The sequence below is a fragment of the Schistocerca nitens genome, chromosome 5, assembly GCF_023898315.1.
Source record: "Schistocerca nitens isolate TAMUIC-IGC-003100 chromosome 5, iqSchNite1.1, whole genome shotgun sequence".
Lineage (NCBI taxonomy): Eukaryota > Metazoa > Arthropoda > Insecta > Orthoptera > Acrididae > Schistocerca > Schistocerca nitens.
Window position 1 is genome coordinate 401861623 of NC_064618.1, and position 72089 is coordinate 401933711.

Sequence of the window (72089 nt, forward strand, 5' to 3'; positions counted from 1 at the left end):
TCTTCGTACTTTATGCATATGCTGGGTGGAAACCTCTTACAGGTTCTGAATTGCATATAGTGAGTCTTCTCGAAGTTGAAACCATTTATTAGTATCCATGAGAAAATCATTAGCAGATCTTTCTAGAACCACATTCAACAAACTACTTATTGCAATACTTGTGTCATATGCAAATAAAACGAACTCTGATTCTGGCAGTGTAACTGATGAGAGATCATTGATGTATACAAGAAAAAGCAATGGCCCTAAGATGGATCCTTGTGGGACACCACATGTAATTTCTTCCCATTCTGATGATGACTGATGACTTATTTCACTAGTCCCTTGCACTGACACCCTTTGTTTCCTGTTAGCGACGTATGACTTGAACCATTTTGCAGCACTGCCCATGACACCATAGAATTCTAATTTATTTAAAAGGATGTTGTGGTTTATGCAATCGAATGCCTTTGACAAATCACAGAAAATACCTGCTACTTATAACCTGTTATTTAATGAATTAAGTACATTTTCACTGTAGGTTTAAATAGCCTTTTCGATATCATAACCCTTCAGAAATCCAATCTGTGTTCTTGATAATATGTTATTTGTGGTCAGATGGTTGAGAAGCTGCCTGTACATTACTTTTTCTAAAATTTTTGAGAATGCTGGCAAAAGTGAAATCGGTCTGTAGTTTGATGGCATCTCTTTATCCCCTTTTTTGAATAGAGGCTTAACATCTGCATATTTCAGCCAGTCAGGAAATGTCGCATTATTAATTGACTGGTTACACAAGTAACTTAGAATTGTACTAAATTCACAAGAACATGCCTTAATTAATGCTTTGTGTTTAAATTAGCATTTGCAGAAATTTCTGCTCCACAATTTGTGGGTATAAAAAGCAGAACTTCATCATCTTGCAAAAAGTCGTTTCTCTTTCAGTCTCAGAGCTGTAAAACAGTCATTGGAAGATCGATTCGGGGCAGCTGCATAATTGCCAAATTTTTTAAGGAGATTTATTTTCTTATTGAGAGTCTTGTCACCACTGCAGACTGAATGTTGTGTACGGTAAATCAAACACAGTTGGAATGGGAATTTTAGAAAATTTCAAGACGTCCTCATCTCAGAGAAAGTGGGAGAGGTACCGGGAATCGAACCAGTCCCTTCCGCAACAGAGATAGTGATACTAAGCATTCCACTACAGAAAGTTGTTGATTTAATTTTGCACGTAGAAAGCATGATAAACCATCTCCCTCTCTATACAATGCATACTTTAATGGGGCAATAGTGATGACATATAAATGAAAGATTGTAACAGGGTTACATTTTTCCCCTGTGTAACAATACACTAATAATATTTATTGGTGCACGTTAGACAGTATATTATACACTCCCACAAGCACACACACACACACACACACACACACACACACACACACACACAAAACAAACCATACCCTACTGGAGGGCGAAAGTTTAGAGATTTGTTTTAATCCTTTAGCCACCACACAGCTTAAGAGAGGATCTAATATGTAACGAGTAATGATAATAATAATACACCTCTCTGAAGGAGTGGGTGTTGAAGTACGTATGCTCTCCAATAGATTAGCGATAAATGCACCTGATGTAGGAGTTTCAACACACAGATGACATTTTTTCGTTTATGATATCTTGTAAAAAGATTCTGCCCTCCTACATTTTCCTACAAAAGGCCCAATAATTTCTTTAAAAAAAATTGAGAAGGTAATATTCGCATATGATTATTTGAAAGAAGAGTGAAGATAAACATTTTTAGCAAGATCGTACAATCTTTCTAGTATCAGTCATCTCCAGGAAGCACACTCCTACCTATACATATGTATAGTGCAATGTGGGCTGACATCCATTTACATCAATAGCAAAGAATAACACAGCAGTCAATGATATCTCTTGGGAGAACTGAATGAATCAGTGGGTTTGATATTATGAATGTTTTTGTGAATAATATGTTGCAATAATGTAATAGACGTCTTTGACCTTGGAGTCTTTTTTTTTTTTTTTTTTTTTTTTAGATGTTACACCACAGGTATGTATATGCACACGATTTTTCGTATTAGAATTTAGGCGTTATGCATTATGGATTATACGTTAGCCATTTAGCATGAGGCATTATTGGATCTTCATTAGCATTCTGACACCAGGTAGGTGTCACTTACTAGAAGGGGCAAACCGTATATTTTAATTTTCTTCCCTGTAGGTGTCATGCTTTACGTGTTAGCCATTAAGAATTAGATTATGGCTCTTAATCAGTATTCAAACACCAGACGGATTTCAGTCACTTGAAGGGGAAAACCCTATATTATCACGTTGTTGCCTGGAGTCATTATGCATCTTGTGTTAACTGTTAAGCATCAGGAGTTACCGGGTCTTAAATAGTATTGTAACACATGATGGGGGCAGTTACTGGAGGTAGGGAAACTGCAGTCCCTCTGTAATGTATTATAACGTTCTTGCCTGGAGATGTCACTTATTCTGTTAGTCATTAGGCATTATGTGTAGGTACTGCACTGACGTGTGCTGTCTTCTAATGCATGTACACATCCAGTCTCTGGGGACAAGTTGATACAGTTTCAGAAGGTGCTTTGATGCATTTGCAGCTAATGTGATAAGTTTTGGAGCAAGACCATACATTTCTGACCCAAATTGATATACTTTTGGGGTAAACTGATACAATTTGAGGGGTAAACTGATATAATTTTGCAGCACGTGGATACATTTTGGGCAATTGACATGGTTTAAGGGATAATTTGATACACTTTTGGGGCAGGTTGATACATATTTGAGGCAAGTTGATGCAGTTTGATATGTAATTTGATACAGTTAGCATAGTTTGATACACTGTGGGGCAAGATGGTACACTTCTGGAGCAAGTTGATACAAGTTTGACAGATGATTTGCTACGCTTCTGGGGCAAGTTGATACATTTAGGGGTAAGCTGATACGTTTTGAAGACACTGATCACTGATTGCCAGTGATTAGCAATGGTTAGTGATACATAATGGTCAGTAATCAATATGCATCATGCATAAGGTGTTAAGCTTTTACCATTAGGTGTTAAGCGTTTATTGTTTACCATTTAGCATTATCAAAAATGGTTCCAATGGCTCTGAGCACTATGAGACTTAACGTCTGAGGTCATCAGTTCCCTAGAACGTAGAACTACTTAAACCTAACTAACCTAAAGACATCACACACATCCATGCCAGAGGCAGGTTTCGAACCTGCGACCGTAGCGGTCGCGCTTTTGCAGACTGTAGCTCCCTAGAACCGCTCGGCCACACCGGCCGGCTAGCATTTATCATTTAGCGTTTACCATTAAGCATATACCGTTAAGATTTTAGCATTGACCATTTATCGTTTACGAGAAGAGGGTGAGAGGTGTAAAACACGCTATTGCTCTATTTCATCAACTAGGATTCTTAATACCATGCTGTAGATAATAAGGGTGAGAGGAAAAAGGGGACATGGCATGATGTGTGTGTTGGGAATAATGTAACCTGAGACCATTTTTACACTACAGTCTGATTGGTTGGAGATAGAGAGTATGGAGGTGTGGGGTATAAAGCACGCAACTGGCCTGATGTCATCATCTTGGACTTTTAATGTTGCGGTACGATTGGCTGGGGACAAGGAGATGGGAGGGGTTTTTAATTTTCAACAAACACAATCAGGTTATTTTCATCTTCTTGGATTTTTAGTAGTGCACTATGATTGGCTGAGTATAGGTGGGAAAGGTGGGGTGGGGAGGGTGGAAGAGGAAGGAGAGAGGATTTTGCATTTTCAATTATTGGCTGGCTTATGGATTGTATTAACTACAATGTCATGAGCTCAAGGGCGTCAGTGACCTCATGCATGACTTCGTAAAAACGTGAAAGAGCAATTTAAAGGTCAGGTGTGTCTGTAAGGATGCTATCTGTCCCAGTGCCGCAAAACCACTACTTCTAATCTCCTAATTCGTTGTATTATAAGTACACCTAATTTGTAACATCCTTCTATAGCACCACATCTCAAACACTTCGATTCTGTTCCAGTTTTCCCACTGTCCATGTTTGATGCTAGTATTCTCCAAGAATACCCTCTTTGGCTGTCCAGGTCTGGTTTCCGCGTGCTTCTTGCTTCATCTGTCATAGTTTATTTTGCACCCAAGTTAATAGAATTCCTTAGCTTTGTCTACTTCGTGACCGCCAATTTTAAAATTAAGTTTCGCGATATTCTTATTTTTGCTACTTCTCGTTAATTTTATCTTTTCTGGTTTGTTCTTAATCTGTATTCTGTACACATTAGACGGTTCACTCATTTCAACAGCTATGTGACCCTTCTTCACTTTTGCTGTGGTCGTCAGGGGACCTTATCTTATATCCTTTCATCCTGAATTTCTATCTCGCTCTTGATCCATTCTTTTATTTACACCATACCTTTTCAATCCAAGTACTTCCTTCTTGGTCTTCCTCTCTCTTGGTTTTTGCACGTACTACACACTACCTGATATCCTCATAGCTTATTCCCATTGTCTTCAGATTTTCGAACATCTTGCAACATTTTACATTGTCGAACGCTTTTCCTAAGTCAATAGATCCTAAGAATATGTCTTGAGTTTTCTTCAATCTTGCTCCCATTATTAAGCACAATGTTGCCTCTTTGGTGCGTTTACATTTCCTAAACCCAAACTGATGATCTAACAGATCTTCAGGTTTTTCTTCCCAGTCTTCTGTATATTATTCCTGTAAGCAGCGTGAATATATGGCATTTAAGCTGATTGTGTGATATTTCTCCCACTTTTTTGCTCTTACTATCTTCGGAATTGTGTGCTTGATGATACGTCGCCAGTTACATAGGTTCTACACACTAACTTAAATAGTTGTTAGGTCTCAGCTTCCCTCCCATGATTTTAGAAAATCCGGATGTTACACACTGATTAGAATAGTTGTTTGATCTCAACTTCCCCAATGATTCTAGGAAATCCGATGGAACGTTATCTATTCCTTCTGCGTTATTCAATTTCAGGTCTTCCAATGGTCTTTCAAATTATGATTCTAATGCTGGACTCTCTATATATTCCAAAGTCGACTACTATTTCTTCTTCTATCACATCATAAGACAAGTCCTCCCTCTTATAGAGACTTATCATACTCTTTCCACCTATCCGCTCTCTCCTCTGCATTTAACAGTGGAACTCCCTTTGCACTATTAATCTTACCAACCTTGCTTTTAATTTCACTGAAGATTGGTTTGTCTTTTCATATGCTGAGTCAGTCTTTGCACCGGTCATTTCTTTTTAGAGTTCTACACTTTTTCCTGCAGCCATTTCGCCTTAGATTCCTTGCACTTATTATTTATTTCATTTCTAAGTGATGTATATTTCGGCATTCCTATAGTTTCCTGATAATTTTTGTACTTCCGTCCTTCATCGATGATTTGAAGTATTCCATTTGTTAGCCAAGGTTCTTCATGTCTATGTTTGCCTTTTCAACATCTATGACTGCCAACTTTAGAGACGTTCATTATTCTTCAGCTGACCTGCATACTGTTTCATTCCTTATCACAGTATCCACACCTTAGCGAACTTCAAACGTATCTTATTATTCCTCAGTACTCCAGTATCCCATTTTCCAGAGATCTGAATAGGGACCAATCTCGACTCTTTTCCCAGTCGGGAGATGATCATGAAACTTTTTCAATCACAGGCCACATAATCCGTGGACACACATTATTTTTCTTTAATGCAGTGGTTGCCATTGCCTTCTGTATCCTCATACAGTTGATCACTGCTGATACTCCGCTTTTAAGGAGCTGTTTCCCATGTCAAGGGCAAGAGAGTACATTGAATCTCTGTCTGCGCCTCCGGCCTCATTGGACAAGGCCGTTGACAGAACGGAGATGACTTCTTATGCTGGAAGTCTTCGCCAGCCATTGATTTTTATTAAAATAGAAGCAGTGACAGGGTTAGAACGCGGGAACTGGGGCACTTTGATTACCATTCAAAGACGCTACCCCCTTTCCCATTTTTTCTTCGTGTGTTGCAAATGTTCGTGCATCTCCTTGTTGGCTACGAAACAGGAAGGAAAACAAAACAGGTCATCTCGTTACGACGTGAGGATGCTCCATGGTGCTACTCGCTGCGGGATTAACGATGCATATCTTCTCGTAGCAATGTGGTTGCCATTGGTAGTTCAGTCCTAACGAAAAGGGTTCGTGGTGCAACTTCTGCTGACATAGATAATGCAGCCGCAAAGTATTTTACGGAATGCGCTCCAGAGAAAATTTAGGAAATGTTGATGGTTCTCGGGATTCGTGTTAGTAGTGGAAAAAGTCGAGGACTGTGTTCTCACCGTCACCGAATAAGTAGAGAATGGCATGACTGCATTTCCTTGTGACAGGATTCGTTTTCCCTTTGGAAAATAACCTGGAGGCCGGCCGCGGTGGTCTCGTGGTTCTAGGCGCGCAGTCCAGAGCCGCGCGACTGCTACGGTCGCAGGTTCGAATCCTGCCTCGGGCATGGATGTGTGTGATGTCCTTAGGTTAGTTATGTTTAACTAGTTCTAAGTTCTAGGGGACTGATGACCTAAGATGTTAAGTCCCATAGTGCACAGAGCCATTTGAACCATTTTTTGGAAAAAGGAGCTGACGTGCAGTTTTCCAGTCAGGAGTCACATATGTGAGGAAGACCAACATCTGGCACACCAAATGCCAAATATCCTTCGCCACATACAATTCGATGGTCATCTATAACCACCACTTCACGGGTGGCACATAATGGAGAGTCTGCAATGCGAATTTGTTTTATGCATTACTAGCACACCTGCTTCTCACATACCATTATGTACCAGTAGGTTTGAAAGTCCGTACCAAGAGTAATGGCACTCAATGTCTGTCACACAACATTCCACGCCACTGTATATGGAGGTATTTCATTTCATTATTTCATTCAAGCTCGGGCAATGTCAAACGTGTGGGCAATAGTGTGGTGCTGATGTAACTGAGGTAAGGAAAGATTTGGATATTGTAAAAAAAAAAAAGACTTTGGGATGTCTGATAACAAGAGAGGGAGAGAGAGAATTAGCGCGAAAGCCTCCAGCAGCAAACTTCTAACACATGTCGGACAATGTCACCACATTATAATAACTTACAAATCGGTCCTTTGCCCTGACCTGAAGATAGAAAAGGTCCAAGCCCTTCTGCCACTCGCGTGAGGAACTCATAGCAGATCTTAATCAGCATGCCATTACTGGTAAAGGATCCTAAAGCTGCCATACTGGAAGAGTGTGCCCAACATGGGAATGGTGCGATGCCAAACGCGTCCATTGCAGGATATGTAGAGTTCCAGGACGGTGATCAATTAGACCTGCTCTGATCTGGTTTAATAGATGGCTGTGTCTGAGGCCTATCGAGGTCCGCATGTCAGTTGTGAATTTAACACCCAGGCCACATTTCATGTCATTTATCCTAGGGATGTGATACACCCACCGGGCAGCCCCTTACCTGTAGACGAGCATGTCTTTTTTGAATAGCGAAACTACTGCTTGATGCCGCGCCGTAGGTTGTGTGGACATCAACTCCGCCATGAAGGATGAGTACAAGATCGTCGGCATGGACAGTGCAGCAAAAAGTGTGTCCGCCGAGCGTCGTCACCACAATGCATTGTCGGAGGTCACAGCGGCTTCTAAGGCGAAGGCATACAGTGTTGCTGAGAGGAGACAGTCCTTTCTCACCGAGCGCTGGATCAGGACCAGTGGCATGAGACGGCAGTTATACAACACACTAGTTGTCGCACTGTGAAGAAGACGTATCATTACCTCTGTGACGGCGTTCGTGTGCCCCGCGTCGTACTACTGCCGTCAAAAATGCGTGGTCACGTCTATTGCAGGCCTGGCTGAAGTCGACGGACGCCAAGAACCCAGGCATTTAGCGAGTATGGCAAGCGCAACCACGTTGCGACACTGACAGAATGCAATGTGGATGTTATGAGCTCTTCCTAACGATGTCTGACCGATGATGACAGACCGTCCACTCGAGATACGCTGCCAGCAGTCGAGGGAAAACTTCATGTCGCTCTTGAGTAAGGTCAAGGGCCTTTCATCATAGATCCTGGTCCTTCCTCATGGTTTATATACGGAAAAGTTCAATCCTTCAAGGAAGGTCCCAGGGACCTACACTGTGGCAGACAGTAGATTATGGCTGCGCGGGTTAGCCGCGCGGTCTGGGGCGTCCTGTTACGGTTCGCGTGGCTCCTCCCGTCGGAGGTTCGAATCCTCCCTCGGGCATGGGTGTGTATGTTGTTCTTATCGTAAGTTACTTTACGTTAGATTAAGTAGTGTGTAAGCTTAGGGCCAGAGGACCTCAGCAGTTTGGTCCCATAAGATCTTACCACAAGTTTCCAAGTAGATTATGACACATGTCCATCCAGGCAGGTGCCAGTAAAAGCTGGAAAAGTTAGTACAGCTCAAGAGAAAGACCATCGGGCCACAGAAACTTATGAGCAGCTCCTATCTAAATCACTTCCAGAGCCTCCTCCTACATTACATCTTCAACTAAATCTGTTGCCACAGCCAGGTGGATCTGCCAGAAGTGAGCTGAGGGATCTCCAAGATTCGGTCTGGGGAATGATGAAGCTCCAAGTACAGCCTAGTGTAGTGGTTGTGAAGGGTGTTCTCTATATCATGCTGACTGTTGAGGCGTCGTCCATATTCTGTAGGGATAATGTGGATCAAGGTCCTTTGCCAGCGTCGTATTTTGCCAAGTATATAATACCCAGACAGTCCCTCCCAAGCCCCTCTGACTTGAGTGCACGTCCTGACAATCGCCCCCTCAAGGTGGTGGTGTATGAGGTTGGTGATTTGGGCCTTGGCGAGATTCACCATCGTCTGCCAAGTGGGCGAGTGTGGCAGTGTGAAATGCTCCCATAGAATGCTTTTATAGATGTCCATGGAATGTCACCTCCATGTCTCTCCCATAGCCATTCAAGGTCTTCTTGAGTGCAGGCTTGATTCAGAGCCTAGTGTAGTGGGTGTGAAGGGTGTTCCCTACATCACATTGAAATTTGGGTCTTCGTCCCTATTTTGTAGCGATAATGTAGATCAAGGCCCTTTGCCAGCGCCGTCTTTTGCCACGGATATGATACACAGACAGTCCCTCCCAAGCCATTCTGTCTCGAGGCACGGAAGGGCAGACTGTTAGGTGCCAGGCTGGTGAGTTCGCGAGTCCCATGTGTTCTCTATGAGCCGCCGACGTTCTGAAGAGGTAAGGCAGACCACATTCAACTTGAATGTAATATGGCTGTGCCATATGCTCTGATGGACAAGGGCGATAGCACAGATATAGGCCGCCGCGCGGGGTTAGCCGAGTGGTCTCAGGCGCTGCAGTCATGGACTGTACAGCTGCTCCTGGCGAAGGTTCGAGTCCTCCCTCGGGCATGGGTGTGTGTGTTGGTCCTTAGGATAATTTAGGTTACGTAGTGTGTAAGCTTAGGGACTGATGATCTTAGCAGTTAAGTCCCATAAGATTTCACACAAATTTTTCACGCACCGATATAGGCCACATGGTCAGAGAACTGTCAGGGCTATACTTTGGAAGCTCTTGTCCGCCTGGCAATGGAGTGCGAGATGTAAGCCCAATCGATGCAGCTAGATGAATGTCCAGTATAGTGTATAAAGCTAAATCGATTGACATGAACGTGTTCCCATGAGTCCACGAACTGAAGATTCTTGATAATTCTGGCAAGTTCTGTGCGTGGAGAGTGACATGGGGACTGATTCTTGGGCGCTTGGATGCTGTACCAAGGCATACTTCCATCCTGTAAAGAAAGGTGTGACCACATCCTCGAAGTAGGTGGATCATTCACGACGCCAACCCGATCTGGATAGCAAATAAATGTTGATGAGTCTGACTCCTTGGATTGCAAGAGCCATACCTATGGCACCAGGGAGATACTCAACGTTTGCATCAAATATACTTTCGCAGAGGATGACCGCCACTCTGTGATGCATGAGAGACACAAATTATGTAGCGGATTGGTTCTGAGAAAACTTAAATATGCTTCTCCTGAAGGAGAGTATGTCAAATTTCACTGCTTTGAGCATATCCTGGAGCATGGCTAGATTATGGTGTGCACATACCTTGTTCAGATTAATGGTTTCTAGGTAGTAAGACTGATTGTCCAACCCTTCCATCAAGTTGTTTGGTACAGTTTGTGGCCGTCAGGGGTTTCCCCATCAAAGCTGCTGATGCAGTCGCGATCACTGTGGTCGGTGCTGGACACAGCTGAGAGGGCACACCTGCCCTCGGCACACACGAAGGATATCGTCACGCTCGATGTCGTTCACCCAAGATTCAGATGTGAGACTTGGTAGGTGCTGAAGTGGAGTGTTTGTGTGAATCTTCAGCACCAGAAGGTGGACCGTCAGCAACAGCCGTAAGTACTGTAGTTGCTGGGCAATCGTGACGAACAGATGGGCTGCATCGGTATGGAGGGAGGTAATTCTATCTTAAACCTGAGTGATGGAGTCCTTCACATCATCTGATGCGTCGTTTTCAAGGGGAACAGCTCCTTGACACTTGTACTGTGGGACAGAGACAAGCTGGTGGCTGCTCCATTATACTCTGGGGAACATTAACGTGGGCATCCGTAGATCCGGTGGAGCTCATGCAAGGCACCACGACGGCCTAAGTGTGTCGTACACTGTTTGCAGACCACGTACACCTCTTCATGACAAACCTGTTTCCCGGGGGCAGTGGTAGTTTTCAGCAAGATGATGCACCATGTCACAAGACCAGGTCTGTGATGGAGTGGTTCGAGGAATACAATGGCGAGTTCCAATTGATGTTTTGGTCCCCCAACTCGCCAGATCTGGACGCAGTCCAACCCATCTGGGACGTGACTGAAGGTAGTGTTGGAGTTCATCGCCCCCTCTCCGGAGTTTACTGGAATTAGGTGATTTGTGTGCGGATATGTGATGCCACTCCCACCAGCGACCTAGCAAGACCTTATTGATTCCATGCCACGAGGCGTCCGAGCCAGAGGTGGACACACCCTGTATTAGGTAGGTGGTCATAATGTTCTGGCTGATCAGCCTGAGATGAACAACAAGAAAAACAAAACAAGAATAATGGAATGTAGTCAAAATAGATCAGTTGATGATGAGGGAATTTGATTAGGAAACGAGAAACATAAAGAAGTAGATGAGTTTTGGCATTTGGGCAGCAAAATAACTACTGATGGCAGAAGTAGAGAGCATATAAAATGTAAACTGGCAATAGCAAGAAAAGGTTTTCTGAAGAAATTTGTTAACAGCGAATACAGACTTAAGTGTTAGGAAGTCTTTTCTGAAGGTATCTTTCTGTTTGTCTGGTGTGTAGTCATGTATGGAAGTGAAACTTGAACGATAACAGTTTAGACAAGAAGAGAATAGAAGGTTTTGAAATGTGGTACTACAGAAGAATGCTGTAGATTAGAGTGGTAGATCATATAACAAGTGAGGAGGTACTGAATGGAATTGGGGAGACAAGAAAATTGTGTCAAAACTTATTAAAAGATGTGATCCGACGCATTCTGAGACATGAACCGATCACCAATTTGGTATTGATGGGCTGATTGGGGCGGGAGGATCGGGGGGGGGGGGGGGGCGTGTTAGGAGTCAAAAACCGTAGAGGGAGACCAAGAGATGAATACAGTAAACAGATTCAGAAGTACATAGGTTGTAGTAGTTCTTCGGTGATGAAGAGGCTTGCGAAGGATAAATTAGCATGGAGAGCTGCATCAAACCAGTCTTCGGACTGAAGTGTGCTCAAAACAGAGTGCACCGAACACTCCTAATGATGGGCTTCCCCTGCCGAGGACTCATGTATGTGGTAATGTTAACACCACGGAATTTAACTTATTGTGTACATGCAGTTATAATAAGAAGACTACTCGATTAAAGTACTTTTATTTTACATTTTATAAAACTGTTAGATGACCGCACTGAATTGCCTTATTGTTGCTGTGTTACAGGGTGTCCAGAAAAGGACTACCTGATTTCAAAATTAAATATCTCGAAAACAAAGATCGATAGAGGAATGCACCAAAAGGTATGTTTATTGTGAAAGCTGTAAGAAGTTTATACAACAGTTTGAAATAATAGTTACAAAAGCTGCTAACAGATGGCGCTGTAATCGCCGTACGTAATGCCTAGTATAAATAGTGATCCGAATCCCAGAGCGATCAGTTCCACTATTGAAACGTGTAAGGAGGTTAGTGTACCGAAGGAAGAGATTAAAACCATGTACTCCATTGAAGAACGCGTTTTTCTGGTGCTAGAGTACCACAGGTTAGAAGAGAGTCCTACGGAAACAAGGCGAAGTTTTCAAGCACGATTTAATGTTCCAAAAGGACCCGATGCGAAAACCATTCGTATGCTCTTCGCAAAATTTCAACGAACAGGCAGCGTAACCGATGATCTAGTGGGGCATGTTGGCCGCAAGCAAACCGCAGTTACGCCTGAAAATATCGCCACAGTTTCTGGAATTATTCAGCGAAATCCAATGTCATTCATCCGTAGAATTGCATCTGAGACTGGTTTGAAGAGTTCCAGCACGCAGAAAATACTGAGAAAGAGCCTACACATGTTTCCATTCAAAATTCAAACGCAGCAGGCCATACCCGTACGAGCCGTGCAACAAAGGGTTGCCTTTGCTAATCAGATGCTCACAATGATTGATAGTGAAGGATTTGATGTTGGCTGCATCTGGTTTACAGATGAAGCACTTTCCATCTGAATGGATACGTGAATAAGCAGAACTGGCGATTTTGGGGTTCCGAAAAGCCATATTGGTGTGAAACGAAACCCCTGTATTCTCCTAAAGTTACTGTGTGGGCTGCAGAATGCAGCAGAGGCATTATTGGCCCTTTTTTCATTCCAGAAACGGTCACTGGTGCACGTTACGTTGCAATTTTGGAAAAATTTGACGCCACACAGAAAGCGTTAGAGGATCGACCAGGTACTGAATGGTTTATGCAAGATGGAGCCCGACCACATCGGACCGAACAAGTGTTTCGCTTTCTTGAGGAATACTTCGGGAATCGAGTCATTGCTTTGGAATATCACAAATTGACTGGTGCAGGCATGGATTGGCCTCCATATTTGCCGGATTTGACTCCCTGTGACTTTTTTTTTGTGGGGCAAAGTGAAAGACATGGTCTACCCGAAGCATCCCGCCACGCCGGACGAGCTTGAATCGGCTATCTCTGTAGCATGTGAATCCATTTCGGTTGAGACACTACGAAATGTGATGGCGAATTTCATTCTTCATTTGCGCCACCTCTGTAGTGCCAATGGTGAACATTTTGAAAACATTGTGATGTGATTGTTTGCAAAGATTGTTTTCATACGATTATTTCACTTATGTATGCTGATATGAGCTGTACAGCGTACAGCGCCATCTGTTAGCAGCTTTTGTAACTATTATTTCAAACTGCTATATAAACTTCTTACAGCTTTCACAATAAACATACCGTTTACTGCATTCCTCTATCGACCTTTGTTTTCGAGATATTTAATTTTGAAATCAGGGAGCCCATTTCTGGACACCCTGTAAGAAGAACACCTTCTATGCCTTCTGACATGACATAGTCCTGAGAAGGCCAAGGTATCCCTCCCGCCGGCGGTTCGAGTCCTCCCTCGGGCATGGGTGTGTGTGTTGTTCTTAGGATAAGTTAGTTTAAGTACTGTGTAAGTCTAGGGACCGATGACCTAAGCAGTTTGGTTCCTTAGGAATTCACACACATTTGAACATTTGAACTAAGGTATCAAAGCTACACGGCCGTATTAGGCGATAATCTTCATTTCAGATGTGATAAGTAAAGTTATAAACGAGTTTTTCCAGTTATTTCTTTTTAAATGGCCTTTTGATACGGCAAAAATCTATTGGAATCTACTCTGCTTGCCACTAACATTGAGACATCAAATAGGATAGAAAATAACGGAATTTTACTTACTGTGTACATGCAGTTATAATAAGAAGACTACTCGATTAAAATTGTAGGTGATTTGGATGGGTGCAGATTGAATAATTTAGTAAACAGAGCTGCCACCGGTGGAAGCAGTAATAGCTGTAATATGGTTGGATATCGAATCGAACTGAACTTGGTGACAGGTGAGAGAAGCCCATTCCATGCTGGTACAACTCTACCTCACAGTCTATCAATCGCAATGTCTAGGGAATGGTGGCATGGCGGTCTTTCGGTTACCCGTGACCGGATGATTTCAATGTGTGAGAGATCGAGAGAACATACAAGGAAAAGGTATCAGCCGAACACACTCTGTACTGAGATAGGTCAGGACAGTGTGGGCAACATGCAGTCTTCCATTATCTTGATGAAAGGCAACGTCACAGAGTCCCCGATAACGGAACGCTGCAATCGGGCTTGACGCGCATGAAATGTAACGCCTGCTGTCCATATCGTGGAAATGTGAACCAATCGTGATTGGGGCGAGTACTCAGTAGCTCTCAGTACCTCACAACAGGCGCTGGACCGGTATGACGATGACAAATGCAATCGAGAACCACTCATTTTCCTCGGAGCCTCCACATATGGATACGTTCATCGTGATGCTGTACGCAGAACCGTCTGAAAAGACGATCTGGTGAAGCTGCTGTTGGCTTTGGGCGTAGCACCCGTCGCGCCAAAGGAAACGCCAACAAATGTTACCGTGCTGACAATTCGTAGTGTTCCAGACGTCGTCGCACTGCCCGTCTTGCTGCAGACAGCCCCATTTCCCTACTAAAACCGCGTGACGTGGCTATACGACACTGGGGTTCCACGTGAACAGACATACGACCTCTCGGACGTTAGTCACGTGAGGCCTTTGAGATCCTGCATGGCCTTCTGTATGGCCATCCTGAACCCATGGATTCCGTATTCGCATGGCGTTCTTGAGACCCAGAGGAACATGAACAGTAGTATCATCGAACGATGAACTGTACGCTGAATGTTCAATGATCCTGTCACTGTCTGATTATGACACATGCTAATAGAGGTTTCTACTTCGTACTTGAGAGAGAACATGATCTTCTCACGAACTATCAAATGCGACTTCTGAATGAGAAACCAGCTGTGCAACCTGTCCTTGTGAAGAGAACTGGTGCGTCATTCCTTTCGACACATCGAAATTAAACACATAACCGATTTGTAGTTGCCAAACACTTCTTTATTACAAACACATGCTATTAATGAAACCAAGAGTAACATGATTATAATAAAAGGCACTTAGCCTACAGAACCAGCAGCAGTACTCAGACTGAAACATTAATGCATTTAAATGTGACAGACCCAGATTTTCTAAAATTTACTCAAGCAATTTTCACTAAATAAACAATGTTCATGGAACCCCATTAATAAAATTTAACTTACATAACTATAGGCTTCAGACTTACATAGGAACTGGCTTTCACACAACCCATATCAATTTCTATAACTGCTTCCATGGACTGATTTTAAGCAATCGTAACAAATTAAAAGTATTATCAGATTAATGCACTCGACTAAGCTCCTCTTTAGTATTACTTACGGGTACAAGGTTCACACACATTTCATGGCCAGCATATAATAATAGCATATTAAATAGTCTTTACATGGAGCCATTAAATTTTTTACGTTGAAAATTAGTGATGGACGCGAGCAGACCGAAAGGTGCTACCAGATAGAGGAGATTCACGGACGAGAGGGTAAAATGGAGCTATACCCAACTTTGGCCTACAATTACGATTTCAGAAAACCACAATGCTCCACCGGAAAGATGGAATTTCAGGACGCTAACAACCTAACCACAGACATCCAGGTTCTTAAATTTCCCTCTTCCACCGTGATACCCCGATCGGAGTATGCTCGCGTCAACCACTGCTAGTCATCTGAAACATAAACACATCAGCGGCAGAGACCATTCTGGTGCATCAGATAGACCAACATATCTGCCCAACTGGTTATAAATAGACCTTTAATTATACACGGCCCCAACGAGCCCATGTCTAAATAACCTAGATGAGCACTTGCGCAGTAACAGCAATTAAAATTTAATTAGCCATTTCTCTAGAACAAAGAAATAAAATAATAACATAGGAACAGGAACTAGGAAAATTATTTCGTCCCACTCTTGAACGTCAGGCACAGACTTACGTACTATTTGGCATGACCTCTAGCTACGCATTAATCTCGGCTTCATGTCTATTTGTTGTGCATAGCTAGCACTCCCTTAAATACCATCAACATACCAGGCGCCCAGACCAAGTACAGTGACAAATAACCGAAACAACCAAGATAGTTTTCAGTGCACTCTGGTATTCAATTAACGCGAACAGAACCCACTAAGAAACAATTCGACGACTTCAGTACATTCACTTTGAGTAACATGTAACAGACGCGAAGGAAATCTGTCCTTCAGATCTACAGGAAATCCCAATCACCATCGGCAACGGAACTTCTGTCAAACAGCGAAACACGCCGCACCAGCTAGTACTTCCCCTGCTGTCACCCGCAGCAAGACTGCAACACAGAGGCGCGAGGATCGACTGCACCCGCCGAAACTCGCGCCCCGCCCGCTACCGAAGGCAAGGGAGCGGCTGGCGACGCTCGACAGCTTGGCGCGAAAGCGCAAAAGCAGCTCGAGTCGCGCCGGCTAATCACCGAACTTTTCGGGGCGGACGTCTCTCCCACCAAAACAGCTACACTCAATATCACTTTACACTCACCTGTCACTGGACAGTAATGTACCATTCTCCCACCGACGCCGCAGCCTCAAGAGATCGAGGCAGCGGCGGCGGATGTGGACACAGAAAACCACTACACAGAGCCCTGGCAGGCGGAGGGCCCAAAACGCAGACCCAGAAAAACACCAGCACAAACAAGCGAGCAACCAAACTCGCTAGGCAACCGAAAGGCGCTGTTGCCTACACCCACTAGTTCATCTCAGGTAGCAACATTAACACAAAACAAAACGCAAACACAGTTGTGGCGAACAACAACAAAGCACACAAAGCCACAGCGGTGCCCACACAACACAAGACTGGTTTCCCCCCAGTCGTTATACAATACTATGGGAACCTTAGTGCTCTTAACACTGCATTCGCGGAAAGGCACATAAACAGCAAAATTACACGCAAAGTACTCGGGGGATAGGGCCTCACTGTACGTTGCTACAGACAACGAATATAAAGATCTGACCTTCCTCAAAGATCGGAAGATCGAACATTACACGTACAGAACGCTGGACGAGAGAACCCAGCAGTACGTGATCAAGGGAGTGATCCCAGTACCCCCAACGAGACAGTACATGCGGCCCTTTGTTATCTGGGATTCGACAGTAAAAGTGCCTCCCGGATGACAGGGTACCGTACACACGCACCGTTACCACACTACATGGTCGAGTTAGACGACACGGCTGATTCCCGCGCCATCCTGCAGATAAAGAGCTTTCTCCGGATGGACGTACGTGTAGAACTTTACGAACCACCCAACGTCCCCCAACAATGCAACAACTGCCAGCGATTCGGCCACTCGGCCCTCCGCTGCGGCCTGGCAACTCGCCGCCGCGGATGCGCTGGCAACCACAGATCCAACACTTGCACACAAACACAGCCAAACCAGCGACGCTGTGCCAACTGCGGTGGGCCCCATGCGGCAAACTTCAGACAGTGCAGCTCCTACAAACAGGCGCTGAAGCGTAAACAAGACAAGAGCAGGGTACTGTACGATATACCACGCCCAAGGCCAGCGCCGAACCCAGTAAGGAACGGCGTAACGTTTGCCACGGTTGCACGCCCTGGCGGAACGGCACAGGCTGCGGAACCTCAGCGCCCTACACGCACACGCGAAACAACCGCTGCAACAGCCACACAACAGCCACAGACAACACCTGAAACCCAACAAGCATCGGTACCAACACCTATGCCCCCAAACAACACGACCCCACTCCCGGAAATCACGTGCTGCGAAGAAACGCACCATATACAGGAAAACACATCCACACAAGAACCCCCCGAACCCCAAGCCCAGAGGAGGAATAGACGTACACGCAAACACAGGGCGGGGAACACGAAATCACCACAACAGGCCACGCAGCAACAACAGAACAGCAACACACAGGAAAACAGTCAACAAGACACCGAGACTGTAACTCACACTACCATCCCCCTCACCACAGAAGTAACACAGGCGCCACAACCTCTGTCACGAAACACAAATGCCGCTCCTAACAACACACCAATACCCGCACAAGCGGCCGCTAACTCCACAACAGCACCTCTGGCTGCCACACCCAACACCAACACACCACCTGGGGGAATACTGGAAAAACTATTCCCCCGACACACGACCGTTCAAATCCTTACCAAGGTGCTGACGGCCGTCACTACACTCATCACCCAGCTCATGAGCGCCGAACCCGGGCAATACTGGGCTGTCATACACACTGCCATCACAACACTCTTTCACACTCTTACATGAATAATATGCCACACCCGGCCTATAACGCAGACCCGCACACACTATCACGGATCCTGTTCTGGAATGCAGACTCGATCCACAACAAAAGGGCAGAATTTGCCGCGTTCATGGAGCGCAAGGGAATCCTTGTCGCGCTACTGAGCGAGATTAAACTTAAACCGCACAAACAATTAAACTTTCCTGGCTACTGTGTCTATCGTACCGACCGACCGGGCGACGCCGTGGCAGGTGGAACTGCAACCGTCATACACAAAGACATTGAGCACACAAACATAGAGCTCCCTGAACTGGAAAAAATCGAGGCTACGGCCGTCAGAGTCAAGTTCAACGGAGCCTACACCACACTGATATCGGTATACAACAGCCCTGTAGGCATTTCAACACGCGATATCAGCACATTACTCAACATTTCACCGCGAGTAATAGTCGCTGGAGATCTGAACGCAAAACACCCAGAATGGAATTCACGCGTACGAAATCCCAACGGCAAAACACTGTACGAACATTCACTAGGCAGAAACTACATTATACTAGCGCCGACTGAACCGACGCACATTCCCTATCAGAGGGGACACAGGCCAGACGTGATAGACATGGCCCTCATCAAGGGCATTACAGCGACACTCAACGTTGCCGTTGAAAACGATCTGCCCTCAAACCACCAACCTGTAATACTATACGTTGAGGAAACACTGCAGCACATGGAACAACGCAAGATGTTGGACTACGGGCGTGCGAATTGGACATTGTTCAAGCAAACGCTCGATAGCCACATCCCACCTGTTCACGAAATTATTGAAACAGCACAAATTGACGAGGCAGTAGAAACCCTCACGAACGCCGTCCGGGACGCAATGGCAGGCACCATACCTGATCGCACCTCACAACAACGCAGTGCGGCCCTGCCCCAGGAAATCCTGGGCCTAATCTCAATGAGGAATCGCCTCAGGAGACAATGGCAGCGCACCAGGCGTCCGTACTTCAAACGGCACATTAACAGACTACAGGGCATCATACACGATAAAATACAAACACACAGAACACAACAGTGGAACCAAAAACTCGAAGGGCTGTACACCGCACGACCTGGCGTGTGGCAACTAGCCCGACACTTCACCAGGGAGAAAATATACACCCCAACGCTTCAAGGGCGTGACGGACCTGCATACTCAGCGGAAGAGAAAGCAGAACTAATGGCCCGAACACTCGCAGCGTCATTCACACCGAACCTGGTACCATCAGATCCAGTGTTCACACTTGCTACTGACCAAGAGGTCACACGCATTCTAGCCCAACCATCGCGCGACGACATTCGACATGCTAGCACAGCCGAAGTCTCCTGGGCTATAATGCATTCCGCTGCTAGGAAAGCCCCTGGTCATGATGGCATTCAAAACCGTGTCCTCCAGGAGTTCACGGATAAAGCAACTGAGTACCTAACACACATAACGAATGCCATACTAAAACACCAACACTTCCCCGCCTTTTGGAAGACGGCCAAGGTCCTGATGTTCAGGAAGCCGGGGAAAGACCACAGCCTCCCACAAAATTACCGACCCATCAGCCTTCTGAGCTCGCTCAGTAAGATTGTTGAGAAGGTGATTCTCAAACGCATCACTAGGCACTGCATAACAAATGACATCCTGAGACCGGAGCAATTCGGCTTCAGGAATCACCACTCCACAACACAACAACTCCTACGGGTCGTTGAACATATAACACATGGCTTCAACGTAAACAAAGCTACAGGGGCAGTGTTCCTGGACATCGAAAAGGCTTTCGACCGTCTATGGCACAACGGCCTCATCCGCAAACTGAGCGACGCGGGATTCCCCGACGGGCTGCTGCGTCTAATACACTCATACCTCACAGACAGGAGTTTCAACATTGACGTGCAGGGAAAACAATCAACACGACACGGTATACACGCGGGAGTACCCCAGGGAAGCATCCCAGGGCCCCTACTGTTTAACCTCTACATAAACGATCTCCCAACCACACACAACACAATGATGGAAATCTACGCGGATGACACAGCCATCCTTGCGCAATATTGGAAACCATCAAACATTACGTCACGCCTACAGACTGCACTCAGAGTGGCCGAGCCTTGGTTGGAGAAATGGCGTGTTAGAGTAAACGTCGACAAGTGCGAAGCCGTTCTGTTCACTAGAAGACCGAAGCAACTGCGCAAACACCGCTACTGCAGACCAATAACTCTACATGCACGTCCAATACGTTTCCGCGAGAAAGTCAAATACCTCGGTGTCTGGCTGGACCGGAAATTACTCTGGGGGGACCACATACAACACATGACTAACCGAGCTAGCGCGAGGCTCAAACAGCTCTATCCTATGCTCAACAGGCGTAGCACACTGTTCAGAAGGGTGTCGAGGTCCATGTACATGACACTTATCCGACCCCTGATGACGTACGCAGCTCCTGTCTGGGGATACGCTGCGCCTACACGCCTGCGCCTTCTGCAGCTCATACAAAACAAAGTACTCAAAATCATGAGCAATGCTCCACGATACACACGCATCGCGGACCTTCACCGGGAATACCTACTTGAGACTCTCACGGAGGTAATCCACAAACTCACCACAAGACTATACAGAAACTCCAGACATTCGCAGAACCCGTTTATTCTGAATCTGGGGAACTACGACCACAATCATAGATGGAAACATAAAAGACCAAAAGACATACTTGTAAGGACGTAACATCTATGGCCAAGCATACGCAAACATAACAGCACAGGCGAGCCCCTGTTAATCAGACGCCATTACTGGACATCCAGCTGAAATACACTGCCGAATAACTGGTACCACACAGGGAAGCCGTATCGTACACTGCATGCAAACAAGCCCCATACATCCCCCACACAGTGAGATGATCTATGGCCGATCTCCCACTACTGTATAACGATCTTGATTGTTCCAGGAATGTAGCAGCTGCAGCAACTGGGACACATCGCCATCGCTTGTCACGGTAATGATGCATGTATAGTACTAACAAATCCAACCTTGCATGAGCTATCGCAGCTAGTAAGCCACTACTGCTCTTACTACCCATCCCACTGTCGCAGAGGTTTTTTCCCACGGCACGAGCCATGGCACTTTTTTCCCTCTGCTCTTCAAATCGCTACACTCACTCGCGTTTCGTCCACTATCTATCACCTGATGGACCGTGTTAATGCGTAGTCCTACCCAGACGCACGGAAAACATCACAGCGCAGCATCCTGTGATCCACTTACTAGATAACTAACATGTTTTACGGAGGTGACAGTAGAACTTTTGGTTTGGTCACCACGTTGGTGCGGGCGTGGAGGGGCCCCATCTCTCTTTTAAACCCGAAGCCAAGCCCCTGCAGAGCGCGCACGCCGCAGTTAAATAGCCATCCGCCAAAGATGCGAAGAAGACCAGCAGGCATCGAAAATGCGGGATGACAATCGATGAAGACTGGCGCCAGCAGCGCACCAACTCAAGAACGTAGACGGTGTTACTTGTCTATGTGAGGAGTGTTCAAATGAAAAGGTATGAAACCACATCTTGAGTATAATTGAAGTATTTATTGAAAAGTAATCAGCAGAAGTCTGAACGCAACTATCCCACAGTTGCACGAACCAAGAAATTCAACATTCCCAGAATACCTGTGGCTGCGCGAGGAGTGAGTAATCCACTGCGTCCTTCAGTGCGTCGTCCCACTTGAAGCACCTCCTTGTCTGGTCTGTAGGGAGGGCGCCCAAGCTGCTCCCACTTCATCTCGGCCATTACACGTTGCGTGGCATCGGAGACGTGTGGACGCACGTTAGCGCGGAGCAGATTAACTCCCTTGGTGAGCAGCCCAGGTCGTTTACTCTTGATGGACTTAACGTAGGCTACGGCGTATTTCACCATGCTCGAGAAATTCGGTGAGTATCGGAGCTCGGACGTCGAAACAGACGGTGACCATCACCCTGCTTGCTTACGCCACAGCTTTGAATTTTTTTAAGAGGAAGAGATGACACATGCTTCCACTACAAAACTTTTGCGTCACTAGGTATCTCACTAAGTTATCCCAGAGCGGCAAATGCGAATTTAAACCGGTTTAGTTGTTTCGACGCTTCGTACATTTTCATTTAAACACTTCTTACATTTCGCGCTGTAGTAGTGGACTGGTAAACATTTCTGTATCTATGCATGTGGCACTCTTCACACAAGTTTGATGCTTATTGCATGTCACCTTTATAGAGTTACAGTTTTAATGGCAAGCCGTGTATAATATTAATTTAATAGTGTTTGGAAATAACTGAAAAAAGTACAAATGCAGCATTCTTGTGCATCTTATTACGGTTATAATGCTGTACTTCATGGCAGCAATTTTCGATAGGTGCTGTGAAATCTGATGACACAGTACTCCCACAGAAAAACTATGGAAAAAAATCTTTAGTTAGGGACGTTAAAAATCACATCTCTCTACAAAAATATGGGCACATCAGGAGCAAAACAACGACAAAAAAAGTAGTGTGTTTCACAAGGCATGTTACACACTTCAAGAGGTTGTAGAGGGGACTTAGTGCATCAAGTTTCACATAGGAACCCATATACGAAACGTCATGCAAGGAATGTCGGCGCCTTTTCAAAAGGTTCAAGTGGCTCTAAGCACTATGGGACTTAACATCTGAGGTCATCAGTCCCCTAGAACTTAGAACTACTTAAACCTAACTAACCTAAGGACAACACACACATCCATGCCCGAGGCAGGACTCGAACCTGCGACCGTAGAAGTCTCGCGGTTCCAGACTGAAGCGTCTAGAACCGTTCGGTCACACGGGCCGGCCGGGCGCCTGTAAATGTACGTATGTGCAGGGTGTTTCCATGATGATGTTACAGACTTTCTAGGTCAATGGAGAAGGATAATGTAACAATTTGAGGTAAGGGTCTCTGTATGGGAAACAAGCAAGTCGAAGGTTATAAATGAAAACCGTTCTGATACCACTGACAGTGGAATACGCGAACTGGAACTGTTGTTGCTAAAATTGTAGTTGTAGCGTTGGCAACTTTCAGAGGTGGTACTATGGACCAAAACAACTAAAAAATGTCCAATGGACATGGGCTCGAAAATGCATACCTGAGGAGCTATCAGCACTTATTCATATTCACTACTGTGAAACACATGTCCTGTATTGAACAAGTATTCATAGCTCCCAAGGTACGCATATTAGTGCCCATATTTACTAGACTAGACTTTTTTTCACATCTTGGGCCATATCTCTGAAAGTAATCTACCCTACAATCTTAGCAACAACAGTATCGGCAGTGATAGAGAATGGTTTTCGCTTATAACATTCGACTTGTTGGTTTCCGGTAAGGTATCCTTACCTCACACTGTTACATTTGTCCTTCGTCGTCATCCAAGGTACCACTATGCATGTAGACATATAGACGCATTTAGCGGCTCAGTCACCTGCAACTTTGACGCTCTGTAGCGTCGGTGGATGAAGTTTCCGGATGTGGATTCCTAGGTAAAACTTGATCTGTAAGTCCCCTCTACAACCTCTAGAACAGTAGTTCCGAAGCTCTCATAGACCTTTGGCCCTGAATTGAATCAGACATTAGCTAGTGCCCCAGACCTGTCCCCACCCCTCCTCTGCCATCTGTTCCCCCCGCCCTCATATTATCACTAACTTTATCACCTAACTAAACTGTGGAATAAAAGATCCTTCTTGGGACACTTTTATTTTTAAAATGGTGAAAGATGAATAATATTTGACGTGTGTATGTGTGTGCGTCTTAGAATGAATGATTAAGCAACTTGCTGTGTGTTGTAATTCCTTCTCAGATAAGAAAGCTAACTGTCCACAGTGAGGTTAGACAGGTGCTGCAAAACACACTTCCCCTGCAATACCCCTCTGCATTGCGGAACTTGCTTGAGCTGCGCACTGCAATCCCAATTTAAAATGAAATAATTTCAGAGGTGTGCACTGTACTTAATGTTTGTGAAACACTTGTTTCCTGGGCCCCTTACTTCTGAAGTAAGGGGCAAAATCAGCTATTACTGCTTTGTGTATAAGCAGTCTAATAATAACAATAATAATACTATGTACAGCCTAATGTAGTTACTGCTGTGACTTGCTGTCAATTAATTCCTTTGTTTCGAAGCGAAAAATGAAGCAGTCTCTGGACGACTGCAAGTACTACCTGCAACTTGGAGACGGCATTTTCTTGAGATATTTAGCATTTGTTACGTATACGTCTCACTTTTATCTTCACCATGTACGGGACAAAACACAACATATGTGTGTAGTGGGTAGGCTAAGTGAGTAACGTGTAACCTCCGCCAGATTAATGCTACTATTTGAGAAAAAGTAATTATTGATAACTTCCTTAAACAATATAGAGTCTTACAGAATTGTGATAATAATAACGGTCTTTTGAAAATAATTTAGTTTCGTGACTGAAACTGAACCGATTCGTTTAGTTTTTACCTCTCAGAAAATTTAATTTTACCTCTCCGGGTGTAATTACACGCAGGATGGGAACCATTGGTCTCGAATGAATAACATGGATTGTGAAACATCCTCAAGAGTTGAAGTAGGTAATGAGCTAATGAAAATGGAGCTCCAAAACGTACACTACTGCCCATTAAAATTGCTACACCACGAAGATGACAGACGCGAAATTTAACCAACAGGAAGAAGATGCTGTGATATGCAAATGATAAGCGTTTCAGAGCATTCACACAAGGTTGGTGCCGGTGGCGACACCTACAACGTGCTGACATGAGGAAAGTTTAAAAACCGATTTCTCATACACAAATAGCAGTTGACCGGCGTTGCCTGATGAGACGTTGTTGTGATGCCTCGTGTAAGTAGGAGAAATTCGTACCATCGCGTTTCCCACTTTGATAAAGGTCGGATTGTAGCCTATCGCGATTGCGGTTTATCGTATCGCGTTGGTCGACATCCAATGACTGTTGGCAGAAAATGGAATCGGTGGGTTCAGGAGGGTAATACGGAACGCCGTGCCGGATCCCAACGGCCTCGTATCACTAGCAGTCGAGATGACAGGCATCTTATGCTCATGGCTGTAACGGATCGTGCAGCCACGTCTCGATCCCTGAGTCAAGAGATGGGGACGTTTGCAAGATAACAACCAACTGCACGAATAGTTCGACGACGTTTACAGCAGCATGGACTATCAGCTAGGAGAGCACGGCTGCGGTTACCCTTGACGCTGCATCACAGACAGGAGCGCCTGCGATGGTGTACTCAACGACGAACCTGGGTGCACGAATGGCGAAACGTCATTTTTTCGGATGAATCCAGGTTCTGTTTACCGCATCATGATGGTCGCATCCGTGTTTGGTGACATCGCGGTGAACGCACATTGGAAGCGTGTATTCGTCATCGCCATACTGGCGTATCACCCGGCGTGATGGTATAGGGTGCCATTGGTTACACGTCTCGGTCACCTCTTGTTCGCACTGACGTCACTTTGAACAGTGGACGTTACATTTCAGATGTGTTACGACCCGTGGCTCTACCCTTCATTCGATCCCTGCGAAACCCTACATTTCAACTGGATAATGCACGACCACATGTTGCAGGTCCTGTACGGTCCTTTCTGGATACAGAAACTGTTCGGCTGCTGCCCTGGCCAGCACATTCTCCTCCAGATCTCTCACCAATTGAAAACGTCTGGTCAACGGTGGCCGAGCAACTGGCTCGTCACAATACACCAGTCACTACTCTTGATGAACAGTGGTATCGTGTTGAAGCTGCATGGGCGGCTGTACCTGTACACGCCATCCAAGCTCTGTTTGACTCAATGCCGAGGCGTATCAAGGCCGTTATTACGGCCAGAGGTGGTTGTTGTGGGTACTGATTTCTCAGGATCTATGCACCCAAATTGCGTGAAAATGTAATCACATGTCAGTTCTAGTATAATATATTTGTCCAATGAATACCCGTTTATCATCTGCATTTCTTCTTGGTGTAGCAATTTTAATGGCCAGTAGTGTAGTTACCAGCTGATTGAGCGCTAGGATGCTTTTCTTTCCCATGACGCTCAGAACGTTAGTTGTTTGACTCGTTCCGGCGTCCCTGAGGAGTTGTGGAGGTCGTGGTCGTGGTGTGCAGGCAGAGGCGCGGCTGCCCCAGTGACAGTGGCGGAGACAGTGACCGCTCGCGGCACCGCCTCTGGGTACCGATGAGGCGCTCGCCGCCACCTGCGCCAGCGCCGGTAAAAGTCGCGCCGACGGCATAAATACGACGCCCCGGGGGCGGCCGCCACACTCCGTCCCGGGCCGCCATGAAGCCGCTGCCGCTCACGGTGAGTGCCTCCCACCCTGAGATCATCAGTGGAATATCGTCTTTATGATGTTAGTTTCTACCTCATCTGAAGGACTAGACGTGATTTTATGGGTAGAACGGTAAAATGCTTCACACTTTGGTCTCAATGCTCCTCCTAAAATTTTTGCTTTACGATGCGGGTACCCAAAAAAACGAATTATTTTTTAAAAGCTATATGTTTTCTAATTTTTTAGAAAACAACCTAATCCCCTTCTACATACTCTCTGTTGCAACTAATACATTTGTCCCACTGCTGCTTCCACTGTCCAAAACATTTGTAATGATCTTTAGAAGAGCCAGACAGCTCCTCCTTCGTTATTTTCTTGACTTATTCAAAGTTGTCAAACCGGTGTCCATTCATACCCCTTTTGATGCGTGGAAATAAGAAAAAGCTGCACGGAGCCACGTCAGGCGAGTAAGGTGCTTGGGGCAGCGGAACCGTACCATTTTTAGCCAAAAACTGTCTACCAGCGATGGCTGTGTGTGCAGGTGCGTTGTCGTGTCTGCCACAAGTCGGGTCTTTTTTGACGAATACTGTTGCGCAATCATCTTAAAACTTCAAAATAAAAGGTTTGATTCACGGTCTGGCCTGGGCGAACGAATTCTGTATGAGCTACGCCCCTGGCAACCAAAAAGCAATTCAGCATTGTTTTGATGTTTGATTTGACTTGACGACATTTTTTGGACGGGGTGGCGATGTCTTCTTCCACAGGCTTGAGTGTAGCTTTTCTCTGGGTCGGAACCATAACACCATGGCTCGTCACCAGTAATGACCTGTGACAGAAAATCTGGATCAGTTTCAAGCTGTTGTTTCAAAGCACGATATGTTTCACCTCGACGTTGCTTTTATTGTCAGTCAGAATCCGAGGAACAAACTTGGCGGCAACCATTTTCACTCCCAAACCTTCCGTTAAAATTCACTAAACCGAGCTCCAAGATAAACCACTAATCACTGACAGATGATCAATTGTCTGTCGACGGCCTGTGAGCTCGATCTCTCGAATTTCTTCAATATTTTCGTCGATTCGGGCAGTTGATGAACCTCCAGAACGAGGTTTATCATCAATAGACATTTCGTCATTTTTAAATCGAGCAAAGCAATCGTATACTTAAGTTTCTCCCATATCCTCATCTTGGTATGAAGTTTTCAACATTAAAACGGTTTCAGCAGCGTTTTAACTGGTAGAAAACAAAATTTCACAGCTGAACGTTGGCCGCTTAAACTTGCCATCATAAAAAGCGGAACAAGAACAAAAGAGCGCTACCAAAAACAATACGACAGAAATAGGTACTAAACAACTACACAATCTCTCTCCACCGCAACGTTATCCTTTTTTTTTTTTTTTTTGCCTCCTCGTATAGTTTAGGACATCTAGCATTTCATATACAGTGTTAATGCTAAAAAAGTGGTTATTTTGTAGGTGTAGAAAGTCGTAAACTGCTATCCTTCGCTATTTTCGCGTTAAGAAAATCTCACGTAATACTTGGATTTCACGATGTCAGAATTACGAAACGTACACAAATTATAGAATGTAAAGCAGTTACTTAGTTTGCAACACGCATCCACGTACATGGAAAATTAGGATACTCCCATTAGAACGGACAACGTGATTTACGTAACATCAAAAGCTTTACATACATGAAAGTGTCTCTGCAACTGTGTTTAAGTGAAAGATGTGAACTGAATTTGCCTTGTACAAGTGGATGAGCGGGTGACATTCCCAGCTTATCGGATGTATACAGTCTGCTATAGAACATAGTGTTTTTCTTCTAAATTTGAGAACTCGCATGAGGTTATATTTTGAACTTTTCTCAGAAAGTGTTTTGATCCAAAATAAGCTATGGCTTATTTGGTTTCCTGTAGCTCTGATAGTTCACCTTCCATCCCTGATGCTGTGTCATGGGTATAGACGAAGGAACTGAATACAACGATGGATGTCAGCACACAGTCTACTAGAGTTAGTGTACGGGTGTCATCTTATCGTGCTAGATGTAGTTACTTGTAGGTCGTCTTCAGCTGATTTGAAAACATTTAAGATAAATCCGTCCGGGTTGCACATTTTCGATTAGATTACATGTTTGAGTCACTGTGGATCATCTTTAGATCTAAGTAGTTGCTTCAACAGCCCGTCTTAACCACTCAGAACCCCACAACAGTCTGCTCTGATGTTTGATTCCAACAAGACGGGTTGCTGACGCAATTACTTAGATCTGAAGATGATACAGAATGATAGAAACGTGTAATGTAATTGAAACAGTCCATCTGAGACGAAACAATGGGTGAGAATTATCTTAAATATGTATACAATTGATGAATCTCTCAAAAGTATTATGTCGACTACAGTGATTGAAAACCAGTCTAGAGATGACGTTACTGCTAGTCATTTGCATGTGTGAAAAAACTCACACAGGCGACTTCCTAGCAAAATAGAATTCAATAATATTCATCGTAAACTGAACGAAATAGAAACCGTGACAGTCGACATCTGAGACGGGTACCAGGAGAACTACACGGATCGCCGAATATGAAGAAGACATTTCGGAACATGGAGGTGCAATCAAATTACAAGTTAACGCCGGTTATCCACGCAAGGCATTTCGATTGCATGAGTGTTTGATGCCTCCTGCACGGTGATGGCATACATCCTTCCGGACAACCTGACTTCAACCAAGTCAACAAATGTCGCAGTTCATTGGCTAGTGGTTCATTCGTCAGTCTGCTGGTGTCTCAACATTTCAGAACACGTGATTTCTATTGCTTAGCCCCGTGTTGATACGGAGGGTATTTTCAAGTCTCGCAACTTCACGCCTAAGCTGCAGGAAGTCCGTGATCTACTCGTAAGAGATTTGCCACCTGGAATTTTCGTTAAACAATTGGGGCACACAAATTGTTGGAAGAATTCACGGCCGGCCACCGTGGCCGAGCTGTTCTAGGCGCTTCAGTCCGGAACCGCGCTGCTGCTACGGTCGCAGGTTCGAATCCTGCCTCGGGCATGGATGTGTGTGATGTCCTTAGGTTAGTTAGGTTTCAGTAGTTCTAAGTTCTAGGGGACTTATGACCTCAGATGTTCAGTCCCATAGTGCTTAGAGCTATTTGAACTATTTGAAGAGTTGACGGTATTGAAACATTCTCGATAACGTCTTGCCCGAACAACAGGATGACATTCGCTTGAGGCTGCGTGATAGTTTATGGTACGAGCATAACAGAAATTGTCACATTTGGATCGTCTGGCCAGAGTATATCTCATATCTTCAGGCAGAGAGTAGTTGGAAGGCGATACACAGTCATTGCGCCTACGCTTTCTCCTGAGCTCTCCTCTACCGACTTTTTCTTAAGGAAATTACTAAAGACCATTTTCTACTCATAAATGGTAGGAACAACAGATGAGATTATGTGGCCTATGCAGCATTCAACATTATAAGATGGAAATTAGAATCAGAGAGAGATTGAATTCAGTGTTACACCATCGTCGTCATTTTAAACAGTTACTATAGAGTTGTGAAGACATAGATCCGAAATTTTGCTCGTTGAAGTTCTCTAGACTATTCAGATGTTTTGTTCAGCTTACGGAATGCTTAGGAAGTTTAGTACAACAACAGGAAAAGAAACATCATTCTAACGGTTCTACAGAAACTCTACGACAACTTTCACTATTATATTCCTTGAAGAAATGTGTTCAAACTGTAACACTGTGCATCTTCGCAAATTTTGAAAATCTTATTTAGTATAACCTTCCATTTGGAAGGCTATTATTACAGACAGGGCTAATCTAGTCATATATCATAACTAACCAATACTATATTTGTTTGAGGTCGGGCATGCTAGTTTTCATGACTTTTTATTGAAGTACAGGCGCAGCATTACAAGAGCTAACAATTACAGGTAGTTAAACGTAGACACACACCTAAGCAGCAGCGGCTTCTGACAAGTGCCGAATATGTGGATTAAGAGTGGAGTTGTCATGACGAGGAAGGACACTTGATGACTGTTACCCTAACATAGCGAAGATATACAAAGTGTTAACGGTAATATGCCTTACATAGAGTCCATACATGTTGCAATTGGTATTTATGGAATTAGAACGTGATAGCTTAAATAATTGGTAACCTAACGTCGTGACGTTGCAGTGAGACTATGTTAATTGATGATCTTACTAGCTTAAATTATAGAAACGACAACCAATCAGAATATGTATGTCAATCACATGACACACTTGAAAACAGAGGACTGCGGTGCATTTTTATTTTCCAATATGTCTTTCGTGTTGAAATCACTAGCGGCAGAGAACTAAGGTTTTTAAAATCTGCTTATGTCGCTGCCTGTCACTTTTCCGACTGTTTCTCCCATACTACATAACACTTTTTTTTCGTTTTCCAAGGACAGCTGTTTGTGGGACGAGTTAACGTCAGTTTAATTTTTGACACTAGACGAGACAGTTTACTGGTAAGAGACTTCTTGGTATTTACGTTCTTTCTATGGTTGACGCTGAAAGTATAAAACCATCACAGTTCATTTCGAAACGCACACTTCCACAGAACTGTACCCAAAGTACTTTTAGCATTTCAAATCTCAGTAATTTCTTAAACGATGTTCGGATTAGCGCTACAGATATCAGACTATAGTAAATTATTTTGGAATGTTGTCGTAATCGGCAGGTCCACTTTGTAATCTCGTCATGTGTGACAGAAAGAAACGAATGGAAGAACCAAGAGGCGGGACTTGAGAAGAAGAAATACAGGAAGAAAAATGCGACAGAACTGCAGTAATAACCAACAGCGACATGTTGCATCTCAACTACGTCGTCTGCACTGCCTCCATTTGTGCATCATAAATCGTTACGAAGTTGCATTCTTCCTGAAAATCTCAGTTGTGGGTTCAAAATAATGGGGAGACTACTACCATATACGAGAACCGTTTGTTTTATAATGAGCGACATGTTTGAGAGATTTCTCACGTCGGCTGCGAGGAAAGTGGCACGTGCCAAGAGAAACCTCTTGAGTGCACGGATTCTTTGGTTCTCTGCCAGAGAATGCCATGCAAGTGTCCTTGAACTTCCCAGGTAGCAACGAATTTCAAGTACAGATTCACGTAAAAAGGGTATTCAGATGTCTAAGCAGTGACAGCTGAATCAGAGGCACAATTACAATATATGAGGGAGACGATTAGAAAAATGGGAAAATAGTACGAAGTGAGGATAAATATAAGTGTGGTGTCACCGCTAGACACCACACTTGTTAGGTGGTAACTTAAATCGGCCGCGGTCCTGTAGTACATGTCGGACCCGCGTGTCGCCACTGTGTAATCGCAAACCTAGCGCCACCACATGGCAGGTCACAAGACACGGACTAGACCTCGCCCAGTTGTACGGACGACATAGCTTGCAACCAGACGTACGAAGTCTTCCTCTCATTTGCCGAGAGACAGATAGAATAGCCTTCAGCTTAGTCCATAGCTACTACCTCGCAAGGCGCCAATTGTATCAGTGCCAATAGCGTACTAATATTCAAGAGAGATGTATTCCAACAAGAGAATAAAAGTTAAGTAACATCTACGTACTTTTCTTCTTATTCATTGATAAGTCTCATGTTCCAGAACTTCAAGCCCGTCTGCGTTAGTTTAGCGTGCACCTAGCTACCTCATTGTGTCTATGCTGTAGGAACTAGACACAACAATAAGAATGACCTAAGAGATAAGAATCAGCAGATACGGAAGTTCCTTGGAACAAGTGAAATCTTTTAGGTACTTATGACGATTGATTACGGAAAATGGAACCTACGTGCTTTTGAAAAGATTTGTTTACACAAGAAGAATTCCAAAAATTGTGATAGAGACTCTCAAAGTGTTCTGCCTGGGGTTTACTAATATATGGTAGTGAATCAAGGGCAGTGAAAAAGAAAGAGGAAAATATCTGGATATCTTTGAAATTTGGCTGTAGAAAAAAAAAATGCTAGAAGTAAAAGGGACCGACTGAATGACGAGTGAAGTACTCCCAACAACGGTAGTGGTAGTAAGACTAGACTAAGTGATCAAATGTATACGGACACTTATGAGGGGACATTAATGGCGGGTGTGTTCACCCTTTGCCTGTAGGGCGGCTTCATCTCTGCTGACGACACTTTCAAGGAGTTGTCTGAATGCCTTTAGAGCCATGGCACCCCATTCTTCCTTAATAGTCGAAACCAGAGAAGGTAGTGGTGTCGGATTCTGGGTCTGGATCGAAGTCGACGGTCCAGCACATCTCAAAGGTGTTCCATTGGGTTCGGGTCGGGGCTCTGCACACTAGTCCATTTCAGTAATGCTGTTGTCCACTAACCATCACCATACAGATGCTGCTTTACGATACAGTGCATTGTCATGGTGATGCAAACAACCATCGTGTCCGAGCTGTTCCTCTAGCGTAAGCAGTAAACATTGTTGGAAAACATGTTCACATCGTTCCGCATTTAGCGTTTTCCTTAGCTCGGTAACAATGACTACGTAGCAAACAATGTTCCTCGGAACAGGGCACACATAGAAAGGAAATATCAATGACTGCCAAAATAATGAAGGGAGTCAGTGAATGTTGCAGGAGTATACCAAAGTTGACGGAAAAATATCATTATAATGTATTTTGATATACTCGTTCAAAGCAGAATACTCTTTCAGACCTAGCCTGATATACTGCAGAATACCTACATTAATACACAGTAAATCTTATATGTTTGGATAAAAATGTATTTCCGGGAAGTGAAACCGCTCGCAAGAAAATGAACACACCATAATTCCCTTTTTCTAATTGTTTGAGCGTTCATTACTACCAGCTCGCACTACTTCGCACCTGCAAGGCACAGATTCAGTAGAATTACCACTGAATTGCTGAAGAATCAGCTGTCGTTCATCATGAAGAACATGTCCAGGCCTGTTTCACTCGTGTGAGGAGCTACTACAAATGGTTCAAATGGCTCTGAGCACTATGGGACTCAACAGCTGTGGTTATAAGTCCCCTAGAACTTAGAACTACTTAAACCTAACTAACCTAAGGACATCACACACATCCATGCCCGAGGCAGGATTCGAACCTGCGACTGTAGCAGTCGCGCGGTTCCTGACTGAGCGCCTAGAACCGCTAGACCAACGCGGCCGGCGAGCTACTACACTATGTGATCAAAAGTATCCGTACACTTGGCTGAAAATGACTTACAAGTTCGTGGTGCCCTCCATCGGTAATGCTGAAATTCAATATGGTGTTGGCCCACCCTTAGCCTTGATGACAGCTTCCATTCCCGCAGGAATACGTTCAATCAGGTGCTTGGAAGTTTTCTTGGGCAATGGCAACCCATTCTTCACGGAGCGCTGCACTGAGAAGAGGTATCGATGTTAGTTGATGAAGCCTGGCACGAAGTCGGCGTTCCAAAACATCCAAAAGGTGATCTATAGGATTCAGGTCAGGACTCTGTGCAGGCCAGTCCATTACAGAGATGTTATTGTCGTATTACCACTCCACCACAGGCCGTGCATCATGAACAGGTGCCCGATCGTGTTGAAAGATGCAATCGCCATCTTCGAATAACTCTTCAAGAGTGGGAAGCAAGAAGGTGCTTAAAACATCAATGTAGGCCTGTGCTGCGATAGTGCCACGCAAAACAACTAGGGGTGCAAGCCCCCTCCATGAAAAACACCACCACACCATAACACTACCGCCTCCGAATTTTACTGTTGGCACTACACACGCTGGCAGATGACGTTCAACGGGCTTTCGCAATACCCACACCCTGACATCGGATCGCCACACTGTGTACCGTGAGTCGTCACTCCACACAACGGTTTTCCACTGTTCAATCGTCCAATGTTTACGCTCCTTACACCAAGCAAGGCGTCGTTTGGCATTTACCGGGTGATGTGTGGCTTATGAGCAGCCGCTCGACCGTGTAATCAAAGTTTTCTCACGTGCCGCCTAACTGTTACAGTACTTACAGTGGATCATGATGTAGTTCGGAATCCCTGTATGATGGTCTGGATAGATGTCTGCCTATTACACGTTACGACCCTCTTCAATGTCTGCGGTCTCTGTCAGTCAGCAGACGAGGTCGGCCTGTACGCTCTTGTGTTCTACGTGTCTCTTCACGTTTACACGTTACTATCACGTCGGAAACAGTGGGATGTTTAGGAGTGCGGAAATTTCACGTACAGGTGTATGACACAAGGAACACCCTATCACCTGACCACGTTCGAAGTCCGTGAGTTCCGCCGAGCGCCCATCCTGCTCTCTCACGAGGTCTAATGACTTCTGAAGTCGCAGCTGAAGTGGTAGCACAATGCACCTATCAAGAAAAACGAGTGTTTTTTTTTTGGGGGGGGGGGGGGGTCCGGATACTTTTAATCACACTATGTATGAATAAAATGTTCAGTAGGTATTAGAATGATAAATGCAGAAGATTTACCCACGTGCGTTTCATTTCACTCTGATAAGTGTTATTACAAGGGGTTCTTTTGAGCTATTCATTTACAGTGGTTTCCCTACCTACCAACAGATTATTACCCAACCCTATAGCTCAGTTTGATAGCGCGCTACATATAACTAACAGGTAGCAAGTTCGGACCCAGTTAGTGAAAAAAGATCAACATTAATAGGCCAGTAATGGAAGGTAATGGAGTGGCATATAATTCCTGATCAACGGACTACTCGCCAATAGCCTGGGTAAAATTCCAAACCTCCCCGTAGTACTTCCTCTGTCGTAAGAAACTAATATCTGACCTGAAACGGCTGAAGATTTCAGATTCCTTCACAGCTTCCTCTACAAAGCTTATAGAACCGACTACGGATTGGGCTGCCATTGAACAGACTGTCTGATGCTAAACAGATCTACATCTTCGTCTATATTATGCACACGACTACTCTGCAATTCACACTTGAGTACACTTCTTCGAGCTGCCTTTAGACTATTTCTCTACCAACCCATTGTCTTACAGCGCGTGGGATGAAAGAAGACTTGAATCTCTCTGTACGAGCTCCGATTTCTCTTTTTTTGTGATTATGATCATTTCTCCCTGTATAGGCTGGCAACAGTAAAATATTTCCACATTCATAGGAGAAAGTTGGTGACGGAAATTTCAGGAAAATATCTCGCCGCACCGAAAAATACCTTCGTTTTAGTGATTGCCAAACCAACTCGCTTATCAGATCCGCGACACTCTCTTCCCTGTTTTGCAATGGTGCAAAATTAGCTGCCTTCTTTGCACTTTTTAGGTGTCTTTCATCAATCCAATCTGATAAGGATCCCACACAGCAAAAAACATTCTAGCAGAGGACGGACAAGCGTAGTGTAAGCAGTCTCTTCCGTAGACCTGTTGCATTTTCAAAGAGTTCTAGCAATAAAACGTAGTCTCTGCTTTACCTTCCTCACATTATCTATGTGATCGTCCCAATTCAAGTTGTTCGTAACTGTAATTCCGAGGTAATTAAAAATCAACAGCAGTAGAAATAATAGTTGCTGTGGCAGGCGTACGTGCTAGTAGTTGAATTAGTAGTAGTAATAGCAAAGATGGGGACGGTGGTAGCATTAGCAATATTAATAGTGATGGTATTAATAATACTTGCTGTATGGTTACCTATATATATTTAAAACGTAAATGAAGACGTGTAACTGTAGACAGAAAAATAAACTTTCGCATAGAGAGACAGGATGCGACATTATTCACGGTGAACTGTTTTTTTTTTTTTTTTTTTTTTTTTTTTTTTTTTTTTTAATGGGCTCTGTTGCATTCTGCGACCCAGCAGGTGATCTTCTAGAGAAATAAACGGCGAAAAAGATGGTGGGGACTGTGACTCGTTTTCGGGCGCGGAGTGGCAAGCTTATTAGTGTTGAATTTCAGTTTTCCTTCTTTCTCACAACTTTCGTTATTATTATCATCAACAACACGAACACGGCACTACACTATACATGCGCTTTTTTACAGTCAACTCCACGAGACAGTTACAGTTACGACGCCGAACACGCAAAGCATGGAAATGAAGTCCCGTAATGTATGACAGAGCGTAGGGGAATGATGCGACATACCCGCACCGTCGTACTAGGCGAGGTCCTCCGACCTTAATGGAGATGAATAACGATGATGATGAAGACGACACAGCAACACCCTGTCATCTCGGGACAGGTGAAAATCCCTGACCCCGCCGGGAATCGAACGCGGGACACCGTGCTTGGGAAGGGAGAACGCTACCGCGAGACCACGAGCGGCGGACACGCAAGGCATATAACTTGGCAATACAATCGAGTAACTGACCCTCATTCATCCTTTTTCCTTTCTTCGTAACCCCTGCAGTGACGATTATACGATTTTCTTTTTAACGGAGTTCGCCAAGCACCACTGCTCTAGTTTCGCTGTTTCTGCATCCTCTCACGTGATGCCAACGATTGTCCTCAATACCTCATTGAGATGCACCTCACCATGTGGAACTCCTCGGGGCATTGCATCTACAAGTGAATGGAGTCCGGCTTGTTTTGACGCACTGTTACTACAAGCAAACAGAGCATTCCAAACACTGTACCTCAGACACCAGCGTATTTTTTCCTTCAGCCACAAATCTGTATCCTAACTGGCTGCTCTTTCTCGACAACCGAGAAAGTGACACTCGCTCAAAGTCATTCTACAGCTGTTCTACAGTGATGCTGTGCTCCACACAGACACAGACACAGACACACACACACACACACACACACACACACACACACACGCACACACACAGATTAACGAAAATATCGGTTTCCTGTATTGTCAAATATTCTTTCTATATAGCACATGTTCATTTTCTACAACGTGTCACATCTTTATACGCAAAGATATATCTATTTATGTAGCAACAAAGTCAGTTTAAATCAAACACGTTATATTTTGTTACAGGCTTTGGTCGTCACTTTACTGGCGGCGGTGAGTGTAGCGGAAGATGTGTCTTCAATTGATGTCAGGTAAGGTTCCGCACATCCCACGAAAAGTTTCAGAAAATATTGTGATTGAAGTTTTCTGCTACCTTTTCACAGAGACACTGGTTTATCACAAATGAAGAAAATATCACACACAGAACGATAACAGCAGAGGTTATGCGTTGAATGTTTTCAGCGTCGTCACATTACTACTTAAATAAAACGTAACAAAAAAAAAACAGCCACATATATCATCGTTTGCTGTGAAAATTCTCTTAGCACGTTATTATTCACCGTGATCCCTTGGAGGAATTCTTGAGACGTTTGTACCTGAAAGTGTCTCATAATTCTACGAGGGCTATGCGGAAAGTAAGGTCCAGTCGTGCGCGAAATGGGAAACAGTGAAAAACCGTTGGAGTTTTGCAGTGATGTGTTGGGCAGTGTCTCTAGTACGACTGTCGATCGCGTCACGTCACGTCCTAGAAAATAGTGTCTCCCGCCAAGTACTTACAGGGTGTTTCAAAAATGACCGGTATATTTGAAACGGCAATAAAAACTAAACGAGCAGCGATAGAAACACACCGTTTGTTGCAATATGCTTGGGACAACAGTACATTTTCAGGCGGACAAACTTTCGAAATTACAGTAGTTACAATTTTCAACAACAGATGGCGCTGCAAGTGATGTGAAAGATATAGAAGACAACGCAGTCTGTGGGTGCGCCATTCTGTACGTCGTCTTTCTGCTGTAAGCGTGTGCTGTTCACAACGTGCAAGTGTGCTGTAGACAACATGGTTTATTCCTTAGAACAGAGGATTTTTCTGGTGTTGGAATTCCACCGCCTAGAACACAGTGTTGTTGCAACAAGACGAAGTTTTCAACGGAGGTTTAATGTAACCAATGGACCGAAAGACGATACAATAAAGGATCTGCTTCAAAAATTTCAACGGACTGAGAACGTGACGGATGAACGTGCTGGAAAGGTAGGGCGACCGCGTACGGCAACCACATAGGGCAACGCGCAGCTAGTGCAGCAGGTGATCCAACAGCGGCCTCGGGTTTCCGTTCGCCGTGTTGCAGCTGCGGTCCAAATGACGCCAACGTCCACGTATCGTCTCATGCGCCAGAGTTTACACCTCTATCCATACAAAATTCAAACGCGGCAACCCCTCAGCGCCGCTACCATTGCTGCACGAGAGACATTCGCTAACGATATAGTGCACAGGATTGATGACGGCGATATGCATGTGGGCAGCATTTGGTTTACTGACGAAGCTTATTTTTACCTGGACGGCTTCGTCAATAAACAGAACTGGCGCATATGGGGAACCGAAAAGCCCCATGTTGCAGTCCCATCGTCCCTGCATCCTCAAAAAGGAATCATTGGCCCATTTTTCAGATCCGAAACGATTACTGCATCACGCTATCTGGACATTCTTCGTGAATTTGTGGCGGTACAAACTGCCTTAGACGACACTGCGAACACCTCGTGGTTTATGCAAGATGGTGCCCGGCCACATCGCACGGCCGACGTCTTTAATTTCCTGAATGAATATTTCGATGATCGTGTGATTGCTTTGGGCTATCCGAAACATACAGGAGGCGGCGTGGATTGGCCTCCCTATTCGCCAGACATGAACCCCTGTGACTTCTTTCTGTGGGGACACTTGAAAGACCAGGTGTACCGCCAGAATCCAGAAACAATTGAACAGCTGAAGCAGTACATCTCATCTGCATGTGAAGCCATTCCGCCAGACACGTTGTCAAAGGTTTCGGGTAATTTTATTCAGAGACTACGCCATATTATTGCTACGCATGGTGGATATGTGGAAAATATCGTACTATAGTGTTTCCCAGACCGCAGCGCCATCTGTTGTTGAAAATTGTAACTACTGTAATTTCGAAAGTTTGTCTACCTGAAAATGTACTGTTGTCCCAAGCATATTGCAACAAACGGTGTATTTCTATCGCTGCTCGTTTAGTTTTTATTGCCGTTTCAAATATACCGGTGATTTTTGAAACACCCTGTATATAAAGGCGTGGTGAGAGATTTCGCCTAATTTCGTGCAGCCCCTATAATATATAACTTCCATGCGTTTCCTTCTCCATGAAAATTCTCGGCCGCACTCTACAGCGGCAATTAAGATGTTCCTACTGCGTTTTCGATGGGGAGTGGCTGATCACCCACAATTCAACCCGTAACTAGTTCCTTCTGAGTTTCATCTCTGCTCACATAAACTTCTGGCAATGAACACAACAATTTGGCAGAGGCAGAGGCATAGAGAATTGTCGGAAAGCACAGGCGGCTGCCAACTATACCGAGGGTGTTGGAAAGCTGGTGCAACACTAACTGTTGCAAATAAAAATTGTTTGATTTTCACTGTGGTCTCCATTTCGCGACGCATGGGACCTAACTCCCCCTCGTAATTAGCGACTTTCTTGATTTTTTCTCGTGACAGTGGTGATGTCGAGCGTTTCCACTGCTTGCTCTGCTCCTTCATCTCGGTGTCATAACGACGTACTCGACATTTACCTGTCTGCGATAACACAACAGTAACTTTTGGCGTAACACTGCATCATTTCCCTGTTTTTGTTTAGGCGTTCACTTGTTCGGAATCCCAGTTCGGGCGTCTTGATAAGCTTGTCATGTCTACCGAACTGTGACTGCTAATCCACGTTTCTCGCTAAGTGATATTCGGCCTTATTTCGGCTAATCTTCCAGACTAGTTTACCCGCAGTAAAAACGTCTATTCTGCTCTATGAGTGCCATGGTGTGGACCTGGATATCACATTTGGCACCTAGCTAATAAATAATTTCGTTGGCTTTTTTAAATTTCCAAAAAAGAGATATGATTAATCCCTCAGGATTTCATCTTCTCAACGCGGTTTCCATCTAGCTTTTTTGGTACTTTAGCTGCAATCTGTGAAAAAGTAACAGAATAAAATTTAAGTGGTGAATAATACTAGGAAACGCAATTGCTCTACAATACAAGGAGGGTGCTTATTCTTCATTATTGATACCGACAAGAGGACCGTCGTAAAAATGAACGCTATTGTTCTGGCAAAGTTACTTGCAAACTGTAAAGGATTCGGGCAACACTGTGCAGCGGCAGGAAGTCTTTCCAGAACGTCCAACAAGCTGTGTAGAGAAACTATCCCTGACTGGCCGAAGGTGGTTGTCTTGCACAGTGAAATTATTCCCTGCTGCGTCGGTATGAGGAGGATAATGTCTGAAGGATGCCATCTTTTTTACACCTACGTGGAACAACATATAAATTCACTCGTCCACCTTAACATATACCACGACAATATTTTTGTCTATTGTGTTTTAACACATTTCTGTAAAGACGCACGAGTGTGGTCATTCTCTCCCGGTTAAAGGTTTTTAAGCATCCCTGCTAAATGCGACGCATATGTGTACACAGACACACACACGCACACACACACACACACACACACACACACATACAAAGGCTTTCCAGACCAACGCGTTCTGATGTTCTGCTGTGTGACATAGTCTTATGGGGCAATCATCTTGGGGTTGAAGTTCTTTCTTTCCGTGTTTGCTTTAACAATACGTATGTTTTTGGATAGGATCTGCCTTTAGTAAAACATAATTTTGTTTTTTAACCTAAACATGTTTCACTGCAGTTGCAGCGTCTTCAGTGGGCTTTTATTTTTCATCTGTTAAAGATAAAGAATGTTCTTTGCTATTTGTATACATGTAACTCTTAGTTTTTAAATCGTAATTACAGATATTTAAAAAAACAGATATAAATTATGAATTCATACCTTTTTACCACATGGTGTGGTGTTTCTGATGTTTTGTGTTTCTACAGTGACTGTTTGTTCCACAGTTTTTGTCATCTGCAACCACTTACACCTTAAAGTAGATAAATTGTTATTTTTATGCCTGAAATTGCCGGCCGCGGTGGTCTAGCGGTTCTGGCGCTGCAGTCCGGAACCGCGGGACTGCTACGGTCGCAGGTTCGAATCCTGCCTCGGGCATGGGTGTGTGTGATGTCCTTAGGTTAGTTAGGTTTAAGTAGTTCTAAGTTCTAGGGGACTTATGACCTAAGATGTTGAGTCCCATAGTGCTCAGAGCCATGCCTGAAATTAATTAATTCTATATGTATATATATGTCTGTGTATGTGTGTGTGTGTCTATTTACATAATGTTCCACTTACATTCTCTTTTTCCTCATCTTCATCACTGTTAAACACTATATATTGAGTTGCCACTGTCACTATTACTGTCACTGTTTACCATCTGAAAAAACAAACATGGCGGGCAGTGGAACAGTTCAATGTGTAAAAAGAAGATGGCTGACAGTGGAATAGTTGAAGGTTTTCCTTTCAGAGGTGTCTGTGAATTTTTTTTTTTTTGTATGTATTGTATGTGTGTGTGAAAAGGGAGAGAGAGACAGTAGGTTTTAGGATTTTGTGTGTGTGTGGGGGGGGGGGGGGTGGAGGCTGGGGGTGTGTGAGAGGGGGGGGGGTGAGAGCTCTATAGATTGGTCTTGTTATGCTTATGGGGCATGTTGTGAAATTTTGTTACCAGCAGAAGTTTAAACTTTAATAGTTGACAATATGTGAGACTCGTTGTCTGAACAAAAGTATCCAGATAATCTATGTAATGCAGAATTGACCACTAGATGTCATGAGATATGCACCCGATAGTTTAAAGGTGGCGGGGAGTGTAGTCTTGTCAGCAGCGAAGCAGCAACGGTCGGGTCGGGTAGGATCGGTCAGGAGGGCTGTGACTCCAAACGTGGACCAGTCACTGGATGTCACCTGAGAAACAAATCCATCAGGGACATTTCAGCCGTCCTAAGGCTGCACAAACCGAGTGTTAAATCGAGTGTTACCGATGTGATAGCCAGGTGGAAATGTGAAGGAATAACGACTTTAGGTCTAGACAGACCTAATGTACTGAATGTACTGACACACAATAACCTTATAACCTTCCAGCATAGAAATGGATGGTTGCAAAAAAAAAAAAAAAAAGCGGAAGGAATCACTCGTGAGTTTCCAAATGTTACCAACAGTCAAGAATGGAGTGTAATGGCCGAGCCGCTCCCTATAAGCCACACTTAACCGCAGTTAATGCTAGGCGAAGCTTGAGGTGGTGGGTGGTGTAAGAGGGCAACGGCTAAACAGTGAATGATGCGAAACGAGTGATTTGGTGTGAGGATATAGCCTTTGGTAATCCAATGGAAGGACTTGGGTTTGCCGAATGTCTGGAGAACGTTGCCTGCCACAATGCCTGGTGTCAGCAGTGAAGTATGGGCGATATGGTATTGCGTTATAGGGACGCTTTTCGTGGCTGGAGTGTGAGCCCCTTACTACGCTTAGGAAAACCCTAAATGAGGAAGGATAGAAACATATTTTAACCTTTGGGTCAATAGAGAAACAATCCGGAGTAGATGACTGTTAGTATGAATATAACAATATACGAGAATGAGATTTTCACTCTGCAGTGGAGTGTGCGCTGATATGAAACTTCCTGGCAGATTAAAACTGTGTGCCCGACCGAGACTCGAACTCGGGACTTTTGCCTTTCGCGGGCAAGTGCTCTACCAACTGAGTTACCCAAGCACGACTCACGACCATTCCTCAGAGTTTCCATTCTGCCAGTACCTCGTCTCCTACCTTCCAAATTTCACAGGAGAGCTTCTGCGAACCTTGCAGAGCTAGCACTCTTGGAAGAAAGGATATTGCGGAGACATGGCTTAGCCACAGCCTGGGGGATGTTTCCAGACTGAGAGTACTTGCCCGCGAAAGGCAAAGGTCCCGAGTTCGAGTCTCGGTCTGACACACAGTTTTAATCTGCCAGGAAATTTCATAACAATGCACGATCTCGTAAAACAACATCTGTGAGGTAATGGTTTGTAGACAGTGACATTCCTGAAATGGCTTAGCCTGCTGCGAGTCCCAACCTGAACGCAGTTTTATACCTTTGGGACGAGTTAGAAAGTCGACTTCGATCCAGACCCTGGCGTGGAACATCTCTACCATCTTTCATTTTCGGCTGTTGAGGAAGAATTGGCCGCCATTCTTCCACAGACATTCAGGTACCTCGTTGAAAATGTCTCCACCAAAGCCTCCAAAAAGACGGACACCTTTCATCAGATAGTAACTTTAGTAATGTTTATTTGGTTTTTGAAAATTATGACTGAAAAATTAAAGCGTATTACATATTTTAGTGCTTAAATTAGTGAAATAAAATTCTACTATACGCTACATTCACAGGTTAGAAGTAAGTAAAATAATACATTTAAAAAAAGAGTAACTCTACCGAATGTGGCCACAGTAGTTCGCCATTGCTAAGGAACCCGTGCGACCTTAAACTGACCCTGCCCTCCCTATGGATTTAGTGTCATATTCGCTTTTCAATGAAATATAGAATATAGACTGAATTTACCGTCAAGCTTGGCAGAACATGATAACAATATGAAATAGGAAACATTTGCTAATGCTCTGCCCTGATTAATAATATTCTACGAAAAATGAAGATCTCCGAAGTTACACCTCGTGTCTAAGTCAGCCAACAGAAAACAGTCAGTAAAAACACCTGTGCATAGTCCCATGCGTTGACTAAATTTCAGATTCTCTCGCAATTGCAGACCTGCAATGTACAATCCCAATAGCATGTTAAAAATTTTATTCAGTGGAAAAGACAAACTGGCACAGAGCAGTGACTATAAAATGATATGGAAGCATGGAAAAATATACATATATTGGTCAGTCAGGCAGACGTATGGCAATTTGGTTATCTGAACATGAGAGGAGCTGAAGATTAAGAAAGAAAAATTTAATTGTTGGCAATCATAGTTTAATAGAGAACCACACATATGATGCGAAGTTTTGCATTGTGTTACCAAAAGCAGGATGATTGCGCTACTTGAAACACTGGAAATCAGCAAACATTTGACACAGAATGCTGGTTTGATATTAAGTGACCAAAGTCAGTTTCCTTTTTGTCCTGTATTAATTAAGTTTTAGTTTAATGAGGAGGTATTGAATAGAATTGGGGAGGAGTTTGTGGCACAACTTAACAAGAAGAAGGGATCGGTTGGTAGGACATGTTCTGAGGCATCAAGGGATCACAAAGTTAGCATTGGAGGGCAGCGTGGAGGGTAAAAATCGTAGAGGGAGAACAAGAGATGAATACCCTAAGCAGATTCAGAAGGATGTAGGTTGCAGTAAGTACTGGGAGATGAAGAAGCTTGCACAGGGTAGAGTAGCATGGAGAGCTGCATCAAACCAGTCTCAGGACTGAAGACAACAACAACAGCAACTAGACTGGAATTATAAGTTCAACTTTGTTTTTATCAGTTATTAATTGTCTCTCCAGGTAATAATTTTTTCCCCTTTTTGGGTCACGTTAATATTTGTACATGGCAAAAAATTGAAAAAATACAGTACTCTCTTATATAAACATTCTAAGTGTCATTATATTTGTTCCTTTTTTATCTTCCATGGAGGTATAGTGAAGTGAACTGACCTATAGACTTAACACTGTACTCGCCTAGAAATTGGAGGCGCCATGTTTGATGCCACACTGTTTGCGATTGCTTCATGTTCTTAAATGAATACATCACTTGTTTTAAAGAAAAAATGTTGCAGTATTTTCGTGAATAACACAGTGTCGGGAACGTATTTTCAGGTGTATTTCAGGTCTCAAGTGCATATCTGATCCACTAATACGAGGCATTTCGCCTCGTTAATGTAACTTTCTTTTTATTACGAGTGTCGAATAACCAAGAAGTGAAGTATATTATGTGTAAAGGATACTTTTGTAATCCAGAATCTTCGTTAGTACGGACCGATGAAACTGATATTCAGTCTAAGTTCTCTTCCCGAAAATGCGGAGAACATAATTTGTCATGAGTGGTCGCTTTCCGATCTCTCCGTCTCGCAGTGCTCACACTGAGAACTTTTAGAGCTGCATTGACGGAGAAATTCAAAGTAAAATGACAGAAATAAAAGTAAACAAAAATGGTTCAAATGGCTCTGCGCACTATGGGACTCAACTGCTGTGGTCATCAGTCCCCTAGAACTTAGAACTAGTGAAACCTAAGGACATCACACACACCCATGCCCGAGGCAGGATTCGAACATGCGACCGTAGCAGTCGCATGGTTCCGGACTGCGCGCCTAGAACCGCGAAACCACCGCGGCCGGCGAAAAGTAAACAGCATATCCAAAATTCATGTGTATGAAAGACCATTTCGCTTGAATGAGACCACACGTCATTACGTGCGATTCCTTTACGCTTAAGACTAAAATCGAAATAATTAGTAGAGCAGTGAACGAGACAAGTTTGGGGCAATTAACATGTAAGGCGACGACTTCATGTTCGTGACGTCATGACAGCTCCTCTTATTATACCTCCATGGTAACTTCCGTATAAACAATATCTGAGCAGGTCTTATTTCCTTTTATCTATTAAGACACAAAGGAATTACAGACATTGATTGCAAGTGGGCATTGATTCAAATCAATGGGGAAAGTGCCGGACTGGGATCGAAACCTGGTCTTCTGCTTAGTAGACAGATGGCCACTAAGACATCCGGACACAGTGATCATCGCAACCGTACGGAGTACCCTAGCACATCCCGGTCAGACCCAAATTATCCACTTATCGACACATTACTATTGTAGTGCCCCTTCCCGTTATACTAGTTACTCGCTACATTTCGCCGTTTTCCTTAAGAGTTCGAACCTGGTGTGCATCTGGAATGAAGAGATCATTGGAAATCTTAACCTTATTTATACACTACTGACCAGTAAAATTGCTACACCACGTGCTACAGACGCGAAATTTAACCGACAGGAAGAAGATGCTGTGATATGCAAATGATTAGCTTTTCAGAGCATTCACACAAGGTTGGCGCCGGTGGCGACACCTACAACGTGCTGACATGAGAAAAGTTTCCAACCGATTTCTCATACACAAACAGCAGTTGACCGGCGTTGCCTGGAGAAACGTTGTTGTGATGCCTCGTGTAGGGAGGAGAAATGCGTACCATCACGTTTCCAACTTTGGTAAAGATCGGATTGTAGCCTATCGCGATTGCGGTTTATCGTATCGCGTTGGTCGAGATCCAATGACTGTTAGCAGAAAATGGAATCGGTGGGTTCAGGAGGGTAATACGGAACGCCGTGGCGGATCCCAACGGCCTCGTATCACTAGCAGTCGAGATGACAGGCATCTTATGCTCATGGCTGTAACGGATCGTGCAGCCACGTCTCGATCCCTGAGTCAACAGATGGGGACGTTTGCAAGACAACAACAATCTGCACGAATAGTTCGACGACGTTTGCAGCACCATGGACTGTCAGCTAGCAGCACGGCTGCGGTTACCCTTGACGCTGCATCACAGACAGGAGAGCATGCGATGGTGTACTCAACGACGAACCTGGGTGCACGAATGGCGAAACGTCATTTTTTCGGATGAATCCAGGTTCTGTTTACCGCATCATGATGGTCGCATCCGTGTTTGGTGACATCGCGGTGAACGCACATTGGAAGCGTGTATTCGTCATCGCCATACTGGCGTATCACCCGGCGTGATGGTATGTGGTGCCATTGGTTACACGTCTCGGTCACCTCTTGTTCGCACTGACGGCACTTTGAACAGTGGACGTTACATTTCAGATGTGTTACGACCCGTGGCTGTATCCTTCATTCGATCCCTGCGAAACCCTACATTTCAGCTGTATAATGCACGACGGCATGTTGCAGGTCCTGTACGGGCCTTTCTGGATACAGAAACTGTTCGACTTCTGCCCTGGCCAGCACATTCTCCAGATCTCTCACCAATCGAAAACGTCTGTGGTATCATGCTGAAACTGCATGGGCAGCTGTACCTGTACACGCCATCCAAGCTCTGTTTTACTCAATGCCCAGGTGTATCAAGGCCGTTATTACGACGAGAGATGGTTGGTATGGGTAGTGGTTGTTCTGGGTACTAATTTCTCAGGATCTATGCTCCCAAATTGCATGAGAATGTAATCACATGTCAGTTTTAGTATAATATATTTGTCCAATGAATACCCGTTTATCATCTGTATTTCTTCTTAGTGTAGCAGTTTCAATGGCCAGTAGTGTACATGTGTGGTGTCTGTTCTTTCGGACATTTGGGAACGAAAGAACAGACACCATATGTATATATTTTATCTACGTTTGCGATATTGGGTTGTTACCTGGCTGCGGCCTAAGAAGCCGCAAGAGGGTTCGTGACCAAAGAGATATAATGTAGCAGAACATGAGGAAGTATTTCGTAGACTAATTGACGTTTGTACAAATATTTTTACAGCAATATGGTGAGCCTAACAACGGAGAAGCCCACCGGCCCGGAGAAAATGCCTGGCGAGTGGGTGGAGCGCACCATGTGGAAGATGCGCTGGGTGCGCGAGTGGCGCCAGAAGATGATCTGGGTGCCGGTCTGGAAGAAGGTGTGGGGCCCGATGCACATCCGCGAGTGGGTGCCCATGCCGCGCGCGCCGCCCCAGATGGCCGTCTCCTGGAAGCAGCTGCACAACGTCAACGCCGAAGACGCGGAGGTCGGCGACAACGCCGTCTACGACCAGCAGCCGCAGCAGCAGCAGCAGGTGCCGACCAAGAGGTCTCTACCCAGGCCCGTACTCGTCGCCAGGACCGGCAAGTGAGGGCCGCCTGTCTTTCCCCCACCTGCTGTCTCCTCGCCAGCAATCTCTCGTATCCTGCACTGGTGAACTGTTCGTGCTGCAGGATTAGTTCCTCGAGGAAAGAATTTATCGGTAGCATCGTGCACTATCGGACTACTGTGTTGGTGTTCAGCTAATTTGCAATGGACCTCGCATTTACTGGTATGCTACACGAAACTGAGAAAAGAAGTTTTATTATCGACTACGAATCACCGTTTCCTTCCGTGGGGTGCCACAAGTTTAAGGTTACAGCTCGTTGAAAAGTAAAATGTGTTTAGAAACAGCATGTAGTTTATCACTTAATTGCTGTCACACTGTCCTATGAGCAAGACATTGACCTGGCATTTACTTGTGGAAACAGTAGTTTCAATAATGATCATAATGACTCTGAAAGACTTGTTACTCAGGTGTCATGATTATAGTACGTCCTTTGGCTCAAAGCACGCATTGCCACTGTAAATTTGAAGTGTATTTTCTGAATGAAATAAATTTGTATGAATTAATATCTGATGTATTAGTCGAGATATAATTGCTACAGTTCGATAATGAGGGTCATCTGAGGTTTAAAGAAGAAGATAATTTGCAAAGTTATAGCTCAGGGTGAGAACAATAGGTGTCAAAACAACAATGGCCCAACTCACTATGCAGCAGTGTTGAAATTCATGAAGCATTGTAACACCTCTGTTAAAATTTTTAGTCCTTACAGAACAAGATAATTCCTAGACTTTTTCGCTTATAGTATATTATTAGACGAATCACATTGTTTCAGTGTTGAATGTGACACTTTCAGAATGTGGGTTTCGACACTAAAGCTATGTACTGTTAGCAGCCGGCCCTGTGGGATCGACCGCTTCCCCGTTAACAGTACACTCATTGCTGGGATATAAACGGTGATTCAGCTGCCCCTATCGCTGGGTTTTATGCAACCCACAGCACCTTCAAGTACCATTTTCATATTCTCTCGCTCGCTACACCAAAATATTACTCCTACAGAAAAAAAATGAACAGTACTTTTTTGTAGGAAATTTTAAAATTTAAAAGTTGATGTAGTTAAATTTTGTACTGGAGTGCGTTTTCACCAGAGGCTTTGGTTCTCGAATTATTCAAGAAAAACGTACAAATGTGACCTTAAAACGTGTTTTTCTTGAATAACTCGGCAACTGTCTCCTCTAGTGGAAACTTATCACAGTACAAATTTTAGCTACATTAAATATCTTACAAAAAGGACTGATACTAGGTCTACAGCTTTGCTTCCGCCGTTTTTTCTCGAAGTTCGGGGCTTTATTGTGAAAAACCTCCAAAAAAAGTTATGATTCCTAGTATTGCCCATCGCTGGCCACTATATTCTCCCATCTTTAGGACAGCATACGAATCCCGTGATGGGAGAACTGGGCATGTTTTGTGGGGAGCAAAGTTAATGATAATACACTTTGCGAGCTAACAGAAAAAAATTTGTTGGGTTGTTTATTCAAAAGAGGAATATTTTGAATTAGTAGAATTCTGCTATAGAGAGTATGGGTAACACGTTAAGACAATAAGTTACGAGAATACCTAAGCTGTAGCTTTTACATGTACCGGGGTATACCCGCATCCCGAGTACATAACCAGGGAAGATGTAGATTGGTGTAATTACGAAAAAGGTCTACCCATTTGGGAACTGGCCTTCACAGGAAAACCCTGGAAAACCCGGAAGAATAGACCCCAGCTCAGGTATTAAAGAAGATAGGAAAGCCTAAATCCAGTAATTTTGAAATATATAGAAGCTCTATAGATTTGATCGCAGGAAAAGTGCCTCATAGACAAAAAAAATTTTACAATATTGCTCAAAAAAAATATTTTCAAAATTCTTCTTTCGACGATGTAGCCGGCGATCTCGTTGTGAAGTCGATGGAACAGGAACACTGGGTACGGACACCGGGTAGGCGACGTACAGCGTTTGGTGGACGCGGCACGAAGGACAGGCGATGGCTTATGGTACAGGATAGAAGCTGGTAACGTGCCGTAGAAACAGGAAGATGATCTCCGGAACAGATGGTCAGGGACGTGAACATGAAACAGGTTTAAAGTGGAATAAGAAAAGGTTCTGACTGAATAAATCCCTGGAAGAGAGTGGATTAAGGCAACGAAGTCCCTATTTCATCGTTGAACTCAAAATCGGAGTGGATTCTAATATTCTTCCATCTGTACTAGACTGGAATATCCATCAGTTCTGACAATCACGAATTTTTTTTTTGTAGTCCTCAATACCAAAGTTGTTTTGCATTACAACTGCTGATTGTCCAAAACATTGCCAAATAGACTGTGGGCAATTAAATTTTGTTGTAGCTCATATCGAATGTATTCCTCTCAAAAAAAATTTTTAATCTTATCTTCGTTTTGTTACAGTGCAGGTGGAAGTAGAGCATTGAATCTGTCCGAGGTTTGCTTTCAATTACGAAATTATGAATAAAATTTAAGTTTACACCTGATGAAAAATTTTAAACATAGGCATACGACACTGACTCCACAAAAGGAATAATTTGAAAAATTTTCATTATTCTTATAATTAATTGATTTATAGATCCACTTGCAAATAAATATCATTAATAATGACGTATGTTCATTTATCAAATGATCCACTTGTAGAATCTTCTTCATCCTCTCATGAACATTTATGGAAATATATTTCAACAATTATGTCCATAAGATGAAACACACAAATTGCTATTCTTAAAAAGTCAATTAAAATTCTTAAATTAATTCTCCTCGTCGAGAAGGCATAATAAAAAACCTAAAAATTATAATAATTTTCTCTCGTGCAACCAGAGAGTTTCTTCAATTGTTTTCAACAGTGACATTATCGACTGTTGCTTCATTTCACAGTTCATTTGTTTTCTTGCGCGAACAGCGCACATCATACTCACAGCGTATTTACCTACATATCCCACACTGTTCAAGTTTCACACGCAATTCTCACATAAGTGCCGTGTCTTGAGGAAATGTAGATGCACTTTCCTTGTATATCACTGTGGCTTCTGCTCATAGTCCACACTTACAAACACTAGTAATTAACACATTCTTCTACCTATCTTAAAATTTTTTGTGTTAAACTATCACAGGAGTAATCTCACTGTCTCTTAACCTATCACAGGAGTAATCTCACTGTCTCTTAACCTATCACAGGAGTAATCTCACTGTCTCTTAAGCTACCACAGGAGTAATCTCACTGTCTCTTAACCTCTAGACAACATAAACTTCTTGATATTTATATACACATTCGACTCATAGTCAAATTCCACTCTAAATTCTACTCCATATTTGGTATCACAGATCTACGATCCTTCAAAAAATTTCTTAATATCATTATGCGGGAATAATCCCTTTATTCTTTTCGATTCGGGATATGCCAACAAGTATGATCCCGGATTTGGTATATTTACAATAACATATGGTCCGGTATAAATAAGATTCCATTTCTTTATGTTCTTCATCAGTTTCGAGGAATGGATGTGTCGCCTCAATAAAACCTTTTCTCCATATTATTTTATTAATCTCTCTCGCATCCAGAACTAATCTTACGTTGCCTCCAGGTTTTGGAACGACTAAGAGCGGAGAACAATATGGACTAGTTGATGGCTCAATCAAGGTCCATTCTAACATTCTATTTATCTCCCTTTGAACGGATTGTTTTTAAACGCCAGGGGATCGGATAGTGCGTGTAACAGTAAGTCTGATGTGGCTTCACTTGTAGGTGACAAATATACCCTTTAATAATTCCTGGTTTCTCATCAAAAATCTCTTCATATGCCTCTAACAAATAATGAAGCTGCTGCCTTTGTTCTCCGGTAAGCTGATTTGATTCACTAGCTTTTATCATTGTTGTTTGGTTAAAGTCCTCCTGTTGTATCAAATCCTTTGAAAGCTCCTTCCAACGACCGTTTGTAGTGTCAATTAATTGAATTATGGCACCGCGACAATATTTCTCATGCACCGTTTCCTTTCTATTTAAATCCAGTGCTATCTCTTCTCCATTTAATCTAAATTTAACTATTCCTTCCAAAAAATCAATCTGACAATCGTACTCCTGCATACTCCCAATACCAAGAATACAGTCCACTAATAACTTCTCCACTACAAGGAACGTGCATTTTATTGCTACATTTCCCATTTTCATCTCTAATTGTGTTTGTATTTTGACATTGGGAGAGCGTGCTCCAACAGCTCCGATGATTTTGCAGTTCTGTACTGGCAAAATTGGTACCTTCTTCTTCCTAATAATTCTCCGAAAAAGAGCGCCTGAGATGACATTGGCGGAAGCGGCGGTGTCCAATATCACATTCGTTGGAACTTCCTCTATTTCAACAAATACTTCCGATACCGGAACACTCGATCTGTCATTATGACACGTTATTAAATCCTTTGTTAACTCTTCCGTCAACAGCTCACCATCATTATATCTTAACAATTGTAATTTTACTGTTTCGCCCCTAACAGATCCCCTGACCGCTCCTCCGGGGCACGATGCGGTCATGTTTAGTTTGACTGATTGTTGGTCCGATTGGTATTTGTCTCTTCAGCTACTTCAGTGATTATCGGTTGTTGTGGTGAATTCTGTCTATGTTGTCTTGCTTGATTCGTGTAATTATTGTTGTTGTTCTGCTGGTGTTGGTAGAACTGTCCTGTGTTGCCATACATTGGATTATATCGATTAAAATTCCTATTGTTCCTAAAATAGCCCCTCGCTGCACCATTACCAAAGTTTCCATTATGGTAATAATTATTGTTTGCATTTTGTCCATTTCTAAGTCTCCTCGGAGAGTGTAGTTGGTTATGATTATTGTTACCACTACCATTACTGCCATTCCCATTCGAGTTGCAGCTCGGATTCGCTTCTATTACACTTCTTTGATTGACATTTCTCTTGCCCTTTTATTGTCCTCCTCAATTATTTCAATATGATCAAGCGTAGTCATAAATGTGTCTCTATCCTTATCATTTATATATAACAGCTGATTCCTTATACTGGTGGGTAGTCTGGACTTGAGAATTCTAAGTATATCCGACAAAGGAATCGGTACATCCCAATACAAAGATTTATTGATGTATTTCTCAAAATATCTCTTTAGAGAACCTCTAGAAAATGAGAAAGGCTCAGGATATAATACTTCCTGCCTAAGTCTTTCTTGTACTCCAGCAGACCAATATTTTGCTAGAAAAGCCTGCTCAAATTCTTTGTAACATTTACAAGAAGATGTTTGTTCGGATGCCCACAATGCTCCTGATCCTTGTATATATCCTGATACAAAACTAATCTTTTGCCATTCTGTCCAAGATCGTGGAAATAGACCTCTGCAACTTCGAATGAAGACTACAGGATGGACATTCTTTTTGTCAGGGTTAAAGATTTGAAATTGTCTTTGTTTAATCATCTTCTCCTCAACGGTACTACGATTCCAAAAATCCTCCTGTTCGTACTCTTCCCTGTGGCTATCCGTTATATCGAATGTAACTTGTGACGTTCCAGTTCTGTTTACATCGGATCTTGACGTGGACGGAATGTCACGCGCAGATTGAGACTTTTGTTTCCTACTTCTCGCTGTTTCTAAATCCTCCTGCGAGAGATTTAGTGATCTTTCGATATTTTCTTTCCAACGCGAGAATTCTTCGCCAAGTTGTTCTCGAACTTTCTTTAACCCTTTGTTGAAAAAATTCTCCTCCGAACTCTCTGAAATTGACTGTAAAGCTACTTTCACAGTTTCTTCTATGGTTTCCGAAGGAAAATTTTGCCGCTGTAATGTCATTTCTGAAAACTTTCCCGCAAGTACATTCATTCTATGTTCCACTGTCTCCTGTTTTTCCTTCACTTCGTCAAATTGCTTCTTTACATTATCTTGGGATTCTATAATTTCTGGTATCATAGCTACGGAACACTGTATGACCTCTTGAGCTTGTATTACTTGAGGAAACAGTTCTACTTGTTTTTGTATAGTGTCAATTTTGACGGATACATATTCGGTTAGTTCCGCTTTTAATTTACTATTGTTTTCTTGGCATTGTTGGCGGACCTGCTCAATCTCAGCAATAAGATTCTGTTCGGTCCTTTCTGCCTGTTCTTTTATTTCCTGTGTCTGGGTATTTAATCTCTGATCTAATTCGGTAAAGGCTGCTCTTAACTGATTTTGTAATTCTGTTTGATTTTCGGCTAATTGATTTTGAAGTTCATTTTGTATAACGGATAAGTCTCGTTTTACCTCCGCTTGGCCTTCGGCTAATAGAGACAACTGTTGCATAATAACAACTAACGTGTCAACAACAGTCTGATCAGCTGTTGTATGAACGTTTTCTGAACCAGCGGGATTATTTATATTGCTACCGCTAGCCACAACAGTCTCAGAATTGCTATCCGTGGCCTCTGCTTCTGCGCAAACAGCTGAAGGCTGTTGCACGTCTCGTTGCTGATTCAATGACATTTTAAATGCCGCTCTAGTCAATAACAATAAATAACTATCAATATCAGGTTCTAATCACAAAATACAGTTTCAAATTTACTGTCGTAGACACACTTAACTTTCAAATTACTTCACAGATGGTATAAAGTTCAATGTCCAGATACGAAAATCACACAATATACAGTTCTACAATCTTAACTACTATCTGGAAAAAAGTTCTTTCTAAATTGATTTCAAACTATTTTAACTACAGGATAAAAAAATTAGATTTCTCTGGCCTTTTTCTGTAGTCTCGGTGTTGTCCAATAGTTGAAATCATTTCTTGGTATCAGCAATCTTTTACTATGGGCACCGTATCTCACTTCATGTTCATTACTTCTCGTTCTCGTTGGTTTTCATGAAACAAAAAATACATATATTATATAACAATCCAAGAGAGTCCTGTCACGGTCGCCATTGTAATTTTTCCGTCCTATCTACATAATTCTGTAGCTCTCAATTCGTTCGAGCAATCAATCATTAATGATAGGAAACACAGTCATAGCTCAGTCACTCAAAATGATTCTGAAATTTTACTTGTTAGAATGAAAGCAGGCGATGATTCTTCTTCTCTGCAGGCTCGTGCTTTGCGGCAGTCTGCTAATCTGTACAAATAAAGTGCCTCGTAATTTTGGGAGCGTTGTATAATCAGTCGGGAAACCTCAGATCAAGCGGATATTTGGCTTTGATGAAGTTTAACCTTCCGAAGAAATAATGGAGCTCTTGGATTATTAAATGCAGGTTCGTATCCAGTCTTTCGGAAGTTCCCTTCTGATTAACAACTACGCAATATATCGATGAATATCATTAATTCTCAAATGTCAGATACAGACCTTTTTCATGAAGGAGCCATATATATATATTTCACTTTTTAATCGTACAATTTCGTATCCGTTATCTTCTGTCATAAATCTCAATAATCAGATTACAGTTCTTCAAACAAAGCTCAGGCTAATCGGCACGAAGACAATCTCGGAAGCTCCCTTTCCTTTTTTTTTTTTTAACAACCCCCAGAGAGAGTACTATAAAGAATACTTATGCGCTCATGGCATAGCTATTGTATGAACTACTTTTCGCATGGATTCTGCGAGTATGAAGATAGAAAATTAGTAAACGTCATTCAAGGGTAGAATTGTATCTGAATAATTCATCGAATATAAAGAGATATTACAATTCCTAGTATTGCCCATCGCTGGCCACTATATTCTCCCATCTTTAGGACAGCATACGAATCCCGTGATGGGAGAACTGGGCATGTTTTGTGGGGATCCATGAATCGATTGCCGTACGGGATTAGACGAACGGTCTTAGGCTCTGTAGTCATGGACTGTTGGGATGGTCCCGGCGGAGGTTCGAGTCCTCCCTCGGGTATGGGTGTGTGTGTTTGTCCTTAGGATAATTTAGGAACTCATGACGTTAGCAGTTAAGTCTCATAACATTTCACACACATTTGAACACATTTGAATCGATTCAATTTTGCACTTGTTCGTATGATCGGAAGTGCTGACCAGCCAGACTGTGTGCCACTGATCGAAAAAGGTGGTAGTCAGAGAGAGAAAAGTATGGAGAATACGGCGGAAGGCATAGGACGTCTCATTTCAACGTTTCCATGTATATTTTGACGGGTTTTGCAACACGGGGTCGAGCACTGGCCTGCCTCAAAATTACCTTTACGTGTCTCGCTGTATTGTGGCCGTTTGTTTTTCAGTGTTCGCCTCGAACACATCAGTTGCTTTCGATAATGATGTCCTGTGACTGTCTTCGTCTGTTTCAGTAGCTACGAAAACGTTCTGTCTTCCACCACCATGGCGGTCTTCGACATCAAGATCGCCGTTCTTAAGGCGTTGAAAACACTCTCTCCAGGATCTTCCACTAATAGTTCCCTCACAATTGGTCTTTCCCAGCATTTTAAGAGCCACAGCAGCAGATTTCTTCATGTTAAAGCAGAAAATTAAAACTTCCCGTAAATAGCGAGAAATGGGTGCGTAAGTTGACGTACTTAATCGAGAATAACCTTATGATGCAATCACAAATCGACTAATATTTTTATGGCATTATGTTTGCAGATGCCTAAGCTTATTGTATTACACCTATGACCAACCACATGATCCCCACTTGCCGCTACTGCTGTCTATTGTAAAACGGCGGAAGCAAATTTGTAGACCTAATAGTTAGCGCATAGCTACCGAGAGAATAGGAAAATGTTGCGAGAGGTATTTGGTGTCTCCAGCGGCATTACACCCAGCGCTATGGGCAACTGAATCGTGCTATGCAGTGCTTCGATGTCCCCCATGATTATGTCGCATACGTTTTTATTGTTTCTGAACCCTGCACTATTTACTTACAAACAAATCTCCATCACATATTTTGTGAATTACAATGAGTCGAATTATTTTGAGAAAATAAATAAGGATTAATTTTCTCTGTAGGAAGTTTTTGCTACAGAATATGAGTAGTTCAACAAGGCACACATAATGAATTATGCAATTTGCCCCCACTGGTAAAAAGAATCTGTTGTTGATGAATACGATGTAACATGGTTTTCCAAGAATTTTTTTTCACATACTGATTCACATTGCTTTTGAAAACAGATCTGTATGTTATTTAATGAAACTCAAATTCTTTTGCAAGCATCTAGCTTGTTGACTCCAACTATACTTATGGTGTATAGAAAGAGACTCCACTCACCGACCACTCAACTTTGGAATGATATTGTTCGTCTGGTAGCGGCCTTGCTAACTGCTTGGAAGCAAAATCATTATTTTTGCTGAACTGTCAAGCTTTAACTCTTCTTCTTTTCTTGCAGGTTTTGGTACGTGGATACAATCATTGGGAATAAGCACATTTTAAAAAAGAAGTTTTCCATTGTATGAGACCAGATTCCTAATTGCAAAGAAGATATGAGTTAACGCTGTTAACGTTTTTTCGATTGTGGTAACAACAAAAATTACGTTTGAAATAGTATACATGCTAAATAAAGGCGACTTAATATATGATGTCGATCAGCTAACAAGGGAACCTCCCCATCGCACCCCCCTCAGATTAAGTTATAAGTTGGCACAGTGGATAGGCCTTGAAAAACTGAACACAGATCAATCGAGAAAACAGGAAGAAGTTGTGTGGAACTATGAAAAAAATTAGTAAAACATACAAACTGAGTAGTCCATGCGCAAGATATGCAACAACAAGGACAACGTGAACTCAGGAGCGCCGTGGTCCCGTGGTTAGCGTGAGTAACTGCGGACTGAGAGGTCCTTGGTTCAAGTCTACCCTCAACTGGAAATTTTACTTTCTTTATTTTCGCAATGTTATGATCTGTCCGTTCGTTGATTGACGTCTCTGTTCACTGTAATAAGTTTAGTGTCTGTGTTTTGCGACCGCACCGCAAAACCGTGCGATTAGTAGACGAAAGGACGTGCCTCTCCAGTGGGAACCGAAAACATTTGATCGCAAGGTCATAGGTCAACCTATTCCTCCACAGGGAAACACGTCTGATATATTCTATACGACACTGGTGACGGCATGTGCGTCACATGACAGGAATATGTTGTCGACCCACCTAACTTGTACACTTGGCGAATGGGTAAAAAGATTCTTCTACCTTGCCCGATTTAGGTTTTCTTGTGGATGTGATAATCACTCCCAAAAAAGTGATGAAAACATAAGAGTTTGTCACATAAACTGAAAATAAAAAATTAAACTTATCATTCGAGGGAAGACTTGAACCTAGGACCTCTCGTTCTGTAGCTACTCTCGCTAACCACGGGATCACGGCGTCCCTTGACTGCCATTGACCTCGATGTTGCTATCTTCACATGGACTACTCAGTTAGTATATTTTACTAATTTTTTTCATAGTTCCACAACTTCTTCCTGTTTTCTCGATTGATCTGTGTTCAGTTTTTCAAGACCTATCCACTGTGCCAACTTATAACTAAATCTGAGGGGGGTGCGATGGGGAGGTTCCCTTGTAAGTAGCATGATACTCGATAATCTCCAGTAGATTGGTTGGTTGGTTGGTTGGTCGGTTTGGAGGAGGGGACGAAACAGTGAGGTATCAGTCCCATCAGATTGGGGAAGGATGCGGAAGTAAGTGGGCCGTGCCCCTTGTCCTCTAGAGCTGGCACTTGTAAGCGTCTGACAGGAGGGTGAAGGTATCTTTTTGTAGGTCTTATCTAAAATCTGGCTGCTCCGGAACTTACTAACCGAAGTATTCACAGTAAACAACTTTTCTAGGAATCTACACAGTTCAAAATGCGTACATAGGAAGAAAAAATCTCCTTTTGGCTCCTTTGTGTTCGTCATATATGTAATGCCGTGATGCACTTAGAGTGATTGGTATTACCGCAAGACTAGTACAGCATCTCTATTTAGCATTGCCATATTTAATCGTCAGTTTACGGAAGACTTTAAGTTCAGGGAGCCTTCAGTTACCTGACGTAACTCTAAAGTTAGCCCCGCGGGGTAGCCGTGCGGTCTGAGGCGTCTCTGAGGTTCGAGGCTCACCCCGTCGGAGGTTCGAATCCTCTCTCGGGCATGAGTGTGTGTGTTGTCCTTAGCATAGGTTAGTTTAAATTAAATTCCGTAGTCTGTAAGTGTAGGGACTGATGACCTCAGCAGTTTGGTCCCATAGAACCTTACTACAAATTTCAAAAGTTAATTTTATGGAATTTTGTGTTCATGTTGCCTGGATCATGTTTACTTTATCCCGATATTACTTGCGATTTCTCAACTGCCTTACAAAATAATACATTTTAACATGAAAATACCACTGTACCGAGCGAGGTGGCGCAGTGGTTAGCACACTGGACTCGCATTCGGGAGGACGACGGTTCAATCCCGTCTCCGGCCATCCTGATTTAGGTTTTCCGTGATTTCCCTAAATCGTTTCAGGCAAATGCCGGGATGGTTCCTTTGAAAGGGCACGGCCGATTTCCTTCCCAATCCTTCCCTAACCCGAGCTTGCGCTCCGTCTCTAATGACCTCGTTGTCGACGGGACGTTAAACACTAATCACCACCACCACCACTGTATCCGTAATTGAAAGATAAAGAAAAACACACACAAAAATATTAAAATTATTGTATGGAGAAGAAAGAGTTGCCAACCAATCTGTTAAAAACATGCTTTTAAAGTTCTTTGTGCAGTTTACCAGCACCGTCAATTTACTGGAGAGATGGTTTACAGTTTTTATCCTTTTCTTTGCTAGCGCAAGGTTAGATAATGATTGGTGAAAATAATTTTTCCCTGGTGTTTTGTTTATGAACACTAATGTTGATTACGAAATTACGAATAGTTGTTAAATACAAACTTCACATAGAAGTAAATATTTTGCCTTTGCTAGTATGTCAAATTGATGAAAACATCACCTGACAATAGAACAAGAAAGTAATTTAGGTCTTATTTTTCTATGTAACTGAAACCAGGAGTCCGACGCAGGCTGTTGGTTTATAATTTCATCTGAAGTCATTTCTACAGCGTTCTTGTAATTAGCATTACTTGTCGTCTAAGACTATAGCAACTTATTATGCTTGCGCCTTCGCGCTCTAATTATTAGGTTCAAATGGCTCTGAGCACCATGGGACTTAACTTCTGAGGTCATCAGCCCCCTAGAACGTAGAACTACTTAAACCTAACTAACCTAAGGACATCACACACATCCATGCCCGAGGCAGGATTCGAACCTGTGGCCGTAGCGGTCGCGCGGTTGTAGACTGTAGCGCCTAATTATTAGGTGCTGGTTACTAAGGCATCACTTTATCTCTCTTGTTATCTTTGCAAGACAATGCACATAATTATCTAAGAACTGACAGTATGGTCTTGTGTGATTACGCCACGAAGCCATGTGTGATTATCGACTACCTACATTCTACGTTGTCTATATGAACTGAAGCATTTTGCTTCATGGTCTACTGAATGTACCGTCACAGTGGCATTTTTGCGGGTACTCTTTCTTATCTGTTCATTTATTTACTTGTGTGGTTCACGACCCCATACAAAGGGTTTGAACCCTCGTCGTGCCTACGATTTTTTCTGTTGCATCTCTGGAAATGCTTGTTAATACGAAAAACGCCGAGCTGCAACGTGGTTCGAATTTCATTCCGAAAGATCGGTTCTCCTATAACTGGCTTGGAAAATCAGTTCAAATATCAGATTCCATTTTCTAGATTTCTGGAAAGCATTTGACATGGGGCCCTATTGCAGGCTGTTAACGAAGGTATAGAATAAGTTCACAGATACGTGAGTGGCTCGAACACTTCTTAAGTAATAGGACCCAGTGTAGCGATGCAAGGGGGTACCAACTTTGTCATAAATGTCTGTAAATTACTCAACTGGTAGTATTTTTCAGTACAGGTATTTCGTTCGTTCCAAGCAAGTGTCAATCGTGACGTCATCGTCCAGACACGAGTTGACAATAATCTGAATCCGTTTTAGCAGACTAACAGTTTCTTTCACGGGATAAAATTTTATTGATTATGAAATACAAGTTCTTGAAGTTTATTTACAATAGGAAATGTTTGATTAGTAATTGTATGTCATAATTTATCTGTTTAATATAAAGGTATTTTGATGTTGGTATGCATGTAAAAATTGTGAATTGATGTGCGGCTTTTGCTCTTAGACGAGTTACCACTTAGAGTGCTAAAAGTGCGCGTGTACAGTTCACTGACCTGTGCTGTGAATTTCATTTTGTTATTTTGAGCCGAACAGAGACAAATCCAGCCGGCCGCGGTGGCCGAGCGGTTCTAGACGCTACATTCTGGAACCGCGCTACCGCTACGGTCGCAGGTTCGAATCCTGCCTCGGGCATGGATGTGTGTGATGTCCTTAGGTTAGTTAGGTTTAAGTAATTCTAAGTTCTAGGGGACTTATGACCTCAGAAGTTGAGTCCCATAGTGCTCAAAGCCATTTGAACCATTTGACAAATCCAGTCTCATTTAGACTTTACGTGAGATACACACATGACGTTATCATAAAAAGTCGTTTAGCCCATCAGGGAAAATTGAAACCCACGTGTTCGATTTGAAACACGTTACGCGCTAGCGCATGATTGAGCTTTCCATTAAATCGCGTATAATAATTGCAAACGAGCTTGGACTTAATGCACGAAGTCTGAAATTACTTTTCGAGACAAATACTGATTTTTGATATAAACGAACCGAAAATTTATTCAAAATATCGAGGTTCTGTTTTAATTGGGACACATATCACCGTGTTCATCACGTTGCTTAGCAACACTGTAATTCAAATCAATTCATGCATTAGAACGATTTCCGACGTAATAAGTCCCATTACACGGAATTTGCTAATCGAATGAGAGTATAAGAGTGTTCTTTTCCAGAAATGCCAATAAACCAGCGGTTTCAAAAGTTAAATTGCCAACTGTTGTGTAGCTTCATTGATACTGCATTTCACTGACGAACACTATTCTTATTGAAAAGTGAACATTAATTGCAAGTAGAGTTTGAATACTCACCAACACTGCCAAGCAGCGGTTCACATCACAACCAGTACTAAATGCCAATGTAACTGAAAGGGTATTACTTCATTAAAACAGAGCAATCAGCTTCCAATTCTAGGATAAACTGTAGCAGGTGGAATTATTAAAATCTTGTGGAAGTGTAATAAGATTTATCTGAACACTTCTATGATACATGATTATTTCACATTAACAGGACAGATTATTAGTCGGAAACGAATTCACCCACAACAGATTGTCCCACGCACTACTAAACTGTTATCGTGATTCTTCAGAAGAGATCTCAAGAAGCTGGGATCAAGAAACAAGAAAATAAGAGACATCGTTACATCCTTATGTTGTCCTCGGCGGCGAGTGTTAATTGCAGACAAGGGTATCGTTAGGAGTGCCCCAGGGAAGTGTGATAGGACCGCTGATTTTCCTTATACACATAAATGAATTGGCGAACGGGGTGGGCAGCAACTGCATTTGTTTGCTGATGATGCCGTGGTATACGGTAAGGTGTCGAGGATGCGAGGAAACAAGATGACTTAGGCAACATTTCCAGTTGGTGTGACGAATGGCAGCCAGCCCCAAATGTGGGAAACTGTAAGTTAATGCGGATGAGTAAGCAGATCAAACCTGTAATGTTCGGTTACATTATTACTAATGGCTGCTGGACAGTGTCAAGTCGTTTAAATATGTGAGAGTAATGTTGCAAAGCTATATGAGGTCGAACGAGCACTGTGAGAGCTGTGGTAGGGAAGGCGAATGGTCGACTTCTGTTTATTGGGAGAATTTTAGGGAAGAGTGGTTCACTTGTAAACGGGACCGCATATAGGACGCTGATGCGATCTGTTCTTGAGTACTGCTCGAGTGTTTTGGATCCGTACCGGGTCGAACTGAAAGAAGGCACCGAAGCAATTCAGAGGCGGGCTGCTAGATTTGTTACCGGTAGGTTTGAACAACACGCAAGTGTTACGGAGATGGTTCGGGAACAAAAACGGGAATCCCTGGAGAGCAGGCGACGTTCTTTTCGAGAAGCACTGTTGAGAAAAGTTAGAGAACCGCCATTTGAAGCTGACTGCCGAACGATTCTACTGCCGCCGACATATATTGAGAGTAAGGAACACGAAGATAAGATACGAGAAAAAAATGGTTCAAATGGCTCTGAGCACTATGGGACTTAACGTCTGAGGTCATCAGTCCCCTAGAACTTAGAACTATTTAAACCTAGCTAACCTAAGGACATGACACACATCCATGCCCGGGGCATGATTCAAACCTGCGACCGTAGCGGTCGCGAGGCTCCAGACTGTAGCGCCTAGAACCGCTCGAACACTCCGGCAAGATACGAGAAATTAGGGCTCATACGGTTTTAGGTAGATAGTCGTTTTTCGCTCACTCTATTTGCGAGTGAAACAGGAAAGGAAATGACAAGTAGTGGCACATGGTACCCTCCGCCACGCACCGCACAGTGGTTTGCAGAGTATCTGTGTAGATGTAGATGTTAAGGCGACGGCCTACCTCCTCCACTAGGACGATGGCTAGTTAAACACTGTAGTGTTCATATCTACTTTCTGGACGATGAATGCCGTACTTTACAGAGGACAGATCACCATCGATAGTGTAGTATGCTCTCAGTTCATGAGACAACGCGGACAGGACGTTTGTGCAAAGTCTGGTGTTCAGGAATTTCACGCCCCTTTCCTTGCAGGCCCGGCTGTAGCGATGAATATTATTTCGTCACCAGAATCCGTGCCGGTCATTCCGGAGTAGAATGCTACCGCTAGCGACCTAGGCTAAGGAGTTGCGTTCTCGCGTGTACTGAAATAGCGGTATCGACCTAGATGTCGACTTGGCTCGCGGCCTGGGCATTAGCATAGCTCCGCGTCACGCGCGGTAGCAGCCTCATCGATATGCGCCCGTCGTCGATAGTGGTTCCTGCGTGCTGAAACCCCCACTCGCGGCCGCACGGTCCGGTTTCCTTGGCGGAGAAAACCGCGCAGAGCACCACGATATCGCTGGCCGGCGGCCTGCGACCTGCTTCTCACACGTGTTCGTTTTTAATAGCTGTCGTCGCTAAGCTTTCTTGGTTTATTGCGAAAGTTTGGTAAATTAATGTTCAGTTCGATACACGTCACAGGTAAAGTTGGCAGAAACGTAATTTGTTGCTGTTGCATTGAGAATGGGGAACGGTTACTATGTAAGAGGACGATAAATTCGGAAAGAAACCTGTCAAACTCGTAGTTCTATGAAACGATATGAACGGAAATGGCAAGAATTACTTTAAGATACACAGCCATGCTGAGAAACGAAGAAGGAACTTGAGCCCCATGTAGATTGTGGCGAAATATTTTCAACAGTCTGCTGGAGGTGATTTATCTAGCTGTAATTTTTTAATAATTAATGGTTCAAATGGCTCTGAGCACTATGCGACTTAACTTCTGAGGTCATTAGCCGCCTAGAACTTAGAACTAATTAAACCTAATTAACCTAAGGACATCACACACATCCATGCCCGAGGCAGGATTCGAACCTGCGACCGTAGCGGTCACGCGGTTCCAGACTGAAGCGCCTTTAACCGCACGGCCACACCGGCCGGCTAATAATTAATCTCTCGTGCAGTTTGTGCTGAAACAATCAATCATGAAGAGGTGAACTACCTTTTTTAAGAAATAAGATATGCAGCTGTGTTTTTGACCGCGATTTTCAATTTAGCAGTTCACATCTCATTACAAAGACTGTTATTATTAATATTTTCAGGCATCGTTCCCCAGTCCTTTATCTCTTATGTAACTATTAATTGTCTTTTTCAACTGAATTTTTGTCGTTGTTATTATTAATCAGACACGTTTCAACTATTGTTTTAGACATAGTCAGAGAGCAACAAAGAAATTTCATTTGCTTAATTTCAAATATTTTGTTTTGATATTAGTTGTATTTCATAGCAGCACTTTTCGGTTACCTTAATATACACATTATTTACAAGTGAAGGCTTATGCAGATAGTAGATGAAGTTCTTACTTTAAATTTTCTGAATTCTGTATGTGTCCATTGGCTCTTGTGACAGGCTTCTAGATTCAGTCTGTATTTACAAGTTTCTTCCCAGCTATGTGCCGGTCGTGCGGTAGCGTTCTCGCTTCCCACGCCTGGGTTCCCGGGTTCGATTCCCGGCGGGGTCAGGGATTTTCTCTGCCTCGTGATGGCTGGGTGTTGTGTGCTGTCCTTAGGTTAGTTAGGTTTAAGTAGTTCTAAGTTCTAGGGGACTACTGACCATAGATGTTAAGTCCCATAGTGCTCAGAGCCATTTTTGAACCAGCTATGTGTCAAGCATGTTGCAGTTGACCTAGGTGCTACGTTTGGCATTATGGGAACTGTAGAGGGTAGAAGTGGATGGTACGTTGAAGTGCGCAGAGAAGATGCGGTGGTGGAGGGACTTTAATGATTTGTCTTGTGCGTGTATGTGTTTGCGTGTCTGTGCACGTTTGATTTTAATTTTAGTTTTTGATAGCAAAAATGAAAAAATACTGCTGACGGGAATCCAGAAATCTCAAACCCTACCACAGTAGAAATAATATTACTGATTACAATAACTGCATAGATGATATCTGCTGCCACAGTTGCTGTTGCGGAAAGACTGTGATTTCCACACGACCGTGCTTCATGTCTCTTCTTCAATCATGCCTCACAAAAAATAATATTCTATTAACAGAATGAGATCTTCACTCTGCAGCGCAGTGTGCGCTGATATGAAACTTCCTGGCAGATTAAAACTGTGTGCTCTACCATCTGAGCTACCGAAGCACGACTCATGCCCGGTCTCACAGCTTTACTGCCGCCAGTATCTCGTCTCCTACCTTCCAAACTTTACAGAAGCTCTCCTGCGAACTTTGCAGAACTAGCACTCCTGAAAGAAAGGATATTGCGGAGACATGGCTTAGCCACAGCCTGGGGGATGTTTCCAGAATGAGATTTTCACTCTGCAGTGGAGTCTGCGCTGATATGAAACTTCCTGGCAGATTAAAACTGTGTGCCCGACCGAGACTCGAACTCGGGACCTTTGCTTTTCGCGGGCAAGTGTTCTACCATCTGAGCTACCGAAGCACGACTCACGCCCGGTCTCACAGCTTTACTTCTGCCAGTATCTCGTCTCCTACCTTCCAAACTTAAGAAGCTCTCCTGCGAACCTTGCAGAACTAGCACTCCTGAAAGAAAGGATATTGCGGAGACATGGCTTAGCCACAGCCTGGGGGATGTTTCCAGAATGAGATTTTCACTCTGCAGCGGAGTGTGCGCTGATATGAAACTTCCTGGCAGATTAAAACTGTGTGCCCGACAGAGACTCGAACTCGGGACCTTTGCCTTTCGCGGGCAAGTGCTCTACCATCTGAGCTACCGAAGCACGACTCCCGCCCGGTCTCACAGCTTTACTTCTGCCAGTATCTCAGGTAGGAGACGAGATACTGGCAGAAGTAAATCTGTGAGACAGGGAGTGAGTCGTGCTTCGGTAGCTCAGATGGTAGAGCACTTGCCCGCGAAAGGCAAAGGTCCCGAGTTCGAGTCTCGGTCGGGCACACAGTTTTAATCTGCCAGGAAGTTTCATATCAGCGCACACTCCGCTGCAGAGTGACATTCTCATTCTGGAAACATCCCCCAGGCTGTGGCTAAGCCATGTCTCCGCAATATCCTTTCTTTCAGGAGTGCTAGTTCTGCAAGGTTCGCAGGAGAGCTTCTGTAAAGTTTGGAAGGTAGGAGACGAGATACTGGCGGAAGTAAAGCTGTGAGACCGGGCGTGGTTCGTGCTTCAGTAGCTCAGATGGTAGAGCACTTGCCCGCGAAAGGCAAAGGTCCCGAGTTCTAGTCTCGGTCGGGCACAGTTTTAATCTGCCAGGAAGTTTCATTGTATTAACAGGTTGCCATCAATGCAAATCTTCCAGATTTCCATCAGAAATCATTGCAATATCATGACCGAAAACAATTTTGATAGTAAATTATCATTATCGTTAATAACGGTGATTTTTTGGAAGTCAACGTATCTAGCAATTTTAACATGAATATGCCTACACTGCATTTCGCTACCAACCGTGACAGATTTTTATCAGTTAAAAGTCTTGACGGCTCGGCACAAAATCGCAAAAAAAAAGAAAATGAAATATGAACACAGTACATTACAATGAGACGTAAACACTTGAAAGAATATCATACAACAACATAATAATGTGAAAATTGATTTTATAAGTATATCAGCCTTTCTGCTGTGGGAATGGAACGCCTTACCACAAGAATTCCTTACCAACTTTGCGTCCGTGGTGATCATACTCGTTATTAAGAAACATGTCCCGTCTTTCGTAATGTCCATAGGACCGTAATGAATAGCTGTGACTTCAGTGAAGTTATTGTCTTTGAATAAAAGTGTCACTTCTGTTCGTATCATTGCGTATTTCTTTCAGTTACCTTCCGTATTGTTCAAATGGCTCTGAGTGCTATGGGACTTAACATCTTAGGTCATCAGTCCCCTAGAACTTAGAACTACTTAAACGTAACTAACTTAAGGACATCACACACATCCATGCCCGAGGCAGGATTCGAACCTGCGACCGTAGCAGTCCCGCGGTTCCGGACTGCAGCGCCTACAAGCGCACGGCCACCGCGGCCGGCTTCTGTATTGTACTGTTGCATTTCTTTCTATGTATGGTCGGAGTTCCATCGAGCTGTGTCACTTGGTCGTGTCACATCATGCGAAATTTATTTTCGTCCTTATGTTTTGCACACTAGCATATCAAATTCAGAATCAAAGATGTATATGTGTCACAACTAAATTCAAGCCGGCCGCAGTGGCCAACCGGTTCTAGGCGCTTCAGTCGGGAACCGCGCAACTGCTACGGTCGCAGGTTCGAATCCTGCCTCGGGCATGGATGTGTGTGATGTCCTTAGGTTAGTTAGGTTTAAGTAATTCTAAGTTCTAGGGGACTGATGACCTCAGATGTTAAGTCCCATAGTGCTCAGAGCTATTTGAACCATTTGAACTAAATTCAAGGAACCTTCAAGTGACCCACTAACTCCAAATAATTGTCGCCCCACCAGACTCTCCACGAACCAGTGACAACAGTGGGAGGTAAACCAAAGGTGCGCATTACACACATGCATCCAGTAACGCCTGTACAAAAGGTGCTGCGACGTGGAACTTCCTACGCAAAACCCTAGGATATTTAACATACTGCTTGGTAACATTCACAATAAGATTCTTCACCACTATCACCGTTTCTCCACTCCGTCATGACCAAAAGCCATGCGTCTTTCTCTTCCAGAAAACTAAGAATTTATCAGTAAGATGGTGAGCGTAGCTTGATGTACAAGAGCAGCTGAGAGACATGACGCAGTAGACCGACGTAAACGTCGTTCATCTGAGCTAAGTACGTCCAAGCCTGTATTTATCGTCACCATTCAGAATAAAACTTCGGTGCACCAGTCAAAGTCATCTCCTGCGCGACTGTTCATGCTTTTACTTTGCACTTTGCAGCAACAGATATCCTACCATTTCAGGTTATTGCGCCAAAGAGGCTGGTTCGCCTCTAGTGACACGGTCTGCTCTCAGCCAACCCTTATCATGATATGCCTCAAACAAGCGGACACTACTCCTATTTGTACATTTTTCTTTGCCTGTAATGTCAGATGTGTCACTTTTCATAAAATCTATAATTAAAATACTTTCATTAGCTCCATCGGTGACATGTGCTTATACCCACTGGAAGAAACACTTGCGAGAATTTTAGGATGTATCTCTCTTATCCAAACAGTGTTTTCACCGACGGATTATTTCGTGCCTCCGCCCTCCTCCAGGGACAAGAACGAATCCGGTCTACTGTTACCAAGGGATGCCTCGCCTTTCAAACTGCATCTTACTTTTCAGTTTTGCCGAAATTATCCCTACGCCAGCCTTCTATAATTTACGAGATGCCTCTTTTATCCCTCTCTGGAACCTGGTTTCCGCCTGCTCTTATCAGCTTTATATCTCTCGTTGTGTAACAATGGCCAAACATAGCTACCTTGCGCCTCCCTGTATTCTATTCGATTAAGAATTATATAAATCTCAAGCCAAACGTGGATGTAGATGCAGACTACATCAATAAACGCAAAATTCTAGCCGCATTTTTCACAACGTATTACACCGTAAGTTCCGCATATTTCACAACCTATTATACCATAAGATATGATTACCCTCAACTTAAGAAATTACGTAATATTATGTTCGCAAATGAGGGTGGTGAGCGAAATAACGTGTCATTGCCCTGTCTCAAGTGACTTTGAACATGGACTAGTCAAAATCACATGGCTAACAAAGCCATAGAGGACATTTCACCTCTCTAAGAGTGCCCATGTTGAGTGCTGCTGATGTGATTGTGAGTTGGAAACGTGAGGGAACAATCACAGCCAAACAAGATCAGCCAGATCTTACTTACTGACGGACAGGGAGAGTCGAGCATTGTGGCTGTTGGTTTTAAAAAATCTCATGAAATCAGCAGAAGGAGTCACTTGTGAATTCAAAAGTGCAGTCAGCAGTCGACCTAGCACGGTGAATGAGTGTGGGGAGTTAAAAGGTTCAATGGTCAAGCAGCTCTTCATAAGCTACACGTTGGCAAGTGGCGCTTGTGCTGGTGTAAAAGAGCTACGCAACTGGACAGTGGATGACTGGAAACGAGTGACTGGGAGTGATGAATCACGTCATACCCTGTGCCAGTCTGATGGAAGAACTCGGGTTTGGCAAATGTGTGGAGAAAGATATATGTCATCATGCGTAGTGCTAACAGTGAAGTATGGCTCACGTGATGGTACGATATGAGAATATTTTTCGTGATTAGAGTGCAGTTACCTTATTTTTCTCAAGAAAACGCCAAATGCGGAAGAATATGAACACATTTTTCAGCACTGAGTACTGCGTGCAGTAGGGGAGCAGTTCTGACACGGTTATTGTTTGTATGAGCACGACAATGTAGCTTGTCATAAGGCAGCATCTGTTAGGCAATGGTTTATGGACAGTATCATTACCGAAATGGACTGGAAAGCCCACATTCAGTACGTGAACCCAATAGAATGCTTTTAGGATGAGCCAGAATGTCGACATCACTCCAAACCCAAGCATCCAATATGACTACCTGCTCTGGTTTCTGCTTTACAGAAAGAATGGTCTACCATTCCTCCCAAGACATTCAGACTTGGCATTGAAAGAGTCCCCAGTAGAGTTCAGTCTGTCACAAAGGCGATGAGTGCTCACATCCTATGTCTACCAGAGGTGTCCGAGCAAAATGTTATTTACAGCTTGTACAGAAACAAGAATACAGCTGTAAAAGTCGAGTGATATGAAACGGAAGCACTAGCTGAGAAGTGAGTCAGACTGGGTTGTGTACTGTCCTGATGTTATTCAATCAGTATATAGAGGAAGTTGTGAAGGAAAGCAAGAAAAATATGGAAAGGGAATTAAAGTTCAGCGAGAAGAAATAAACAGTTTAAGGTTTGTCGATGACATTGTAATTCTGTCAGAGATGGCAAAGGAAGATGAACGTCAACAAAAGGGTTATGGAATGTAGTCGAATTAAGTCAGATGATACCGAGGGATTTAGATTAGGAAATGAGGAACTAAAAGTAGTAGACGAGTGTTGCTATTTGCACAGAGAGCAGCTGATGATATCAGAAGAAAAGAGGATATAAAATTCATACTGATGGTAGCAAAGAAAAGCACTTCTGAAGAAGAGAAATTCGTCAACATCGAAAAATTAGGTGTTAGGAATTTTTTTCTGAAGCCTAGAGTGTAGCCATATAAGAAGGTGAAAGGGGAGATTTAACAATTTAGACAAGAAGGAGTAGAATATTTTGAAACGTGGTGCTATAGAAGAATGATGAACATTAGGTGGGCAGATCGAATAAGAAATGAGGAGGTACTGAATCCAATTAGTGAAAAAAGAGTTGATGGAGCAATTTGAAGAAAAGAAGGGAGCTGCTGACAGGAAATATGCTAAGACTTCAAGGAATTGTGAGTTTGGTAAAGGAAGGAAGTGTGTGGGGTAAGAACTGCATAGGAAGACCAAGGCTTGAATACAGTAAGCAGGTTCAAATGGATGTAGCTTACGGTAGTTATGCAGAGATGAAGAGGCTTTCTGGGATAAACTCTATCTGTCCAAGGGTACTATTGTGCAAAACGTAGCAAGCCTTACTGTTGGGGAGTCTCGTACGATGTGGGATCTTCCTGGTGTCAAGTTATGGCGTCGTAATCCACCTGGAGGCAGCATACTCGCTTTCAACTGGCTAAGGGAAGCAAACCCTTATAAGGCAGCAAGAAATCTCCTGACCCCAGGCTGGATGAAATGTGTGAGGCAGAAACTCCGGTGTCATTGTTGGTTAGAGTCCAGTGGCGGTGGCCACAGGGAGCATTGTAAAGAATTTCGCTAAATGTGGTAATTATTTCATTAAAATAATTAGTTGGATCACGAAAGGGCATTATTGGAGTTGGGTGATAACGGCAAAAGTAAATTGTTACGTAAGTGGTGGCCATAGATAATGTTACGAAGTAATTGCCTTATTATTAGAGTGGGCGCGGGTCGTTATATTATGGCTGAGGTCAATTGCAATCGCAAGTGTATAGTTTTGGCATTAACGTCCCTGCGTATCCATACGGGCACTTGTTGAATAGTGCTGTTCTTACTCCACTGCCAGCTTACAATTCTTTTTCGCATGTCATGTACTC

At 43.4% G+C, this 72089-nt stretch overlaps 1 protein-coding gene across 1 annotated transcript; it reads left to right on the top strand.

Annotated features, from left to right (window-relative positions):
* Positions 1–26781: 26781 nt before the first annotated feature.
* LOC126259777 (uncharacterized) lies at positions 26782–48542 on the top strand. Its single transcript, XM_049956785.1, has 3 exons — positions 26782–26806; positions 37709–37773; positions 48054–48542. Exons 1-3 carry the CDS (start codon positions 26786–26788, stop codon positions 48403–48405), a joined length of 438 nt encoding a protein of 145 aa, XP_049812742.1. The 5' UTR covers positions 26782–26785; the 3' UTR covers positions 48406–48542.
* Positions 48543–72089: the final 23547 nt, after the last annotated feature.

Coding starts and splice junctions, on each gene's coding strand:
- LOC126259777 (XM_049956785.1), top strand. CDS start 26,786: ATGAAGCCGCTGCCGCTCACG. Junction 26,807..37,708: donor TGAAGCCGCTGCCGCTCACG/GTGAGTGCCTCC, acceptor ATTTTGTTACAG/GCTTTGGTCGTCACTTTACT. Junction 37,774..48,053: donor GTGTCTTCAATTGATGTCAG/GTAAGGTTCCGC, acceptor ATATTTTTACAG/CAATATGGTGAGCCTAACAA.